Genomic DNA, 72,089 nt, shown 5'->3' with positions numbered 1-72,089 from the left:
TTACTTTTCCTATGTCAAGGTGGAATAGAACAAGTGCCAAAATTTATAGAGAATTTACATCAAAACAGATTTGGTATAAAATTTGATGGTTGACAGTATGGTCACACAGTTACTTTTTTAGATACTGTGTTACAATGGAAATTGGATGGTTCCATAGGAACTAGTATTAATCGAAAATTTAATTAAATAAATCAATTTTTGAAGGGTAGCAGTTGTCACCCCCCTCATATTTTGAGGTCACACCCTTATGGAGAATTTTTGCATATTTCTCATTTATGCAATAATTTAAAAGTTATGAATAATGAATTAATTCTTACAGCAGATATGTTTCTTAATAGAGGTTATGATGAAACTACAGTCATGGGAGCTTTGCAAAGAATTTGGGCTAAGATTAATAATAGTGATACACAGAAGGTGAATAGCATAAATTATGAACAGCAAAAAATAAAGAGGATTTTTTGTAGTTACTAGTTATAATATTTTAAGTATTGAGATAGAAAGAATGATATTATATCATTCAGACTTTCTGTGTAAGCATAAAGACTTACAAGGTGTGACAAGTAAAACATCTATGTTCTCCTATAAGAGAGGACTGAATATTCAAGATATTGTAGTTCACAGTAAGTTTAAATGACCTAGTGATGATTTAAGATACCAAGTTAGAAATATAGATACTGTTCCTTCTACTAGATGTATAAGTTGTAGGTACATAGTTAACACATTTGATAAGATTAATGGAAGATTAATATTATCTTTAATATTATTAATATTAACTTAATATTACCTTAACTTTATTAATATTAATATTAATGGAATATTATTTATCAATTAAGGTCACCAAGACCAACAACACATCAGGGGACTCCCTCTTCCCTAACTATATAGGCAAAATTTGGAACACCCTACCTACTGTTTTCACCTCAGCAGGCTCAAAGGTTACATTTAAAAGACTCCTGAACTCCTGAAAGAACACCTAAACCACACATGGATATGCACATGTTCCCCACATGGCTGACCCCACCCACCCTTTCCCCTTACTCTTGCTCTCTGACTTCAGCTTCATCACCAAAAGATTGCAACTTCTCTAGCTTCCTTCCAGTTCCACCTCTAATTCCATCGCCTTAATCAATACCCATATGTCATTGCTAGGACACTCTGTTATCTATCCACTAAACTTTTCTCTTTACACCTCCACTCTTACTCTATACTTAAGCTACTTGCACCTCCTGCTTTTCTTACTTAACCTGTTACACAATTTCCCATCTCTGTCTCTTCTCCTGCTACTGTATTCCCTACTATGTCTAATCTTTGCTCCCGTTGTTGCTATACTCCCTACTGTGGCTAACTTGCTCACAACTCAACTGTCTAAAGCAAAAAATGCAACCCCTACTAACAATGATCACCATTATGTAATGCCTCAACCTAAAACTATAAAAGATCTGTTCAGTCTATGGAAATAAGTTAAATCTTAAGCTTCATTGCTATGCTACTAGTCAATGTTAAGTTTGGTACTATCTATGTGAATTTGCATTAAGCTTGAATGCTATGTTACTAGTCAGTGTTAAGTTTGGTACTATCTATGTAAATTTTCATTAAGCTTGAATGCTATGCTACTAGTCAGTGTTAAGTTTGGTACTATCTATGTAAATTTGCATTAAGCTTGAATGCTATGTTACTAGTCATTGTTAAGTTTGGTACTATCTATGTAAATTTGCATTAAGCTTAAATGCTGTGTTACTAGTCAATGTTAAGTTTAGTACTATCTATGTAAATTTGAATGCTTCTGTATACACCTTATATTTTGCTTAATATTTAACTGTGGAGCTTTTCTCCCTGGGCCTCTGCTGAAAATGGATATACATCCAGTTGGACTTTCCCAGTCAAGAAATGTAAAATAAATAAAAATAAATTAATAAACCAGCTGGGAAGTATTGTTGTTCTACAGAATGTGTAGTATATGTGATCAAATGCAATTGTGGTTTATTTTATGTAGGAGAAACTAAAAGGGCTTTTATATCTCAAGTTCAAGAACATGTTAGAGATATTAAATCTGGTAAACTTGAAAGCCCTTTAGCCCAACATTTTAAACATTTTCACAACAGTAATCCAGAGGATTTCAAGGCTACTGTTTTGGAAAAAAAATAGAATATGAGCAAGGAAGTTGTGACATCAAAAGAAAACTGCTTTGTAAAGAAGCTTGATTTATTTTGACGTATTTGACATTGACCCCCAGTGGGCTAAATACTGAATGCTGCTGGAAATATTTTGTTTGATTTAATTATTTAATTAATTATTTAACTGTATAATTGATGTTTTAGGGAGGGTTTTCTGTGTATACAAAGGATGTAATTTTTATTGCATTTTACTTCTGGAAGGCTTTTTGTAAACCAAGGCACTAGAAACTGCTTTACATTAAAGTTGGTGACCTGGTTTATTTGTGGTTTATTTTATTATTTTTTTTTTCACTTTTGTTAGTTAATAAATTAAACCTGACTTACAAGTAAGTCACTTAAACTTTAAAAAGCACAATGGTAGGTGAGATGATATTATGACAGAGCAAGGGAAATACAACTAAGGTTGTAGAAGTTGGCACACAAGATATTCCCATTATTTCTTATTCCCATTATTTCTTATTCCCATTTTGAGTTAAACGTTGATCCATTATACACACTAAATAAAGGCAAGTAAGAGCATCTGCATCAATTGTTAGTGCCAAAACCTTATGTGTATGCTTGTATATATGTTGTGTTGTGTCTTTTGGCTTTTTCCTGGTTAGGGGTCGCCACAGCGGAACTCCGGTCCGCTAATGACTGGCAGTAGATTTCTATGTGCCAAGTTGCCTGGTCTGACGCACAACCTTCAATGAAGGTACACCCATTCATGCATGTCTCCACACAGAAGACGCTCTAGCTGAGAATCGAACGGGAGAATGTGTTACTGTGAGGCGACAACGCTACCACAGCACCACAGATAGATAAATAGATATAGATATAGATATAGACCGGTGTTCCACACCTGAAGTCAACTCCTCGTTGGTCAGATCCGACCATAAGCTAATCACCCTAGATAGCCACATCCCGCCCCCACACCCCCTATTATGGAAATCATGGTAAAAAAATTTCTCCAAAGCCACCTTCATGCTTCTTAAGACAGGAGTGGCGAACTTCATGACACCCATGCAGACAGACAATACAGTTATGACTGCTGAATCCTACACAGATGCACTCTATAAGCACTTACACAAGTGCATGGATCGTGCTATCCCAAACACAACCAAGACGCTATCCTCCAAAAAAAGGAAGCCAACCTGGTGGTCCCCTGCCATAAACAAACTCTACAGCAGAAGGAAGAAACTTTTGCAAAAGAGAGTAAAATCCCATGAGTGGAGGAGTTCCCTGGTCAGCCACAGTAAGAAGCTGAGATCCCTTATAAGATCCTCCAAAGCTAGCTCTGAAAACAAAATAGCCACTGATTCTAGGGACAACCACAAAGCATTCTATAGCTATGTCAAGAATCTCAATGGCAACAACCAGATCTGCTCTGAGTTACAGCACAATGGCACAAAAATTACAAAACCAACAGATATTGCCAGCGTGCTGGCAGATAGGTTCAGTGCTAACTTTACCCCCCCCCCTCACCCCCTAAAGGGCCCATATCTATAGAGGAAGAATGCAGAGTCCCTGTAATCACAACTACGCAGGTAAACGCTGCACTCTCTAAAGCCAAAAACACAGCATCCATGGGAAGGGACAACATCCCAAGCTGCATTTTACATGAACTTCAGAATGAACTGGCTCCCCACATAAGTCTCATATCAGGCTTTGTGCCCACTGAATGGCGCACAGCAACAGTTATCCCACTCCACAAAGGGGGAGCCACCACTGATCCCGGGAACTATCGCCCATTAGCCTGATGAGCCTGGTCTATAAGGCCATGGAACATATCATCATGGAAATTCATAAACAAAGGCATTGGTAACCTCTAAACTCTGGACCCCAACCAGTTCGAGTTTGTGAAAGGCAGATTATGCCTCCTGAACCTGATCAACTTCTTTGAGGCAGTCACCAAAGCCGTAGATGAGGGTAAGGTGGTTCACACAGCCTATCGTGACCTTGCCAAGGCTTTTGACACCATCCCCCATTCTAGAATTATAGCTAAACTCTCTAAACTAGGCATAAATCCCAACATCACAAGATGGGTTGCCAATTGGCTCACTGACAGAACCCACACTGTAAAAGCTGCAGATTCCAAATCTGACTTCAAACCAGTGACAAGTGGAGTACCACAGGGTTCAGTCTTGGGAACTCTCCTGTTTGGTATCTACTTCTCTGAAGTACAGGCTAACACAGAAGGCCTTTGGCTAATGAAGTTCACAGATGACTGCAAACTAGGAGCCATAGTTGAGTCCCCAAATGATGTGGACATCCTACAGAAAGGCCTCACTGAGACAGATGCCTGGTGTCAGATCCATGGCCTCAAGCTCAATGCCAAAAAGTGCATTGTCATTCCCTTTGGTAAAAATTCTGTACCCATGAACTGCCACATAGGTGGCAGTCTAATTAATGCCGAATGTGTGATAAGAGACCTTGGGACCTAGGTGGACAGTAGTCTCTCCTTTGATAATCACATCGCCACAGTAGTTAGGAAATCCTTCTACATGGCACACCTCATCACAAAAGGGTTCTCATCCAGGAAAAAAGAGGTCATTGTTCCCCTCTACTCGACACTCACTAAACCCATTATAGAGTACAATGCTCCTTTTGGAATGTACCTCACAAGACATCTGCAGCAGCAGGAAAGGCCACAGAAGTACCTCACAAAGAAGATTACTGGCCTCAAACAGATGTCCTAAACTGACTGTCTCAAAAAACTCCAGCTTTACTCTGTAGCATATCGCCTACTCCGAGGTGATCTCTGCCTAACATATAAAACTATGTTAAACCCAGAGCTGTTGGACATGCTACACCTAAGGAAATCCCAATCCCTCCGAGCTACACGCTCTAGGGACCTAAACCTTGTCACCACAATAAACAGAACATGCTGGAGGAATAGATTCCTATCCCAGAGACTTCCCATACTCTGGAACAAGCTACCCATCTATGTCAAGCAAAGTTCGTCATTAGCACTTTTCAAGAAAAATCTTGATAAATGGATGGGAAATAGGAAATACACCCCGGGGATCACTTCTGTGGCTCTGCTCGACAGGGGCACAGGGAAATAATTTTCTTGAGTGGCGTAAGACAGGGAACCTTGATGGCTAGGCTTACTTAGGCCCTTGGGCTGATAGCCTAGTACCTACCTATGAACCTATGATATACATATAAATATACATATACATATAGTATAGATATATGTCTGTTCGTGTATATGTATCTATCTATATGGGTCTACTTTTAAATCCCAAACTGACAGTAGTCTGAACCACAAAAGATTGAGACCAGAAACACGAACAATCCCAATCCCAAAACGTTACAAACTCAAATCCCAGAATACCGAAACCCAAAACCAAACTGCAGTTTCCTACACTACAGTGATAATAAAAAATACATCTAAAAAAATGAAGAAACGGAACGCAAAGCAGTGTCAGGAACAACAAATGTAAAAAAAAGTAAGTCACACTGCTACTGCATGGACCAAATCCACTTTATTGTCGTAGGAATCCACAACAGCACGAAAATTTCCATAGCAAACACAAAAAACTCTACAGCTTATACTGCACACACAGATTTGCACACACAGATTGAGTGCTTTCTTCCCTTCAAACAGGGACTTCATCAGCATCTGGTGTCCAATTACCCATTCCCCTTAAATAATCAACAATTAAAGGCAACACCTCATAAATTAACACATCTTTAACCCTCCCCCAATAAATATACCCATCACTCTAGAGGAGTACTGAACACATACACAACTTTTTCCTAATGTTTGTTAAAATCAATCTATAAAAATGCTTTTGACAAATATTAAAAACAACATCTAAAAAATATATATAAAATATATAATGACTATACAAAAATGTAAACAATGTAAAACATGGCTATACCAAACAGCTAGCTTTCCTATTTTATAATAGGCTTAATTGAAATCATTTCATTAAGTCCTGGACTTTGGCTTGCTTGTAATTTAATCTGCCATCTGACCTCTCTTTCCTCTATGCAGCTTTTCAATTCTCCCCCTCTGGGAATTGGATCAAGAGAGGTTGTACCAGGAAGAATGGGGGGGGGGCAGAAACAAAAGGAGTTACAGGGAGAAGTGGTAGAGAACATTATACAGGATGGTATCATTTGGACATTCCAGGGTTATCATATATATATAACTTTTCTGGAATTAATTTAACCAAAGAGCATTTCTCCCTGTGTATGAAAGGTTTGAAGTTTTTACCTTTTAGGCAATTTGACTACACGGAAACGATTTTAGAGCTTAAAATGTTCCTTAGAAAATTAAATTTGGCCTATTTGTTTCAGGAACAAAATAAGAATTGTAAAATAGGGAAAGAATTAAAAGTGAAAAGTGTAGTTAATCCACCCCTTGAGCCTACTTTTAAAAAAATACAACTATTTACTTCTCCTTCACTTTAGCAGGGGGCCTGTGCCCTCCACACCCTCCAGCAAATTAAATATACCAACTCCAAGATCACACTAATTTTAGAAAAAGGATAAACCCCAGCAATTGCTGTAATACACTTCTCTCTTAACAGATTCAGTCTACATACAGAATACTACACACATTACACGCTTCCACTTAAAAAAAAAATCATGTATCATTATAAGCAAGAAAGTCTGTTAAATTATTCACCACTACAAAAGTTAAACTTGCACAGCACTTCTTCACCTATTTTACACTTTGAAACAATATAAACATCTCCTCCAATACCACAACCTTAGAAAGTAAACTCCACCATATGTTTTATATACTAACCAGAGAACCTTAAAGAGACAGTGCAATATTAATCCACTTGCCGTTTAACTTGTATTAAACTTCGGTATTCTGGGATTTGAGTTTCTAACGTTTTCAGATTGTGATTGTTCGTATTTCTGATCTCAGTGTTTTGTGGTTCGGTCTACTGGTATTTCAGGATTTAAAAGTAGACACCCATCTATGTCTGTATATATAAAATCATTTAATCATAAACCATCTAAAAATTCATCTAATACACATTTAATCAAACTACATTACATGTAAAATTTCATATACAACAAATAATTTCTTCAAAATGTATTTATTTATTTATATTTTTATTTTTTTTGCAAGACAGCAAGCCCCTACCCTGCAGTCTCCTACAAACACACTCTTAATTAAATATTCTAACTCTACAGTCAGACGACCATAGAGAAAGGAGAAAAGTCTTCACATAGTGAATTAGTGCAGCACACAAACTTCTAGAGAGAGAGATACAACATAACATATCAAGGCATATATACCAATCAACACTAATTTTCGTAGTAATTTCTGTGATCAGAAACCACAACTGCAGTAATTTTTATAGCCTTACACACGTTTCTGTTGAATGTAATTCAGTCATTTGTGTTTTAGATGAAATATGTTTTATATTGATAGTGACAACAATTTTTTGAAGGTTAAAATGTGTTGTATATAAAATATTCTACACCCTTACACACACACACACACACACACACACACACACACACACACACACACACACTTGAATTTAGATTCACTTTAGTAATAAGGCTATTTTATTAAAATTGGAATCAGCATCTCTTTTGATTGACTCCTATTTGGTTGACATGTATAATAATGTATATATAAATATGTTTGGTGGTAGTATTTTTGTTTTATTGGTGACTTTTGAGTGCTATTCACAGTTTTTTTTTGTTTTTTGTGATTTAAGTGGAGGTGGCGTGTGTCTTGTCACTGACTAGAATTTATGTTTGCATGTGAAAGTGGTAAGACAAATGGAGTCTATGTATGGGGGAGTGTATGCATGTTGGTGAGGTTTAAGGATTTAGTTGCACATGAGTGTATGAGGTCTTAGCACTAGTATATATAATTTAAAGGGATTGTAGGGGCACATCCTCTCACACTGGGAGTGTAGATGTCTTGTTCCTTGTAAAAAGTCTGGTTTTGTGAATTTTCTTTGTATTTAAACATGGAGCTGATGCATTCTTACAGCAAACTGTGCTACATTAAAGGAGGAATTAATGAATCGTTATATAATCACAGGTGCACAACTCACACACAAGCACGCACACACATACACACACACCAACACACACACTGCAATCTATCTATAAGTTCTAATGTTTATGTTCAGTGACTGTTGAATAGAAATGGAAATTGTCACATTTTCTGACTGACTTCCATTTTGTCACTTAAACATCACCAATCCCATTAATATTAAGCAGAGAATGTATTAGAGGTATTGTTGGTGATAAGCATGTTTGTGTGTTTGTGTGAGTATTAAACTGGTATAATGCTGGACATATGTGTGTGATTGTGAGGTTGTTTATGTGCATGTGTTAGTAAATGTGGTAAAATATATGTGCTTATTTATGTGGGAATTCAGTGTCCGGTGAATGCACTGTGTGCTGTTTAGGGTGAGATCAGCATACAGTAGGTATACAGGAGTTTCTCCATTTCTCCACAATTGTGCAGTGTTGGAGTTAGTATATATAAAATTGTGGGGTTGTAGGCGAGAGAATCCTTCACATGAGGTGGCTTGTACTCTGCAAAGCAAAAATACTTCCCTTATCATTTTTATATGTATTTTCAGTGGAAGGTGGCAATTATATTTTACAATGGTTTGTAGTATGATTAATTTTTCTCTTGATGATTCCTTACATACTTATCTTATATATTTATATCAGAATGTCTGAAAGGAATATAACTTGCATATGTTTGCCTATTTTACAACAAAGTGGTGCAAAGTATTCTTTGGAGGCTGATTTAGTAAGTTAAGCTGTCTCTAGAACAGCTGAAGTTTTAGGGTTTCACTAAACTACAAATCTGGTTATATGTTGCATTGTAGGCAATAATATTAGAACCTGAAAATTGTCTACACAAATTAGTTTATGTTCTTTTTTTCCTGTTTGGGACCTTGCTGTATGTTAATCATTTTTTTTTTTCAATTCTTGTTTGGGATCTCACTGTTAACATACTAAGGCATATGAACAGTATCTTACTGTATGCTGCTGATTTAATATTGTTTTGGCTTCTGACTTGTACTGAGAGCGAGGGGGTTAGATTTTGTTGCCTTATGCCTGATGTACTATACCATTTGTTGAGACAGATGGGGTTATAAAGAACAGACATGACAGTATAAAGAACAGACATGACAGTTTATCCCAGTTGTTTGGCATCCATCCTTTAGCTACTTTATAATAACAAATCTTCAGAGGAAACATTTCAGACATTTTATTGTACAGTCTTTTCACGAAATACTTAATTAGATGCAGTCCAGCCACTGAGTACGTGGTACATACTTAACATTTTGTTACGAGATAACATTGGCTTAATTTAGGAAGAAACAGAGTGGAGGTAAATGTTCTAGTAAACAACAAGTGAAGAAAACATCAGGATATCCTGAATTCATAGAATTAATCACAACCTACCAAATACAATCTCTATCTTCTTATTTAAATTCAGATTCATGCCTTGTTCAAACAGTTTTTAAAAATGGCATATTTAATCCATATGTTCTAAAAGTCACACTTCTTTATGCACTGATTACATTTGTTTCTACTGCTTTGAGACCAGGAGACTACTAGAGTAAAATGATTTAATAATCTTCTGAGAGCTAGCAAATGTTAGAGGCATATTTATTAATTTTTACACTGTTCTTGTGTGTGTGTGTGTGTGTGTGTGTGTGTGTGTGTGTGTGTGTGTGTGTGTGTGTATATATATATATATATATATATATATATATATATATATATTCATTTTCCTAAGAACTATGCTCCTCTGTAGTCAGACTTGTGTGATATGAATTCCCTCTTTTTGTTTAGCGTACTATCTGATGCTTCCTTGGACAATGTCTTAATTAGCATATTCATCTCCATTTGTATTACAGCAATGAGAGATGTACCGATGTTTTAGGTAGGCTATGATATACATGGAGGGATTAGTCAATGCCATCATTGTCATGTCTTGTAAGCTTTATGCAACAATAAAAAATAACAAAATAAAAGTGTTTTTTTGCAGGGGGCATACCCCCTGCTAATAATATATACCAACTCTGAGATCACACAATTCCTTTGAAAGGGGACTATTTCCAAACCAAGAGCTTGTCGATTTGTCACATCTGTTGATTATCTGTATATGTCGACCTCTTGTGGTTGATCAGTCACCTGTCGACATTGTGGTGTGCCAACGTAATTCAGTGTAACTATATATATCTCTATCTCTCTCTCTCTCTCTCTATATATATATATATATATATATATATATATATATATATATATATATATATATATATATACATAGAGAGAGAGAGAGAGAGAAAGATGCACACACACACATATATATTAGGGATGCAGGTGACTTACCACCTAAAAACAAAAACAATTGTTTTGAACTGGCCTGTTGCTTTTTTATAATGGGCAGCTTTTAAGGACAGGCAAGAAGAAAGTGTGGTCTGAGGATTAGGGTTTGCTCATTCATATTAGAAGCTTACCCTGCACAGTTCAGCACTGATATTGCTTTTATTGCTGAAGACTAGTAACTAGGAGGTACTTTATCCTACAGAATAACCTTGCAGTAGTATTTATGTTAACAACTATATGGCAAGACACAGCTTGTTTTACATGTTATGTAAATGGTTTAGAGTTAATCTCATTCAGAATCACTTATTTTCTGTTACAAAGAATGATGAACATTATTTTGGTTACTAAAGTAGAAAAAGATGATTGCTAATTAAAACATTAAATCTATGTGTTCTTATAAGTAATACTTCTTTAGTATACATCAGTGAAGAAAAATCGGATATATTTATGAAAAAAACATACCACACACAAATCAGTTCTCATTCTGATAAAATAAGGTACTTACAGAACAGTGAATGGTGGAAAAATGGTGAAGAAGGACAAATCTACCCACCAAGGCTGCAATCAGCCTCTAGGCAGTTGGTTTGAAAAGTAGGCTAACTTGCTATAACCCTTGGAAGTGTGTGTTCTCCAAATTGAGCCACAAACACAATTTGGTAGGTTGCAGCCTGAGGTTGTAAACCATTGCCAGCACATTCCAAAACACTTAGATTAGCATGCAGATGAGATATGGTAATTTGTACTCTTGAATTCCTGAATTTAGTACACATTCCAAGAAAAAAAATGCAGAATGGTATCTTAGAAGGAAGCTATTTAAATATAAAACAGTTGTGATGTGACAACATATACAGTGTGATTTTCCTGTTAATTCCAGACGTCTTTTTAATTAAACAAGGGGTATGGCACAGGATAGTGGACAAGACATACAGATATGCCTCATACAATCTGTCCTTCATTCTGAAAAAATATCATGCATCCAGAGCAGAGAATGGCAGATGGTAAAGATGTTAGAAGAAGACCAGATTAACTCTCTCTTAGGTCTTATCTAGTCTGCAAGTACTCTGAGATGAGTTAAAACGGAGACCGACAGCCAAAGCCATTGTAAGTGTTTCTGCATATAACTTCAGGCACACACAAAATATCTGATAGACTGCAGCCTGGGTGGTAGTTTCCATAACTTCTCTTATGGTCAGTTAAATGACTTTACTGTGAAATAAATTTCATTTTTAAATTTCTATAAAATGTAACTCATAAAATGCAAAAAAAAAAAGTTAAAAAATTGCAGGTGCAGCAAGACCACGTCCGCACTCAAACTCTCGTTATTAAATGACAGTGTTGCACTGGTCTTGCATAAACAGCAGAACAACTGTAACAGCATAACTGAATGAGTAGCTGATACACTGCAATGAAATATGTGTGATATAAAGCCAGTCACAAAAAGAGCATATGCGAGAACAGATTAATTATTTGCTGTGTACTGGTCTGGTTCTTTGGTTCTACTCCTCTTGTTTTTTACAGTTTAGATTAACTATTTCCAGTAAATTAAAATACTGCAGATATCTTGCAGATACTACAAGTCTGCATATGTAAATCAAGTTATTTAAGATATGTTACAGACCCAGCACTGGCACTTTGCATATATAAATTAACATACAGCAAATCACAGATACAACACTGATAATATGCATATTTAAATTAAGACACATCAGATATGACACAGATACTACAACAGTGACAATTTGCATATGTAAATTAATATAAAGTAGAATTGTCACAGATACTACAACTCTGACGATTTGCATATGTAAATTAATATACAGTAGTGTTGTCACAGACACAATACTGATAACATGCATATTTAAATTGACACATTAGATATGTCACAGATACTGCAACAGTGACAATTTGCATATGTAAATTAAGACAGATTACATATGATACAAGTGCTACAATATTGACACTTTACATATGTACATTAAGACACAGCAGATAAATTACACATGCAGGTATTCAGTGTTGTAGTATTTGTTAACATAAGACACATCAGATGTGTTACATGTACTACAACTCTGACACTTCTTATATAAACCTTAAGACATAGCAGATATATTACAGATACTTCAGCACTGATAGTTTCCATGTGTAAATTAAGACACAACAGATATGTTACAGATACTAACACATAGACAATTTGCATGTATGAATTGACACACAGCAGATATGTTACAGATACAATACATAAAATAAGATACAGCAGCTATGTTACATATACTGCAACACTAACAGTTAGCATATCCAAATTAAGACACAGCAAATACATTACAGATAATATAACACTGACAATTTGCATATGTGAATTAAGACAGATTGCATATGTTACAAATACTACAATACTGACACTTTGCATATGTGAATTAAGACAGAATAGGTATGTTACAAATACTATGACACTGACTCTTTACATATGTAAATAAAAACACAATAGATGTATCACAGATACAGCATTGACAATTTCCATATTTAAATTAAGACACAGCAGATATGTCACAGATACTACAACACTGACAATTTGCATATGTAACTTAAGACATAACAGATATGTTACAGATACTTCAGCACTGACAATTTGCTTATGCAAATTAAGATACAGCAGATATGTTACACATATGCAACACTGACAGTTTACATATGTAAATGAATCAGTTCAGCTAACATAATAAGCACTGTTGTCTGGGTCTATATTAATTTATCAGAAACTAATTCCAGTGAATGGCCATTCATCAAACACAAACCAGCGAATGGCCATTCATTGAATGTTCACTTCAATGAACATTTTTCTAAGTGAAGGGAATTACTTGTCCCCCACACCAACTGTAGCACAAACTACATTATATCAAACAACACAAGGTGGGGGGCTATGCACTCCACACCACTAACAGCCCCCCACACCCCCTACTTATACATAACAACTCCAAGATCACACTACAGTGGGGAAAAGAGCAATTTTCCTAATGCTGACCAACTAACTCCCTTCCCTTAGAAAAGCTTTTGCTGAAGTGAACGTTTGACAAATAACCATTCACTGGAATTAGTTTTTGACAAATTAATAGACCCCTGTTGTCCACCATATGTAAAGATCATGAGTGTATTCCGGCCTAAAATGGGCAATACAATGACAGCTATACACCTATTCAGCTCAACAAATAATGGCAGTGCATCCTAAATTCTTACTCTATCAGTCTCTGAACTGAGTATTACTCTAATATCAATATCGGAATAAATATTACTCATAATATCAATCTCTAAATTGGCAATGCCCTTGCTGTTTCAGAGCACAGTTATTTCTCTTCTGTTGCTTTGAAACTGCTGAGATGATTATATAATTTAGCATGGTGTGTTTGGATGCGGTACTATCTATGTAGGAATGTAGGGTTCTTGCTCACCCCATAAAACATCCTTCATGATCTCCTGGTTCTTGTATGATCATGCAATCACAGTTGTGAGTATTTATTTATTTATTTATTTATTTATTTATTTATTTGTCATTTGTTAACCTGGTTAGTCCAACTGAGCCAGTGGCCATTTTCAGTGGAGACCCGAGGAGAAATTCTCCAGACAGTTATTGCAAAGTTACATAAAGAAAAACATCTGACAATGAAGTTGTATACAAACAATACAATAATGTGCTTTACATGAGAACATTATAAACCTAAAAAAGGCCTGAGAATAAAGTTTACATAAACATTATAATAATGTGCATAACATGCAGTACAAAAGAGAAAGAGATGCCAATGAGATAAGACACTTACAATCGGTGGGTGTTAAAAGTGTGAGAGGTAGTAAGGTGGTAAGGTGGGATTTAAGTGGGATCATTGCAGTGACAGGTGTGGACATTTAGGAGAAAAGTTTTAAGTTCATATTTAAAAACATTTATGTTAGAAATGATTCAGATGTTAAGGGGGAGTTTGTTCCATGCATGGGAAATATTATATTTGTAAAGAAGTGGAAACCATTACAGCTTTGACCTATACTGTCTGAAGTATTTAACAGAAACTGATTTCTCTAGTTTTGTCTGGGTAAAAAGCAAACTCTGCCCAGAATGATGAAGATGATTTAAGTTCTTGTGATGCTGTAACTGTTTCAAAAACAGAGACTCCTTTATAATTATTGTAAGCATGATGCATATTGTAACCTAAATATGCATAACACTGGGTACTTGCATTTTGTTATTTATGTAGAACTAAGTGTGTGTGTGTGTGTGTGTGTGTGTGTGTGTGTGTGAGACTGCTATAAAAAATGCTGATGGAACTGAACCTTGGCTCATTGGTTACTTAAGCAATAACAAAAAGATGTATCAGCCTTTTCTAAAGAATAGATAAATGAAGTTTGGTAACAAACTAATTTGCCCAAGGGACATCTTCAGGTGGGGACAGATAAATACAGTAGCAGGAATTGAGAGGGTGGGGGGGATGAAAGGGTTACATGGGAATAAGAGATGAATGGGAGGAAATTAGGTAAGGGTGGGGAAGGACTTAAGGTGTTTAGTTAAGTGTAACTGGGGGAAGGAGTCACATTTTGGCATGAACTTTCTATAGCAGGTTCTACATCCAAGACGACCTGTAGGTACTGGTGTTCACAGGTAGGCCTTGGAATAGTTGGTATGGAAGCGGTGGGTGATGCTTGCTAACAAGGGTTTAGGGCACTCTTGGCTGTGTCAGATCATTTAGTACTGAATTCCAAGTTTATTATTCAGTAGTGTTGCTTGTGGGTTGAATATGATTGGGGAGTTTGATGTTGTAAATTTCAGAATGTGTGACAGGGAGTTGCCTCTTACCTTTAATGGTATGAGCAGCCCTATGATGTGTGTGTTTTTTTTTTCATCATAATATTAGACCTATTAAATGGGTTCCATGTAAGCTGGAGGGCCTGGGGCACTGCTTAATCTTTGTTTTGGTGTTATATGCATGGATTTTAGAAGCTTATTTAAAAAGTTATGGTTCACATTTATTGTTTGGTCTTGTTCTTTTCATCTGGCCTGTAACATAGATTTGTAGCAGTTTTGTTAAAATTAACAATACTGTTTTAAACCCCGCTTCTTGTTCGGTAGTGATAATACATTAGGGAACAGAAGAGTTTTCCTGGAGCTATGGCTGCTTAAAGAGAATGAGTGGCCATTTCGACGGTTTTGAGTTTCCCACGAAGAAGGGTTGTCACTCGTGCATCACTCCGCTCATTCATGGCTGTGCATGTGGGCCGCTAACGGCACTGGGAGAGAGGATTACTTAGGGCTAGGCTTAATCTATTTATTTATTTTACTCCACTTATTCATGGTGGTGGCCCCCTTCAAGTGTTGGGGACTGTTGGTGGAGTGCATTTGGATTGGCCTTCACACCTATTCAGATTTCATATATTGCGAGGTGCCGAGTGTCCACATATTTGCACCTGATTTTGGTGGGGGGAGCACTTACGCATGAAGTTAGTGACTTTCAGTTACATCTGAGAGACCTGAAGTTGCTGGGTAGTAACTGGGCAGTTCAGTTTCAGACATCATGTCCTTAGAAGATGTACATGGGACTTGTGAGTCTGGTGGCTTTCTGTGTTGCAGGAGTGATGTTTGGAATGTGTCCTGGTTGCCTCGAGGGCAAGCTGTGTTACGGTCGAGTTTTTGGGTTGCATCCACTGCAAGGTGGAAAGGTGCTATTTGGATTGTCTGGACATGCATCTGGATCTTTTCTCCCTGGGTCTCCTCTGATGTTTGGCTTTGTTCCAGGTCGGGCTTTCCTGGTGAACAAATGTAAAATAAATTAAAGGCGAATAAGTGATGTGGTTTCATTCGGGGGTGATGAGGTTGCCTCGTGGCTAGACCATGTGGGGCCATATTGCAGTTGAGTGGGGGCAGGTGTGTGCATATTTTCGCTGCTTGCTACAAAAAAAAAAAAAAACAAAGAAAATTGAGAGTGTATAGAGTGGTGAGGTCATGCTTTGTGGGGGGATTGTTGTTTGCACACCATGACGCTGCAGTGAAATACTGTAGTGTTCATGGATGTTTTGATGACCATGCGTAATGGCCTGCATTTGAGCATGCACAGGCCAGAAGAACCAATCACAGGAGAGCTGTTATTGCATGCATGAAGTAGAATGGCAGGGACAAATCTAAAAAAAAAAAAAAAAAAAAAAAATATAATAAGTGCTATAATTAATATATTAAGTACTATTAATCTGAAACATGACAAGATAAGACAACATGAGCTGATACATTTTTGAAATGCACATGCCCAGTGTGAAGCTACTGAATTTTTGCCACAACAGAAGAATCAAATGACAATCTTTTTAAGCTCCTATAACATAATCAAGGGCATGGATGTAGAAGCAGGCACAGTTGGGCATTAATGTCTATCATTCTGAGCTGAAGCCAAAATTAAATAAACTCCAGGATTCAATAAGGGTTTTTATTCCATGCAGGAATAGTGTAGCTGATCCTGCATGGAATATGTCCACTGAGCAATCCAGTAAACAAGCCTGGGGACGTGCATGAGCCTGCTAACACAATCCTGCCACGGACATGACTGGATTATGCTAATGACCTTATTTGCTGGTGAAAACCATGCAAATTAGGTCGATTAGTGATCCAGTAGGGAGGCAGGCATCCGTGGCAGAATAGTGTAGCTTGCAGAAATGTATTCGGCTACTAGATGAATACATTTCTACAAAAATCAAAATGGAGGCATGACAGCTCAAAGCAAAGCATGTATTGTAATCCTTAGGCATGCCAATGGCCAAATATATGACCATTGTCATATAAAAGCATTGCAAAATTATGAAATTCAAAGTTTATTTTTTTGGCCGATCTCGGCCGTTTAAGCATAGGGCAGTGGCGCACAAACAGGATTATGCCATAAATAAAAAAATGTGAAAAGGCAATTTTAAGTGAAATACGCATTTTGCCATTATAGTCTATGGCATGCAGAATCAAAACAACAGCAGGGAACAGTGGTTGCTAAGGGGAAAGACTCTGGTGTAGTTCTGTAACTAGGGACTAAGGCAGTGGGGTATGCTAATGAGGGAAATTTACTGAATCACAAAAAGAAGACAAGTGCCAAACTGCACCTAACCATGTAAGAGCTATAAGGCAGTGGTGTAAGCAGGAGAAGTAGCTGACATGAAAAGGAGATGTGTCAAGCCTCGTCTAAGCACATTGGAGCTCCAAGACTCACATTTGAACTTAGCTAAGCACAGCTAAGCAAGGGGGTGTGCCTGAGGCCTGTATTGACTTATTCCATGAATTGAAGACCATGTTCATGTCCAGGGGAGGGCCATTTCTCATTGTTTACCTTAGCTAAATGGGTTTGCATGGTGCACACTGGATCTAATAGAAGAAAAAAGCATGGAAATAGCAGGACTGTTTACATTTGGGCACCGGGATTGCGTGGCATGTCTCGGGGCTTAAAAGGGGTGGAAATGGGAAGGGAAAAAAGGAAAAAAAGGCAAATATCAGAATAAAAGCAATCAGGTACAAATAAAATAGCAAGAAGGTGGAATGTAATATAGCCAGCCAATCATACAGGCAGCATTCGCAGCACAACAGTATAAACTGTGCAAACACCTGTCAGTCTGGTTTGTCTCACAAACTGTGCACCACTGGTGTACACATGCAGGGGAATTTTAACCAAAAAAGTTAGGTGCTGCCATTGCTTTGATCCATCAGTATGTGCTAGAGGATGAGGGTGGTGTGGATAATGCTGACAACCGCCTCAGACTGAGGAGGAGAAGAAGAGTGTTTAGACCCAGGGTAACTTACCAGGGACTACATGATCTGGAGATAGTAGAGCGCTACAAGGTGGACAGAGACATGCTTCAGCAAATCATGGAGCTGTGCCGGCCTCAACTCAGACCCAGAGCCAACAGAGGGGAACCCATCTCAGTGGATACCAAGGTATGTTTAGCCTTAAGAATACTAGCTACAGGGATTTTCCAAAGACCTACTGGGGACATAATGGGGGTCTCACAGGCATCTGCATCCAGGGTACTCCACCAGTTCCTGGATGCCATGCTACCACATGCCGGTAAGCACATTTACTTCCCCAACACCTGTGAAGAGAGGAACAGCAATATGCCTCTCTTCCACAGTGTAGCAGAATACCCAAAGGTACTGGGTGCTATAGACTGCACGCACATCCACATCAAAGCACCACCCAGTGAACAGTGTAAGGTCTACATAAACCACAAGGACTTCCCCTCCATCAACTGTCAGGTCATGTGCAATGTCCAGAGCATTATCATGAATGTGTGTGCTGGCAGCCCTGGAAGCTATCACAACTCCCACATCTGGCATTCATCACAGCTGTACCAGGAATTTGCCAGTGGGGACATCCCATATGGCCATCTGGTGGGGGAACTGTGGATAATGACACCCATCAGAAATGCACACACACCCACTCAAGAATGCCATAATGAGGCACACACACAAACCAGAATCATTATATAGTGTGTGTTTGGGATAGTCAAGTTACAGTTTCACTGCCTTGACATATCTGGTGGAGACTTGCAGTACTCTCCAGCCACATGAGCACATATGTTCATAGTATGTGCCATGCTACACAATATGTTCCTGCGGAAACAGCTGCATCAGGAACAGCATGGGGAAGGGCCACACAGCCCCCCACCATTGCCAAGGTTCCCACAGGCACAGAGGGACTCACAGGAGAAAGTCTGCTCCTGTAGGCAGACGGAAGTGAGCCCAGTATGCCCAGGCCTTGGCAAAGAGACAATGCATAGCACATACACTGACACTGTAGGGACCCGGGGAATGACACTTCTCTCTGACTCGCACACACAGTAAAATGGATAACACACACATCACATTACCTGTAACTTACCATGTATAGGCAGTGTACTGTGTGCATCCAGCATAGGCAGCCCTCAAGCACCGTCCTCACAACTGATGCAGGCACAAGTTAAGTCAGTCTTCTTAATAATAAATGACTGGATTAGTATGTACTGGTAGCATATCTATGGCATTGCTGCATGCATGCAACGGAATGGGGTGGCCTACTGGGATAGCAGCAGACAACTGACAGCTATATAGGATACCAGGAAATGTTGGCACAATACTGGCTTCCCCACACTATGCAGTATTATTCGAGGTGACAAATCCCACTGCAGTATATGTGGGGGGGGGGCAACTAAGGGGGGGTCATAGGTCACATGCATGATGTCAATATGGGGATCCCATACTCACCCCTCAGACTCACCCAGCAAGTCAGCTATAGAAAACCATAAAGAAATATCTGGCAAAGGCCCACAAATGCTGACACTGATGGAATACACCCCTACAGACTTACACAGTGATATGACAGCAGGCCTTGCATTTGCAGTAAAGCTCTTAAGGGTAAGACGTCTGAAACTCAATTGTATGCCATTACAATCTAACCTGCGGTCTCTAGTGATATGCCTCTATTCTCCAAGACAGGGCACAATACTATGCTCAATGGAACCAAAATTGAAAGCCAAATATCAGCACAGTCTGTGCAAATGTGTACCATTGACAGGTGTGTCCCCCACACCCATATTCCCATAGAAATGCAGTAATATGTAAGTTTGTAGGGTAATAGCAGCAGAGCACACATTGTCAGGGCTGTCCCAAACAACATGATAACTTGTTGCATGTTCACAATATGCAAGGGTCAATAAGCTATGCATATGTGTAGGGAATACTGTCAGGATGTGGCCAGCAACTTCTCATAGCTGTTGTGTCCTAGTGGCCTAGATACAGTACTGTGGTAGACAGGGCCATGTTCCATGAACTGCAGTGGCAACTATTTTGCATGTCAGCTACACCTATGGTGGGAGTTGTACACACTGTCCAGATGTTAATATCCATTACTGCCAGAAAACTGGAAAGGTAATGTACAAGGGGGCACACATATGAACAGTACACAGGTTGGAGTAACCTACACAGTGCCTACCATACCTCCCAACTGTACAGACTGTTTGCAGAATGTACAGAGGTTTGCATCATATTTCTGGTGTCTTCATTCCAAAATAGTGGTTATCTGGCAAATCATTGGCAAACCACAAATGTCTAAAGTCAGAAAATAATGATGGATTGCAGTGTCTCAGACTTCATACCCTACAGAAAAACACATGCTAATGCAACATCTGTTATTCTATCACCCTTCTAGGTTTGTAAGGCCAATAGTTACAATGGTCCCTATATTTAGGCCTTTGTCACCCAATTACTCATGGCTTTGTCCAGATGTCTGACTCACATACATAGAGAAGTATGGTGCATAGTAGCAAAGCAGTGCATTCTGTCACTTACCATTGTCACCCCAGGGGGTCCACTGCCTGGCAGGCTGGGAAAATATGAGTGACAGAATGCACTGCCTTGCTATAGATAGCCTGCATCAGACTCACATGGCCTACAGGCCTCTGGCAAATGCCCATGCCTCTCCCATAGTGCCTTTGTATGGAATGTCATGGGGTCCATACTGCCAACATAACACAGTCAACAAAATGCAAATGTAAGGCCATGCCACTAAATGCTAGTAGCATATCTCTCAACCTCATAGAGGAAAAAATCTGGACAAAGCCATACATAATGGTGGGATAAAGGCCCAACTATAGAGACACATTTGAAATATTGCTCTCATAATGTTAGAAAATGGATAGAATAACAGAGGGGATGTGTAGTAGCATGGATGTCATGAAGGGTGTTAAGTCTGAAACTCTAATGTTCTGTCATTATTTCCTGACTTCAACCCTGAGTGATTTGCAACAAACGTGCTAGAAAACCACAATGTTAAGGGGAAACTGACCAGATATATGAAGCATGAATCTGGATAATCTGTGAGAATCTGTACAGCTGACAGGTATGGCCACACCAGGATATAACCTTTCAGGTAAGAAGAATACCGCACAACTAGGTGATCCCAGCCAGTATATCACCAAGGTGCTGGACTTCTTACACAGCTTCATCAGTCAATCGGCTGTAGCCACACCACCCAACTGGCCGGATTGTGCAAGAATGTCTAGCCTTTCCCTCATAATATAGGTCTGTGCATCATCCATCTTGTATTTCTCTGGTAAATAGCATTGATGATCCGATTATATCTGTCAGTAGGTAATGACACAATACAGTACAGTGTTGAACATTACATATGTCAAAAAATGTCTGCTAAAACAAACCCTGTAACTCAAGCAAATCATACATTAATAAGAGCAATAATTACAGTACCCCCTATGTTTGGCTCATTGTTTCCCCATATTGGCAGCCTATCTCCAGATATCTTGCACAAACAGGTTCCAAGGTATGGCTCTAGCACACAACACCCCAGACTGGAGTACAACTATCCCTGGAATGGATTTCCACACTTATTATAGAAGATCATACTGAGCATGCTCCTACACAGAGAGGTGAAGCCCATGTCTGAAACCACATATGACTATATACAGTGGATATAGAAAGTTTACACACCCCTGTTAAAATGCCAGGTTTATGTGATATAAAAAATGAGACTACAATAAATCATTTCAAAACTTTTCCCACCTTTAATGTGACCTATAACCTGTATAATTCAATTGCAAAACAAACAAATCTGTTAGGGGAAAATATAAAAAATAAAAAAAGTATAATACAATGGTTGCATAAGTGTGCACACCCTTAAACTAATATTTTGTTGTGTGTGCACACCCTTAAACTAATACTTTGTTGAAGCACCTTTTGATTTAATTACAGCATTCAGTCTTCTTAGGTGCACACCTGCCATCAATTAAAGAAACTCTGATTAACCCCAAATAAATTTCAGCTTTCTTAGTGCCAGCAGGAAGATGAGATTCATTGTCTGATGGTACTCAGGTGGGAGTTGGAATATCACTTCACTTACCTTTGTGTCTGTGTGTATGTCGGTATTATGATGCCGTATCCACCCAGTACACTTCCCATTTCCCTACTGTACAAGATCTGCTAATGTCATTCACCTTAGAAGTGCCTTTGGACTGGCTTTAGTCCTGTAAGCTCTATAGCGCATGTGATAACTGTGTAACACTATCATACAAATAACTAGATAGGTAGGGGTTCTAATCTCAAGCTCAGCATATGTCATTGGTTGTGTGTGTAGGAATAAGTGTTTTAGTCCATTCCCAGCCAGTACACTTCCCATTGCCCTATTTCACAAGCTCTGCTGATGTCATTCACTGTAGAAGTACTATTGGACTGGCCTCTTTCCTATAAGCTCTGTGGTGCATGTGATAACTGCGTAATACTATAATGCAAATAACTATTTAGGTAGGGGGATTCTAATCTCAGTCCTAGCAAATGTAAAAGTGTGTGTATTTGTAGGTTAAAGATTTTGGGCCCATTCACACCCAGTACACTTCCCATTGCCCTACTTTAGCAGTCCCGCTGTCAGTCACCTTAGAAGTACATTTGGCCAGCCCACAGCTCTACAAACTCTGTGGCACATGCAATAATTGTGTAATACTATACAACAAATAACAAGTTAGGCAGGGGTTCAAATCTCAGTCTTGGCAAATATAAAAGCGTGTGTGTGTTTGTATGTTAAAGATTTAGAGCCCATTTACATGCAGTACACTTCCCATTGCCCTACTTTAGCAGTGCTGCTGATGTTGGTCACCTTAGAAGTACCTTTGGGCAGCCCACAATCCTAAGCTCTGTGGTGTATGCGATAATTGTGTAACACTCTAGTACAGATATCTTGTTAGGTAGGGGTTCTAATCTCAGTCCTGGCAATTGTACAGGTGTGTGTGCGTGTGTGTGTTTGTGTGTGTGTGTTTGTGTGTGTGTGTGTGTGTGTGTGTGTGTGTGTGTGTGTGTGTGTGTGTGTGTGTGTGTGTGTGTGTGTGCGCGTGTGTGTGTATGTAGGTTAACGATTTTGAGCTCATTCACACCCAGTACACTTCCAATTACCCTATGTTAGCAGTCCTGCTGATGTCAGTCACCTTAGAAGTACCTTTGGGAAGCCTACAGCCCTACAAGCTGTGTGGCACATGCAATAATTGCATAACATTATTGTACAAGCAACTAGTTAGGCAGGGGTTCTAATCTCAGTCTTGGCAAATGTGCGAGTGTATTTATGTGTAGATGTGTAGGTTAAAGTATTTTGTGGCCTCTCTCACCTAGTACATCACCCAATACCATACTTTACAAAGGCTGGTGATGTTCCTCACCATAGAAGTACCTTGGGACACCCGTCACCCTATAAACTCTGAAGCGCGTGTGTGTGTGTGAACCATATCCATTGGGGGTGGGGTTTTGCAATTTTTTGTTGTGGTCCACCCACTACATGTCACAATGTCAACTTTACAAGGCCCACTGTTGTCATCTACTGTAGAGGTAGCTGTAGGCTCTCTGCAGCCATATAAGCTCTGAAACATGTGCAATAGCTATGTATCAGTATGGAATAAATAACAAGATAGGCGGGCCTTCTACTCCATGGATACCATTCCCCACTCAGGAATCATAAACAAACACACTCAGCTAGGCATCAACCCCTATATCACTAGGTGGCTTGCAAACTGGCTCACAGATAGAACCCATGTTGTGAAAGCGGTGAACTCCATGTCAGACTGCCGACCAGTCACAAGTGGAGTTCCACAGGGTTTGGTCCTGGGTCCCCTCTTGTTCAGTATCTATGCCTCTGAAGTCCAGTCCAACATGAAGGGACTCTGGCTGACAATGTTTCCAGATGACTGCAAGGTGGGTGCTATTATTACCTCCCCATGTGATGTTGCCATCCTGCAGAAAGGCCTCACTGAGACCTACGACTGGTGTCAGAACCCTGGATTTAAGCTCAATGCCAAAAAATGGGCGGCCATCCCCTTTGAGAATAACTTGGTTCCCATGAATCACCACTTTGATGGTAGTCCAATGAACATGGAAGTCATTATAAAAGAACTGGGAACACAGATTTACATCAAGCTCTCTGTTCACCACCACAGTGCCACTGTGTTCAGAAACTCCTTCTATGTGGCACATCTCATTACTAAGGGTGTGGCATCCAGGAAGTAAGAGGTCATTGTCTCCCTCTACTCTCCCCTCATTAGACCAATCAACAAGTACAATGGCCCATTTGGCATGTACCTCACTGGACACCTGCAACAACTGGAGAGGCTGCAAAAGTACCTCACAAAAAGAATCCTAGGCCTTAAACACTTGTCCTATATGGACAGACTCAAGTAACTCCAACTATTCTCTGTCTCATATTGACTACTTAGAGGCAATCTCAGCTTGACTTACAAAGCCATGTCTGACCCAGCTCTGTTAGGAATGCTAAATCTAAAGAACCCAATCCATTCTCACCACACGCCCCAGAGACTGCAACCCCATTTCCACAATCAACAGAACATGCTGGAGGGACAGGTTCATAAACCAGAGACTGCCCTCACTATGGAATATACTTCCCATACATGTCAAGCAGAGTGCCTCACTGGCCCTCTTCAAGAGAAATCTGGATGAGTGGATGGGGAGTAGAAATCCCACCCTGGGAATCAATCCAGGGCTATACTTGTTAGACACACTGGTGACTAATGTCAGATGGCACGATGCCAGGGTATTCCTATGGGCTAGACTTGTAAAGGATCCATGGCCATTTGCCTAGTACACACCTATGAACCTATAGATCTCAGTACTGGCAAACGTGTGTGTGTGCATTAGTATGTATAAAAGTGTTTGTGAGTGTGTAAACATGTAGGTGAAAGTAGTTTGAAGCCCTTCTCACCAGTACACCTCCCACTACTTACTGTACAAGGGCTGATGATGTTATACACTTTATAGGTACCTTGGGACACTCTTCACCCTATAAGCTCTGTGGTGCGAGCGGTAACTGTATAACACTATAGTACCAATGACAGCATAGGTAGAGGTATGAATCTGAGTCCTGGTAAATGTATGTGTGTAACTGTTTGTAAGTGTGTATATTTGTAGGATACAGCCTTTTGAGACCTCACACTCCCAGTACACTGCCCATTGCCATACTTTACAAGGGCTGGTGATGTTGTTCACCTTAGAAGAACAGTGGGACACTCTTCACAGTATAAGCTCCATGGTGCACACGATAAATGCATAACACTGTATTAGCAAAATCTAGATAGGTAGGGGTTCTAATCTCAGTCCTAGGAAGTGTGTGTGTGTGTGTGTGTGTGTGTGTGTGTGTGTGTGTGTGTGTGTGTGTGTGTGTGTGTGTGTGTGTGTGTGAGTGTGTGTGTGTGTGTATTTGAGAACTGTATCCTGTGTATGTGTTTGAGTGATAACTATATCCATTGGGGGGTGGGTTATACATGTTTAGGCCATGGTACACCCAGTACACATCCCAAGGTCCACTTTACAAGGCCCACTGTCTTCATCAACTGTAGAGGTATCTGTTAACACTCTTCTGCCAATAAGCACATGCCATGTGCAGGAACTATGTGACAGTATGGACTGACTAACAAGATAGGCAGCGTTACTAATCTCAGTCCTGGGAAATGTGTGCATGAGTGTATTTTTGTTTGTAAGTATGTATAACTTTAGGTTCAAGTATGTTGGGTCCGTGCTCACCCAGTAAATCAACCGCCACCATAATTTACAACGCCTGGTGATGTTGTTCACCTTAGAATTACCTTGTGACACTCTTCATCCTGTAAGCTTTGTGGCACATGCAATAAATGCATAACACTGTAGTAGCAATGACTAGATAGGTAGAGGTTCTAGTCTCAGTCCTAGTAAATGTGTATGTGTTTGTGTGAGATGTATATCCATTGGGTGGCTGTGGTTTACAATTTTAGGCCATGGTACTCCCAGTACACATCCTAAGGTCCAATTTAAAAAGGTCGCTGTTCACATCTACCATAGAGGTATTTGTAGACACTCTTCAGCCCTATAAACCCAGTGCCACGTGCAACAGCTATGTAACAGTATGGAATGAATAACATGATAGGGAGGGCTGCCAATATTAGTATTGGCAATTGTGTGTGTGTGTGCATTGGTGTGTATAGCAGTGTTTGTGAGTGTGTAGACTTGTAGGTGACAGTCTAATGAGTCCTCCCACACCCAGTAACCCCCCACTGCCATACCTCACAAGAGCGCATGATGTTATTCACTTCATAGGTACCTTGGAACAGTCATCACACCATTGGTTTTGTGCCACCTGTGATAACCGCATAACACTGTAGTATCACTAACTAGATGGTTAGGGGTTCCAAACCCAACACTGGAAACTGCGATCCTGTGCGCACGAACGTGTGTGCATGGGTGTGTGTATGTGTGTGTGTGTGTGTGTGTGTGTGTGTGTGTGTGTGTGTGTGTGTGTGTGTGTGTGTGTGTGTGTGTGTGTGTGTGTGTGTGTGTGTGTGTGTGTATGTGTGTGTGTGTGTGTGTGTGTGTGTGTGTGTGTGTGTGTGTGTGTGTGTGTGGTGTGTGACTGTGTATGTGGGAACAGTATTATCTGTGCGTTTGGCAACACAATATCCTCTGGGTGGTGTGGGTTTTACCAATCTGAGGTGTGTTCCACCCACTACACTAACCATTGTCAACTTTTCAATGGCCACTAACATCAACCACCGTAGGCTTACCTGTATACACCCCTCAGCCCTATAAGCTCTGTGGCACATGCAGTAACTGTTATGCGGACCTGGTATATGTGTACATATACAGTTGTACCTCGACTATGACCCTGTCGATGTGTTACCACTCTGCCATGCCCCTCAATGGCAATGTCTGCAGGGCCACATCCTGCTGACACACAGACACCTAGAACACAAACAGAATACAGCATGTGAGACTACATTCAGTCAGTGTTACTAACACCAATAATGCATCATGGCTGAAAAGGTACATACACTCTGAAGTGTACCCATTACAAATGCCTGCTGACAGCACCTTACACAACATTACATAGCTAAACTGTACTTAAGTGACACTGTGCATCAGAGCCATATTAGCATGTCCCTGCAACTGTGGTATGGATGATAGGGATGTGGCACAGGTATCATCATATACACAGGGTGTTGTGTGGGTTTGCCAGAGCCCTAGACTGGGCCATATGGTTGACATCATGTGTGCATGTTTGGAGGGGTGTCCAGGGGAGGGCCATTTCTCATTGTTTACCTTAGCTAAATGGGTTTGCATAGTGCACACTGGATCTAATACAAAAAAAAAACATGGAAATAGCAGGACTGTTTACATTTGGGCACCGGGATTGCACGGCATGTCTTGGGGCTTAAAAGGGGTGGAAATGGGAAGGGAAAAAAGGAAAAAAAGGCAAATATCAGAATAAAAGCAATTGGGTACAAATAAAATAGCAAGAAGGTGGAATGTATTATAGCCAGCCAATCATACAGGCAGCATTCGCAGCACAACAGTATAAACTGTGCAAACACCTGTCAGTCTGGTTTGTCCCACAAACCGTGCACCACTGGTGTACACATGCAGGGGAATTTTAACCAAAAAAGTTAGGTGCTGCCATTGCTTTGATCCATCAGTATGTGCTAGAGGCTGATGGTGGTGAGGAGGATAATGCTGACAACCACCTCAGACTGAGGAGGAGAAGAAGAGTGTTTAGACCCAGGGTAACTTACCAGGGACTACATGATCTGGAGATAGTAGAGTGCTACAGGGTGGACAGAGACATACTTCAGCAAATCATGGAGCTGTGCCAGCCTCAACTCAGACCCAGAGCCAACAGAGGGGAACCCATCTCAGTGGATACCAAGGTATGTTTAGCCTTAAGAATACTAGCTACAGGGATTTTCCAAAGACCTACTGAGGACATAATGGGGGTCTCACAGCACCTGCATCCAGGGTTCTCTACCAGTTCCTGGATGCTATGCTACCACATGCCAGTGAGCACATTTACTTCCCCAACACCTGTGAAGAGAGGAACAGCAATATGCCTCTCTTCCACAGTATAGCAGAATACCCAGAGGTACTGGGTGCTATAGACTGCACGCACATCCACATCAAAGCACCACCCAGTGAACAGGGTAGGGTCTACATAAACCACAAGGACTTCCCCTCCATCAACTGTCAGGTCATGTGCAATGCCCAGGACATTATCATGAATGTGTGTGCTGGCAGCCCTGGTAGCTATCACAACTCCCACATCTGGCATTCATCACAGCTGTACCAGGAATTTGCCAGTGGGGGCATCCCGTATGGCCATCTGGTGGGGGAACTGTGGATAATGACACCCATCAGAAATACACACACATCCACTCAAGAATGCCATAATGAGGCACACACAAAAACCAGGATCATTATAGAGCGTGTGTTTGGGATGGTCAAGTTACAGTTCTGCTGCCTTGACATATCTGGTGGAGCCTTGCAGTACTCTCCAGCCATATGAGCACATATGTTCATCGTATGTGCCATGCTACACAATATGATCCTGCAGAAACAGCTGCATCAGGAACAGCATGGGGAAGGGTCACACAGCCCCCCACCATTGCCAAGGTCCCCACAGGCACAGAAGGACTCACAGGAGAATGCCTGCTCCTGTAGGCAGATGGAAGTGAGCCCAGTATGCCCAGGCCTTGGCAAAGAGGCAATGCATAGCACATACACTGACACTGTAGGGACCCAGGGAATGACACCGCTCTCTGACTCGCACATACAGTAAAATGGATAACACACTCATCACATTACTTGTAACTTACCATGTATAGGCAGTGTACTGTGTGCATCCAGCATAGGCAGCCCTCAAGCACCATCCTCACAACTGATGCAGGCACAAGGTAAGTCAGTCTTCTTAACAATAAATGACTGGATTAGTATGTTTTGGTAGCATATCTATGGTATTGCTGCATACATGCAACGGAATGGGGTGGCCTACTGGGATAGCAGCAGACAACTGACAGCTATGTAGGATACAAGGAAATGTTGGCACAATACTGGCTTCCCCACACTATGCAGTATTATTCAAGGTGACAAATGCCACTGCAGTATATGTGGGGGGGCAACTAAGGGGGGGGGTCATAGGTCACATGCATGGATGTCAATGTGGGGATCCCATACTCACCCCTCAGACTCACCCAGCAAGTCAGCCATAGAAAACCATAAAGAAATGTCTGGCAAAGGCCCACAAATGGTGACAATGATGGAATACACCCCTACAGACTTACACAGTGATATGACAGCAGGCCTTGCATTTGCAGTAAAACTCTTAAGGGTAAGACGTCTGAAACTCAATTGTATGCCATTACAATCTAACCTGCGGTCTCTAGTGATATGCCTCTATTCTCCAAGACAGGGCACAATACTATGCTCAATGGAAACAAAATTGAAAGCCAAATATCAGCACAGTCTGTGCAAATGTGTACCATTGACAGGTGTGTCCCCCACACCCATATTCCCATAGAAATGCAGTAATATGTAAGTTTGTAGGGTAATAGCAGCAGAGCACACATTGCCAGGGCTGTCCCAAACAACATGATAACTTGTTGCATGTTCACAATATGCAAGGGTCAATAAGCTATGCATATGTGTAGGGAATACTGTCAGGATGTGGCCAGCAACTTCTCATAGCTGTTGTGTCCTAGTGGCCTAGATACAGTACTGTGGTAGACAGGGCCATGTTCCATGAACTGCAGTGGCAACTATTTTGCATGTCAGCTACACCTATGGTGGGAGTTGTACACACTGTCCAGATGTTAATATCCATTACTGCCAGAAAACTGGAAAGGTAATGTACAAGGGGCACACATATGAACAGTACACAGGTTGGAGTAACCTACACAGTGCCTACCATACCTCCCAACTGTACAGACTGTTTGCAGAATGTACAGAGGTTTGCATCATATTTCTGGTGTCTTCATTCCAAAATAGTGGTTATCTGGCAAATCATTGGCAAACCACAAATGTCTAAAGTCAGAAAATAATGATGGATTGCAGTGTCTCAGACTTCATACCCTATAGAAAAACACATGCTAATGCAAAATCTGTTATTCTATCACCCTTCTAGGTTTGTAAGGCCAATAGTTACAATGGTCCCTATATTTAGGCCTTTGTCACCCAATTACTCATGGCTTTGTCCAGATGTCTGGCTCACATACGTAGAGAGGTATGGTGCATAGTAGCAAAGCAGTGCATTCTGTCACTTACCATTGTCACCCCAGGGGGTCCACTGCCTGGCAGGCTGGGAAAATATGAGTGACAGAATGCACTGCCTTGCTATAGATAGCCTGCATCAGACTCACATGGCCTACAGGCCTCTGGCAAATGCCCATGCCTCTCCCATAGTGCCTTTGTATGGAATGTCATGGGGTCCATACTGCCAACATAACACAGTCAACAAAATGCAAATGTAAGGCCATGCCACTAAATGCTAGTAGCATATCTCTCAACCTCATAGAGGAAAAAAATCTGGACAAAGCCATACATAATGGTGGGATAAAGGCCCAACTATAGAGACACATTTGAAATATTGCTCTCATAATGTTAGAAAATGGATAGAATAACAGAGGGGGTGTGTAGTAGCATGGATGTCATGAAGGGTGTTAAGTCTGAAACTCTAATGTTCTGTCATTATTTCCTGACTTCAACCCTGAGTGATTTGCAACAAACGTGCTAGAAAACCACAATGTTAAGGGGAAACTGACCAGATATATGAAGCATGAATCTGGATAATCTGTGAGAATCTGTACAGCTGACAGGTATGGCCACACCAGGATATAACCTTTCAGGTAAGAAGAATACCGCACAACTAGGTGATCCCAGCCAGTATATCACCAAGGTGCTGGACCTTTTACACAGCTTCATCAGTCAATCGGCTGTAGCCACACCACCCAACTGGCCGGATTGTGCAAGAATGTCTAGCCTTTCCCTCATAATATAGGTCTGTGCATCATCCATCTTGTATTTCTCTGGTGAATAGCATTGATGATCCGATTATATCTGTCAGTAGGTAATGACACAATACAGTACAGTGTTGAACATTACATATGTCAAATAATGTCTGCTAAAACAAACCCTGTAACTCAAGCAAATCATACATTAATAAGAGCAATAATTACAGTACCCCCTATGTTTGGCTCATTGTTTCCCCATATTGGCAGCCTATCTCCAGATATCTTGCACAAACAGGTTCCAAGGTATGGCTCTAGCACACAACACCCCAGACTGGAGTACAACTATCCCTGGAATGGATTTCCACACTTATTATAGAAGATCATACTGAGCATGCTCCTACACTTAGAGAGGTGAAGCCCATGTCTGAAACCACATATGACTATATACAGTGGATATAGAAAGTTAACACACCCCTGTTAAAATGCCAGGTTTATGTGATATAAAAAAATGAGACTACAATAAATCATTTCAAAACTTTTCCCACCTTTAATGTGACCTATAACCTGTATAATTCAATTGCAAAACAAACAAATCTGTTAGGGGAAAATATAAAAAATAAAAAAAGTATAATACAATGGTTGCATAAGTGTGCACACCCTTAAACTAATATTTTGTTGTGTGTGCACACCCTTAAACTAATACTTTGTTGAAGCACCTTTTGATTTAATTACAGCATTCAGTCTTCTTAGGTGCACACCTGCCATCAATTAAAGAAACTCTGATTAACCCCAAATAAATTTCAGCTTTCTTAGTGCCAGCAGGAAGATGAGATTCATTGTCTGATGGTACTCAGGTGGGAGTTGGAATATCACTTCACTTACCTTTGTGTCTGTGTGTATGTCGGTATTATGATGCCGTATCCACCCAGTACACTTCCCATTTCCCTACTGTACAAGATCTGCTAATGTCATTCACCTTAGAAGTGCCTTTGGACTGGCTTTAGTCCTGTAAGCTCTATAGCGCATGTGATAACTGTGTAACACTATCATACAAATAACTAGATAGGTAGGGGTTCTAATCTCAAGCTCAGCATATATCATTGGTTGTGTGTGTAGGAATAAGTGTTTTAGTCCATTCCCAGCTAGTACACTTCCCATTGCCCTATTTCACAAGCTCTGCTGATGTCATTCACTGTAGAAGTACTGTTGGACTGGCCTCTTTCCTATAAGCTCTGTAGTGCATGTGATAACTGCGTAATACTATAATGCAAATAACTATTTAGGTAGGGGGATTCTAATCTCAGTCCTAGCAAATGTAAAAGTGTGTGTATTTGTAGGTTAAAGATTTTGGGCCCATTCACACCCAGTACACTTCCCATTGCCCTACTTTAGCAGTCCCGCTGTCAGTCACCTTAGAAGTACATTTGGCCAGCCCACAGCTCTACAAACTCTGTGGCACATGCAATAATTGTGTAATACTATACAACAAATAACAAGTTAGGCAGGGGTTCAAATCTCAGTCTTGGCAAATATAAAAGCGTGTGTGTGTTTGTATGTTAAAGATTTTGAGCCCATTTACATGCAGTACACTTCCTATTGCCCTACTTTAGCAGTGCTGCTGATGTCGGTCACCTTAGAAGTACATTTGAGCAGCCCACAATCTTACAAGCTCTGTGGTGCATGCGATAATTGTGTAACACTCTACTACAAATATCTAGTTAGGTAGGGGTTCTAATCTCAGTCCTGGCAATTGTAAAGGTGTGTGTGCGCGTGTGTGCACCTGTGTGCGTGTGTGTGTGTGTGTGTAGGTTAATGATTTTGAGCTCATTCACACCCAGTACACTTCCCATTACCCTATGTTAGCAGTCCTGCTGATGTCAGTCACCTTAGAAGTACCTTTGGGAAGCCTACAGCCCTACAAGCTGTGAGGCACGTGCAATAATTGCATAACACTATTGTACAAACAACTAGTTAGGCAGGGGTTCTAATCACAGTCTTGGCAAATGTGTGAGTGTATTTATGTGTAGATGTGTAGGTTAACGTATTTTGTGGCCTCTCTCACCTAGTACATCACCCAATACCATACTTTACAAAGGCTAGTGATGTTCCTCGCCTTAGAAGTACCTTGGGCACCCTTCACCCTATAAACTCTGTAGCGTGTGTGTGTGTGTGTGTGTGTGTGTGTGTGTGTGTGTGTGTGTGTGTGTGTGTGTGTGTGTGTGTGTGTGTGTGTGTGAGAACCATATCCATTGGGGGTGGGGTTTTGCAATTTTTTGTTGTGGTCCACCCACTACACATCACAATGTCCTCTTTACAAGGCCCACTGTTGTCATCTACTGTAGAGGTAGCTGTAGACACTCTGCAGCCATATAAGCTCTGAAACATGTGCAATAACTATGTATCAGTATGGAATAAATACCAAGAAAGGTGGGCCTTCTAATCCATGGATACCATTCCCCACTCACGAATCATAGACAAACACACTCAGCTAGGCATCAACCCCTATATCACTAGGTGGCTTGCAAACTGGCTCACAGATAGAACCCATGTTGTGAAAGCAGTGAACTCCATGTCAGACTGCCAACCAGTCACAAGTGGAGTTCCACAGGGTTTGGTCCTGGGTCCCCTCTTGTTCAGTATCTATGCCTCTGAAGTCCAGTCCAACATGAAGGGACTCTGGCTGACAATGTTTGCAGATGACTGCAAGGTGGGTGCTATTATTACCTCCCCATGTGATGTTGACATCCTGCAGAAAGGCCTCACTGAGACCTTTGACTGGTGTCAGAACCCTGGACTTAAGCTCAATGTCAGAAAATGTGCTGCCATCCCCTTTGAGAATAACTTGGTTCCCATGAATCACCACATTGATGGTAGTCCACTGAACACTGAAGTCATTATAAAAGAACTGGGAACACAGATTTACAGCAAGCTCTCTGTTCACCACCACAGTGCCACTGTGTTCAGAAACTCCTTCTATGTGGCACATCTCATTACTAAGGGTGTGGCATCCAGGAAGTAAGAGGTCATTGTCTCCCTCTACTCTCCCCTCATTAGGCCAATCAACAAGTACAATGGCCCATTTGGCATGTACCTCACTGGACACCTGCAACAACTGGAGAGGCTGCAAAAGTACCTCACAAAGAGAATCCTAGGCCTTAAACACTTGTCCTATATGGACAGACTCAAGTAACTCCAACTATTCTCTGTCTCATATTGACTACTTAGAGGCAATCTCTGCTTGACTTACAAAGCCATGCCTGACCCAGCTCTGTCAGGAATGCTAAATCTAAAGAACCCAATCCATTTGCACAACATGCCCCAGAGACTGCAACCCCATTTCCACAATCAGAACATGCTGGAGGGATAGGTTCATAACCCAGAGACTGCCCATGCCATGGAATAGACTTCCCATACATGTCAAGCAGAGCGCCTCACTGGCCCTCTTCAAGAGAAATCTGGATGAGTGGATGGGGAGTAGAAATCTCACCCAGGGGATTAATCCAGTGGCTATACTTGTTAGACACACTGGTAACTAATGTCAGATGGCACGATGCCAAGGTAATCCTATGGGCTAGACTTGTGAAGGATCCATGGCCATTTGCTTAGTACACACCTATGAATCTATGGATCTCAGTACTGGCAAACATGTGTGTCTGCATTAGTATGTATAAAAGTGTTTGTGAGTGTGTAAACATGTAGGTGAAAGTAGTTTGAGGCCCTTCTCACCCAGTACACCTCCCACTACATACTTTACAAGGGCTGATGATGTTATACACTGTATAGGTACCTTGGGACACTCTTCACCCTATAAGCTCCGTGGTGCGAGCGGTAACTGTATAACACTATAGTACCAATGACTACATAGGTAGAAGTACGAATCTTAGTCCTGGTAAATGTATGTGTGTAACTGTTTGTAAGTGTGTATATTTGTAGGATACATCCTTTTGAGACCTCACACTCCCAGTACACTGCCCATTGCCATACTTTACAAGGGCTGGTGATGTTGTTCACCTTAGAAGAACCGTGGGACACTGTTCACAGTATAAGCTCCATGGTGCTTACGATAAATGCATAACACTGTATTAGCAAAATCTAGATAGGTAGGGGGTTCTAATCTCAGTCTTAGCAAGTGTGTGTGTGTGTGTGTGTGTGTGTGTGTGTGTGTGTGTGTGTGTGTGAGAACTGTGTCCTGTGTATGTGTTTGAGTGATAACTATATCCATTGGGGGGGGTTTACATGTTTAGGCCATGCTACTCCCAGTACACATCCCAAGGTCCACTTTACAAGGCCCACTGTCTTCATCAACTGTAGAGGTATCTGTTGACACTCTTCTGCCCAATAAGCCCCATGCCATGTGCAGGAACTATGTGACAGTATGGACTGACTAACAAGATAGACAGTATGGAATGAATAACATGATAGGGAGGGCTGCTAATGTCAGTACTGGCAATTGTGTGTGTGTGCATTGGTGTGTATAGCAGTGTTTGTGAGTGTATAGACTTGTAGGTGACAGTCTAATGAGTCCTCCCACACCCAGTAACCCCCCACTGCCATACCTCACAAGAGCGCGTGATGTTATTCACTTCATAGGTACCTTGGAACAGTCATCACACTATTAGTTTTGTGCCACCTGTGATAACCACATAACACTGTAGTATCACTAACTAGATGGGTAGGGGTTACAAACCCAACACTGGAAACTATGATCCTGTGAGCATGCACGTGTGTGTGTGTGTGTGTGTGTGTGTGTGTGTGTGTGTGTGTGTGTGTGTGTGTGTGTGTGTGTGTGTGTGTGAGACTGTGTATGTGGGAACAGTATTATCTGTGTGTTTGGCAACACAATATCCTCTGGGGGTGTGGGTTTTACCAATCTGAGGTGTGTTCCACCCACTACACTAACCATTGTCCACTTTACAATGGCTACTGACATCAACCACCGTAGACTTATCTGTATACACCCCTCAGCCCTATAAGCTATGTGGCACATGCAATAACTGTTACGCAGACCTGGTATTTGTGTACATATACAGTTGTACATTGGCGATGACACGGTCAATGTGTTACCACTCTGCCATGCCCCTCGTTGGCAATGTCTGCAGGGCCACATCCTGCTGACACACAGACACCTAGAACACAAGCAGAATACAGCATGTGAGACTACATTCAGTCAGTGTTACTAACACCAATAATGCATCATGGCTGAAAAGGTACACACACTCTGAAGTGTACCCATTACAAATGCCTGCTGACAGTACCTTACACTGCATTACATAGCTAAACTGTACTTAAGTGACACTGTGCATAAGAACCATATTAGCATGTCCCTGCATCTGTGGTATGGATGATAGGGATGTGGCACAGGTATCATCATATACACAGGGTGTTGTGTGGGTTTGCCAGAGCCCTAGACTGGGCCATATGGTTGACATCATGTGTGCATGTTTGGAGGGGTGTTCTATGAATGGGCCATGCAGAGGTGTTGTGTGTGTGTGTCTGGAGATGACCTGGTTGTGATGGTGATGATTGCGCCTTTGTATGCACACAGTCAGGCCATGTGGCTGTCCTACACAGGGGTATATTGAACAGCTGTTGACCGTACATGGCAGGGTGTATAGTTCACTATCTCTGGCCACGGACATGTGAAGTGGTCCTACCAGGGGTCTCACTGGCACCACTAAGCCCAAGGACAGATGCAGTACTACACCCCAATGGTGACTCTGTCTGCTGGCTCCTTGTGCCTGACAGGACCGGAAAGGACCACGTACCCATGGCCTTCTCCATTGTGGTGTGGACAGCACCCGCCCTTTGGTACTGCTGGTGGGACTGTCACTACGAGAGTGAAGGTGCACAGCCACATAGATTCTCAGCTGATGCTGGTGCTGACCTACGTCCACATGGCTAATGCCCATCTCCTACCACACACTGCAGCACAGACATTCCACGATCAAGGATTGCCAACATCTCACCCCACTGTCTATTTGTGACCTCAGTATTTTGAGGTGTGGCCTCAACAAGGTCATGTATGTCATCACATAAGCCAGGAATAGTTGCATCCAAGACCCTGAGTATTTGTCTGGTGTTGCATTAACTACATGCTGTGCATCCATGATAGACCAGAACATGCATCCAGTGACAACTGCTGTGACACTTGCGAAAGTGGCTCGACAGGCTGCAGTCCTCCTTTGAGCACCCCTGGTTATCCACCTGTGTGGGACCTCACCTGCACTCTGGCTATGGCTAGTGTCTGCACTCACACTTGCCATAATCACCACACTAGCCTGTTCTATGCCACCACCTGCCAACTGTCCATTATCTGTGGCTGCTGCCAACGGGGTATGTGTGGACATTGTGATTGTGTGTGTGTGGGGACATTGTGGACAACTGTGGGATGCCAACCAATGGCACAGATTCAGCCCCTGACAACCCCACCTGTGTCTCACTAGGACCACTATCATGGTCAGAATCTACAGAGACACTGACATCAGATTCTGAGCAGGAGGGACCGCAACCACCATATCCACCTGTAAACCTGTGAAGGGAAGACAACATATGTAAATTAATACTGCACTATAAGTTTTGCTGGTACCCTCACACACACACACACACACACACACACACACACACACACACACACACACACACACACACACACACACACACACACACACACACACATATGCTCGCATGCACACACAGACACATACAGGTGAGGTGGCACAAAGGCATTACACAGACCTCACAATAGTCAACTGGTGATATTCACGACAAACAGTCAGACCACAACATACACACTCTGGACAGGCCTGCAACCTCATGCAGTGCAGCCCTTTCCACTTAATGTTACTAATAATATACACCTCTTGGATACGTGAGTAGTGTTAGTCAGTGATGGGCCTTTACCTAGTGCACACTGCACCCATGTACACATTATTGCTGTTTACCTGTATAGCATGGTGGCAACTCCTACAGAACATACCTCTCAACTGTTCAGAGTTTTTCTGAATGTCTAGATGTGTGGCTCATATTTTTGGTCTGTTCCTCATAAATCCTGTGTTTGTCTGATACATTACTGGGATGATCTGTGGGGTGGCATCACTAATTAATGACATAATTTGAGTTGCAGACCTCCAAACCTGCAGTAAATGTATGTTATAACAAATCCGGTTACTCTAACAACTTTCTAAGCTTACAGTGGATATAATAAGTGTACACACCCCTGTTGACATACCAGGTTTTTGTGATATATAACATGAGACCACAGAAATCATGTCATAAGTTTTCCTACCTTTAATGTGGCCTATAACCTGTGCAATCCAATTTTTAAATACCTTTTTCTCCCTCATTGCTGCTGAGCATCTCCCCAAGTGACTACACACTATCCCTAGAGGACCTTCCCTGTGGTATTCGTCTGGCACCAGCAACAGTGGGTTGTGGACCCTATCTGTTACCCTGCACCTCTGTCCATCAGTCTAGGAACCGACAAAAAGCTTAAATAATAACTCAGAACCCTAAAGTACCTTCCCCTGTGGTATTCTTCTGGCCACAGCAACAGCAACAGTGGGTTGTGGACCATAATTGTTACCCTGCACCTCTGACCATCAGTCCAGGAACCAACAAAAACCTTAAATAACTCAGAACCCTAGAGGACCTTCCCTTGCGGTATTCTTCTGGCCACAGCAACAGCAACAGTGGGTTGTGGACCCTAACTGTTACTCTGCACCTCTGACCATCAGTCTAGGAACCAACAAAAAGCTTAAATAATAACTCAGATGTATGTGTCCCTGTAAAGTCTGCTATATGATGAACTAGTGTTATGGTCAATGTTAGAGTGAATAATATAACAGACAATTACAGTGTTCTCTTGCTAGTTGCTACAAAAAGTAGACACCAGTAGCCCCTGATCTTTCTCTTTGGCTATCCTCATCCTGCATTCTGTTTCTGTGCTATTTTATCAACCCTAACTTATCTCCTCCTCTGAACTTTATGTCCAAACCCTCTCTCACTAGTATTTCTGCCCTGTCTTACTGACTGTAGTCTCTTACTTACTGCCTTGTATTATTACTATCTGAATTCTGCTTTGTCCGTTTACTTTCTACTAGTATATCTTCCCTCTCCCTCTAGTCTTTCACTGCCTAGTCCATCTCAGCCTTTCAATTCTGACTTTCCTTAAGCATAGCTGTCTATGTAAATTGTGCCCAGTGTGGTCCTCCAGACATCTCTGCTCTTATTTGTATGCTAACTATTCTCTCAGCAAACCTACATACTTCCTTTCAAACCTGCCCTCTACTCTTCTGATTGTTTCCAGGCAGACCTGCCTTCTGCCTTCCTTTGGCTCTTCTCACTCCATTCACCCTGCAGGCTCACTCCACTCCCCTACCCTGCCCCCAATTCTCACCCGCCCCCCAGTACGCCTACACTTATTCCCCTCTAACCACTCTCACTCATCTGTAACCACTCCCACTCAGCACAATCAATCTTCTTTAATCCTTCATTAACACTTTAACTCTCTCCAGTCCCGCAATACAACTTGTCTCCAAACTCTCACTGCAAATTATTTATTAATCCACTCACGCTATTCTGAACAAATAGCACTCAATCACCCTATAATGCCTCCACATACTTGTAATACACCTCCAAAATCAAATCCTATTTACTGCCTCATACCCCCACTTATTATTCTCTACCTTCTCACAGCCTATGAATACCAACACCTCCCTACCACACACTTCCCTAGATATGCTACCATTACTACTAATCAAGCACATAATTTTAACCTATTACTACCCCACCCCTCATCTAACACCTCTAATGCAAAACCTCAACATCCCATTTGTGCTTCATATATTAACCCCATGACTAAAAACTATCACAAACTCTTGTTAAAACTCCAAAAACGTGTTATTAGACTGCTACCTAACCTCATAGCAGATGGTGACATCCACCCTAACCCAGGCCCAACCCCACTTGCTACTATAAACCCCACAATTAACAACCTTACTAGCCTACAGAACTCAAATAATGCCACCAACTTATTCTTAGTGTGCCATCTAAACATTAGAAGTATACACAAGAAAATTCTCTATTTACATGCCTTCCTGGATGTCCACTCCCCTGATGTATGCCTTTCAGAAACCTGGCTGAAAATGAAGTTATACCCCCAAGTTACAATATAGTACGGCTTGATTGTATCTCAAAAAAGAAGGGGGGGTAGCCATCTTATATAAATCCACTCTTGAAGTATCCAGAACTAGTAATCCAAATACCCAGGTCACTAATAATGCAGAAATACTCATCACAAAAGTCCAAACCAACAAACGCAAATCTATAAACATTGTTTGTATCTATATTCCCCCAGGTGACAACACAAATACCTTGGAGAGTATCCTCCAATGGCTGTCTACTAACTGCCCCCAGGAAACTATTATTCTCGGAGACATTAATGTCGATTGGTATACTTGCTTTGCAGACTTCCCCTCGACCCATATAAATTTGCATGGCTTCTCATTTAATCTCATCACCTACCAGAATTAATAAGCCCAAAAATAAGGAAAGTATCCTTGACTGGATATTAATAAACAATCCACCCCAGCTATACCAAGCAAGCACCCTACCTGAAAACTTTAGTGATCACTCCCTCACTTATATAATCAGAAAAATAAATGACATCCCTCATCAATCTACTTTTAAAACCATTAGAAATACTACGAACTTTATTCAGACTAATTTCCTGAATGAGCTTAACTCATGTAACTGGTCCAACCTAACACTACTTCCTCTAGATGAAGCAGTCTCATACTTTAACTCTACATTTATTGCTATCCTTGACAACAATGCTCCCAAACGTACTATTAGAACCAATAACAAAGTAGCACCATGACTGTCCAATGATACAAAACAAAAGATTATTAGCAGAAACAAAGTGTGGACCATCTGGAGAACCACTAAATCCCCAAAAGACCACCTCTTATATAAACAGTTGAGGAATGATACTAAGAAGGCTATTATATTAGATAAAAAGAAATAATACTGCAATCTACAACAAAAGCACTAAACCCAGCCACAAAAGTTCTGGTCAGGCATTAATAAACTACTCCACCCAGGTCAATCAACTACCCATACCCCCCTAACTACACTCCAACAACCTCCTAAAAGTGTTGCCAATACTTTTAATACTTTCTTTACTGAAACAGTGCAATACCTAGCCAACAAACTATCAGAAAATACCCTAACTACCACTAATCCCACACCTAATAATAAAATCCCCTTCAAGCTTGATCCAGTACCAACATCTTTTATAAAGTCCTTACTGAAAAAACTGAAACCCACCACCCTCTCAGCAGACCTACTACCTGCTGAATATCTCCAAAAAGCTGCAAAGGAAATAGCATACCCCATTTCAATTTTAATCAATAGAACAATTCTCGAAGCCTATATCCCCTCCATCTGGAAAATCTCCCACATTATTCCTCTATACAAAGGGGGAAATTCCACTGAACTTTCAAATTACAGGCCTATAGCCATTATATCTCCCTTGGCTAAAATAATGGAAAAATGTATTCATAAGCAACTTCTTGCCTATCTGAATCAAAACTCTCTCCTTGTCCCCTCCCAGCATGGATTTAGACCCTGCCATAGTACAACCTCAGCCCTTCTCTCCTTCTCTAATACAATAAATCAAAACTATAATAATAACAAACTCTCCTCTGCCCTCTTCCTAGACTTATCCAAGGCATTAGATATGGTAAACCAGCAGCTACTCTTAGACACACTAAAATCACTCCCCATAGATAACCTAACAATAAACTGGCTTCACTCTTACCTAAGTGACAGACAACAAGCTGTACTATGGAAAGATAATCTATCGTCCCTTTTACCAGTCACCCTCAGAGTCCCTCAAGGATTTATACTGGGTCCCCTCTTATTCTCCTTATTCATTAATGACCTACATAAAGACATCCCAAGTGCAACTTGTATTCAGTACGCAGATGACGCCATCTTAATCTGCTCCACCATCTCCCCCCCCTCAGATCTACAAGCTTTATCACAAATCACTTTCAACCAAGTAGTGAACTTGCTCACAGGTCGCAAACTACTACTAAACTCAAACAAAACCAAACTATTGCTCTTCTCCCCCACTCGCAAGATCTCCTCACCACCTCTCACAATAACAACCAATAATGGTACCATAATTTCCCCAGAACCTAGCACTAAACTACTGGGAGTAATCATTGACAATAACCTTAAGTTCAATACTCACATAGACAAAACTATTAAAACAGTCAACAAAAAACTAGGCTCTTTATATAGGATTAAGCAATTCCTAACCCCCATCTACTAGAACTGTTATTGCCCATGCACATCTGCTATCAACCATTCTTTATGCCTCAACCATTTTTGCTAACCTATCCAAATCAAATCTCAATAAATTGAATAGCTGCTACAATAATATTTCCAGATTTGCCACAGGGTCAGCTTTTAGAACCAATTACTGTGTTAACCTTCAATCATTAGGCTGGCTATAATTACCCAACCAACTGCAATATAAACAACTAATAGTTGTTCATAAAATTCTCTACAACCCAGATAGTACACCTGTACTGATAAACATTATCACCCCATACAGTAACCTAAAGACTCTTTGCTCTTCCAACAAAGTACTAGTGCAGGCTGTTAAAACCAACAATTCAGCTGGTACTTCTCTGTTCTCTAACTCTGTCAGAAAAAACTGGAACCTTCTTCCTGTGGAACTTACCAATGACTCCTCCTTATCCCAGTTCAAAAAAATCTTTTAAGAAATACCTGAAAATGCATTGGCTTTGTCCCTGCACAAACCCTGACTAACCCCCAAACAAACAGAATCTGTAAATGTGAACCTCATCACAAGATTATATCTGTGAGCCAAAAACCACTTACAGTTTTGTTAATCTCTCTCCTACGGAAAGAATGACAAAAAAAAAATTCTCTATTTCCTTTCTTAGATACTAACTAGCAACCTATCCTGTGTGTATGTGACTTAAAATTGTACCTGTCTATATATATTGTTAAAATGTGTATGTGACTTGAGATTGTTCCTGTCTATATATATTGTTAAAATTTCAATTTTTGTAATAATTCACTGTAATAATTTTCACTGTAGTTACACTAGTAATTAGTAATGTAGTAATGTACACCTGGAGCTTTTCTCCCCGGGCCTCCATTGAAAATGGACCTGTATCCATTCGGACTTTCCTGGTTAACAAATGTAAAATAAATAAATAAAGAACATACACATCAGTTGGGGGTAACATATAGTAAATGAAATACATGCAATAGGCTAGTTGCATGTGTGCAGACACCCTTAAACTAATACTTTGTTAAAGCGCCATTGGATTTAATTACAGCATTCAGTCCTCTTGGGAAAGTGTCTATCAGCATGGCACATCTTAACTTGGCAATATTTGCACACTCTCCCTTGCAAAAGCCCTACAACTCTGTCAGATTGCGAGGGCATCTCTTGTGCACTGCCCTCTTCTGGTCACTCCACAGATTCTCTATTAGATGTAGGTGTGGCTCTGGCTGGGGCAGTCCAGAACATTGAATGTTTCTGGTGAAGCCATCCTTTTGTTGATATGGATGTATGGTTTGGGTCATTGTCGTGTGGAAAGGTGGAATTCCTCTTGATCTACAACTATCTAGCAAACATATGAAGAATTTGGGCCAAAAAGGACTGGTGTTTGGAACTGTTCATAATCCCCTCCAACTTGGCTAAAGCCCCAGTTCCAGCTTATGAACAGCGACCCCAAAGCAGGACACTGCCATCACCATGCTTCACCGTTGGGATGATGTTCTTTTGGTGATGGGCAGTGTTGTTATTGCACCAAACAAACCCTTCGGAATTGTGGCCAAAAAGTTCAACCTTGGTCTCATTAGACCATAACACATTTTCCCACATGCTTTTGGGAGACTTGATATATTGTTTGCAGAATTTAGCCAGGCCTGGATGTTGTTCGGTGTGAGAAAATGCTTCCATCTTCCAACCCTACCCGATTAGGCAAGACATATGGAGAATACAGGAGATTGTTGTCACATGTACACAACCAGTACTTGCCAGAGATTCCTGCAACTCCTTTAGTGTTGCTGTAGGTCTCCTGGCAGCCTCCCTGACCAGTTTTGGTCTTGTCTTTTCATCAAATTTATAGGGATGTCCACTTTTTCACAATGTCACTGTTGCCTCATATTTTCTCCACCTTTTGATGGCTGTCTTCACCATGTTCCATGGTATATTCAATGCTGGGGAAATGTTTTTGTACCCTTCTCCAGGCCGATATCTTTCCAAAATGGGATCCCTTTGAAGCTTTATAAGCTCTCTGTGAACCACGGCTGTTGCTGTAGCAGGCAACTGAGTAAATGTCTGGAAAAGCCTAGTAGGACAGCTGACTGTTATTCATTGTTAATCAAAGAGTCTCTGTAATTGATGGCAGGTGTGTACCCAAGAAGACGTAATGCTGTAATTAAATAAAAAATTGCTTCAGCAAAGTATTAGCTTCAGGCTGTGCATGCTTATGCATCTAACTTATTGTACGTGTTTTATTTTTCATACTTGTTCCCCTAACAGATTTGATTGTTTATCAATTGAATTGTACAGGTTATAGGTCACATTAAAGGTGGGAAGAATTCTGAAATGTTTTATTGTGGTCTCATTTTTGTATGCCACAAATACCTGGCATTTTAACAGGGGTGTGTACACTTTTTATATGCACTGTATGAGTACTTTTCAAATATGTCCCTAGTTTTGTCCCTTTGTCCCCCCATTTTGTCAGTCTTTGTCCAGATTTCTTGCACTGACAGGTTGTGAGGTATGCTACTGATATGTTACACCTCCTGCAAATAGGCCCCTGTGATGACCACTCTGATGCAGTCCAGTTAACCCCACCACAAGTGAACATGCACATATCGCAATATGGCTAAGAGTAACAGTTGTATGTATGGTAAAATGCATGACCTTAACATGCTTGGGGTATTGGTGAGCCACAATAAGACAATACCATACTCACCAGCTTCAGGCTGCTGTCCCACATCCAGACGAGAGATACCTGTGTAGTTGTGGAGGAGAGGTATTGTCAGCAGACTTACATATGGCATTGGTACAAGATGAATGCTACTTTTCTGCACATGTACAGTACAAGCTCTGATACTACACAATTTGCTGTCCTTCACCATAGATGTGCACTTGTGTGCATTACAAAACTCCACCCACAAATGTAGTTTGACCTGACATGGACATCTAGACACTCTACGGAAGCCACTATGACTGTTACAGTATTCAATTGATGTGCACTGGGGCCTTATCTGGATGCTTCTTGCCTATTGTCTGGGTGCCACCCACCTCCACGACTTGTGTGTGTTGGCTTTACTGGCATGTGATGGCTGCCCCAAGGTTGGCAAGGAGCTCCTCCATTGGTGCAAGTGGGGCCTGTGTAGCAGGATGCCAACTGGTGGCAGAACGGTCCTTGTCCATGGCAGCAACCTTTTACCGGGCATTGCACATCAGGTCAGTCTCCTGAAGCCTGACCTGATCATATGTGTGCCCATGGTGGCCTAAGTTATTTACTCTGTGGACAAGCTTATCCCACAAGGCGATCTGTTCCCACAGATTCTGTTGGCCACGGACAAACATCACTCCATGGTGGTTGATTATCATCTGGGTGATGGCCACAGTTTCAGCTGCAGTGTATGCTGGCTGGCTTGCATGCTGCATTTCACCTGGAAGACATAAACAGGGAAACACATCACAGGACTTCATACATTGGTCAACGTTATTCACATAACCTGCACATCAACATTGACTAGCATTAGCCACCACTTACTACCACGTCATACCCCTGTCATCTATCAGCATAGTATGAACTTGCACTGCATTCCTGGTCCTGATGTGTCATGTTCCCCCCATGAGGGCCAGTAAATTGCATAATTCACCATTATTATTCACCTTTGTGTAGAGGGATGACAGTGGCCATCTTCCTTGCAGATGGGATGTCAATGATGGTCAGACTTTGCTTGCATTTGGATACAGTGGGACTGACATCCCCACCCACAGGCAGTCATCACTGCATCATCACAGCTGCAAACTGTAAATGGGGGGAGCAGGGGAGATGGTGACCTGAACAGTGATGGCTATGTGATCAGATATTACCAAGGAGTATGGCACTGTAGGAGTGCTACAGTGTCTACTCATGTTGGTTAGGACCAGGTACAGGATATTTCCACCTGTCCTAGGAGTGTTGACCAGATGTCTTCCAGTAAGAGGTGCAGAGGTATGTGATATCATTATTTAGTGACTGCACTCCAGGTATCATTGCATTGACTTATCAGACTCCTGGAAGTGGTATGCAGCAGTGGCCATGGATATGGTCACACACCCCGGACATTCTGTGGAGATCTGTACATATGAGAGTTATGTATGTATGTCCATTATGAACAGACTGCCAAGATTGTGTAGCAATGTTGTGTGTAGATGTTTGTTTGGCTAAGTAGGGAGAGTAGCAGATGTGAGTGTCATAGATCCTTTTTCTATCTGACTGTGCATGATGCTATGGGCTGCTGGTGTGTATGTTTGTAGGGGCAAACTGATAAATATCATGTAACACCTCAGGATTCCCAGTACACTGTGAGTTAGGCCAGTATATGACGGTGTAGTGTGTGACTGGCAATCAGGATATGTTTGTTCAAACAGTCGTTCTACTCTAGAGTTCATTTTGGGTACTGGTATGTTACTGTGACTGTGGTACAAATGGTTGTGGGTGGACATTTTTGCACCACTATACACTTTTCCCTACAGTTCCATCCCTGTAGTGCATGATATATTTGGATATACATAGGTAATTTCCCAGAGCTGTTTTGGAATAGTGTTGTGTTGGTCTTACTGTGGTTCAGAAGGTGCTGGGTGACATGGTTGGCAGCTGTCATGGGTTAAGATATATAATGTATTCACAGAGTTTTAGAAGAGTAGATGAGGAGCTAATAGAGATTGGAAGGGCGTTAGCCAGGAGAGGTAAATGAGCAGAGCCAAGTTTACTAAGGAAGACCATTAGTTCTTTTTTGAAGTGAGTTGAATTGGCATGAGTTATTATAGATTGGGTTAGTATTCCAAATTTTGGAGATTTAGTTAGAGAAAAGGAAGCCACCAGCTTTGTTGTTGGATTTAGAGATTTAAATGAAATGTAGATGTACTAATCACAAACAAAAAACAGGAACAAGCACCACAGTAAAGAAAACAAGTAGATTTATTTCCAAAACATTTACAGAATGTTAATTTATTAATTTAAAAAAACATGTATGTGTCAAATCAGTTATAGTTAAACCAAACATGCCAATAATAACTAAGGTCGCCACCTATCCATTTTTTTCTGGACTATTCAGAAATCAAACCGATTGTCCAGTAGTCCAGAAAACACTGTACAAACTCTGGTATTCTGTTTAAAAAAAAAACTATTGTAATTTATTAAATCTGCAGATTTACTACATTTTGTTATATAAAAGCATAATAAATCTGAAAAAAAGCATCTTGAACATGGAAAAGAAGGCATCCCCCTCATCTGAAGTAACAATGATGTCACAAAATAGGTGGAAAGAGGGCAAGGAGTGGGGAGGAGATGGGCAGAGTTATGGGAGGTGCTAGGGGTGTGGCCTTGGTCCAATTTTTACCACAACGAAAGGTGGCAACTCTAATAATAATAGTACCTGGTGTAATGCCCCAGCTTTTTAACTGGGTTTGATTGAGGTGATATTACACCCCAGAGGGAGTGGTTCTAAACCTGTGAACCACAACCCTGCTCTTGATTTCTTCATTCTGGTTTTGGCACTTTGAATGATGGCAGCACCTGTGATGGCACAAGGCCATGCCCCAAGCTAGTTAAACAAGGATACCCTGATAATGGTTCCCCTTCTTAAGGACTCATACTTGAATAAGATCCAGGCATGCACAAGAAGAAGTAAGTGGGAAAAGACTGACATCTCACAGGAGTTGTGTGAGCACTTGTCATCCCTGACAGGGATCGCCTGTTCCAGTCAGCAATGCCTCCTCAGGTACGACAACATATAGAAGGATAGGTCTGACCATGTAGTGATAAGGCCAGAGTTCTCTAGTAAGAATTAAGTTTTTTTAGGTGGGGTGAGGTCATATTAAACATAGCTTTAAAAAATAACTATGAGAAGGTTTCATAATTGAACGTATTTGCTAGAAGAAATATGTGTACCTGCAAATATGTATCTGTAATGTTATTATAATAATGCAAATGAAAGCATATACATATCTATAGACAGAACTGCATATGTTTACAACTATATGGAAAGTTTATGTGCTAACATAATGTATAAATGCAAATAAATTAAAAATATAAATACAAATAAATATATTTATTTTTATAATACATACATATATATATATATATATATATATATATATATATATATATATATATATATATATGTGTGTAGTATAAATACAAATGTAGCATATGTATGAATAAAATAATCTGCATATATTTGTAAATCACAGATATAAATCTGCATGAGTATACTTATCTTTGTGTATTTATGTAAAAAGCAAAAAAAAAGTTTGCATTTTCACTTATTTTTATTTAGTATTGCATTAACTTAGGTGGCAGTTAAATTACAAGTAGGCAGTTTGTGTAGACAAAAACATTAAATAGTATAATAATTGTAAACTATAGTAATTTATTTCACAATTTTAATTACACATAGATGGATGAACTCAGTTAGGTACCACATCCTAGTTAAAGTGGAGGTTAGGGGAGGGGAGTGGGGGTTTCAGTGTCAAGGGAATGTCCTGCACGTACTTTACAGGGAAATGACCAGTGTTATTACATCTATGTTACTTTTGTGTACATTTTAAAATCATCTCATTTTATTCTTAGAATTCTTAAAGAAAACTATTAAAGCACATTATTTTGTATATCATAGATAATAGTAACTCCAAAGTAAAATGTACAATATAGGCACACTGAGAATGACTAATAATTAAAAATTTATTAGAATAAAGTTCAAACCACAAGCACTTTCACCCTGCTAGTGCTTTGCTTTATCAAGTGAATACAAATGACTAAAATACATCTGTTTAAATACCCGTTGCCTTCAACATGGCACCAAATATGTTTAAAGGTACATGCCCTCTCCTTTTCTGAAACATTCCTAAAAAATATATTCAACTCATTTCATTATATATACAATATTTGTTAAAGCCCATCATCTCAATTTAAAATATTGTGTTATGCAAAACAGTATACTATACAAAATTCAGAACTAAAGCTTGTACTACAGTGACAGGTAAATGTAAAACTGTACTTTCTTTACTTTGCTAGCTATAATTCTTTTGCTTTCTTAACTAGATATAACTTAATTAATTCTGAATTTTGTAATTCTAATAAATTTTTAATTATTAATCATTCGCAGTGTGCCTTTATCGTACATTTTACTCTTGACATTATTTTGTATAGTTAAGAAAATGAAAACTTCCGTGACATGTGTGTGTGTGTGTGTGTGTGTGTGTGTGTGTGTGTGTGTGTGTGTGTGTGTGTGTTTGTGCACCTTCTGGCTGAACACAATTTACAGACTGATACACAGAAAGCATAATATTTACAAACAAACATTACACCAAAGTGTATCAATTTGTTTATAATTTGCAGTAAAGGGAAGATTAGCAGAGTATGAGAATTCATATAATAATCCACATTTCAGCAAACACGTACAAAGCATACTAAATGAAGCACTGGAGTGCATTCAGTACATTAATGCAACCAAATATAAAAGATATGTTAATATATAAATTGCAGTTTTCTATCCTTAATTGGTTTTATAAGGGAATTTTCAATGCAATATTGCAAAAAATGTGTATCAGGTACAAATATGATCATTATGTTGGTGTAGTAGAGTACAATATGTAACCCCACCCAAACTTGATAGCAATACACTCTCCTGCTAAACATGCATAAGCACTTCCCACAAAATTTTTTCCGAATTCAAAATAAACACTTCCTGTACATTCTGTTTTACTTCATTAAACATTTACAAAATAAAAATGTTTTAAAGTAAGTAGTAGAATGCTGGTTAACATGATGTTGAATTTATTGTGTGTATTTTCTCTTTTATCTCCCCCTTTCTCTGTTTTTCTTATTTTTATTATACGTTCTTTTGTCCTTTATTAATTTTTCTCTTCCATTTATATTCATTATTTACAGATCCAAAATCATCTGGAGTGGTCCAGGCATGTACCACCCAGATTAGGATGCACTCACCCTTTACCCATATGGGGACATCCTCACTGGGTCGGAGTTGTGGCACCTAACCTGCATGCACCCGGGCATGTAGCAGCCTGGCAAGCCAAACTGGACAGGGACTTTGGGAATTCATAGAGGATGTGCTAGAGCAGATTGCAGACATACGGATTCAGTCAGTTGAAGACTGTCTTCAATGTGTTCAAAACCCACTATCCCTTTTGGTGCAGACCACCACACCATCACCACAGGTCACTACCCCTCAACATTGGGGTCCTCAACTGTACTATCAACTGGCAGTGGAAATGTTTAAGGCTCTGTGGATTCAGACTCCTGCTGTCATTACATCAACCCTTCTCTTATCCTTTCATTTACATCCTCTTATCTATTTCCATCTCACACTACCATCTTATATAAAAAATATTTGAAAAAGTAGGGGGGCTATCCCCCACCAAAAACATAGTGCTCCTCCTCTCCCACCTCCTCCAGCACAACCCTCTTGATGTATTCATTCTGTGTCTACCTCTCTGTTGTGTCTCCACTTTTTCAGTCTTTCCTACCTCTCCCTTTATACTCTTTAAGGAAAACATCAGGATGTCCAAACAAGGATACTCCTACATAAAACATATTAAACTCCTTTATTTTTCTTTAGTATTAATAACAAAAGTGGTCCAGTCTTCAACTTGCCTTAAGTGTTTCATGCATAACTGCATATAGCCACTTCCCCTCTACTGTATCCGGATATATTTGAAGTTATAGGAAGCCTGTAGCTTTTACATAGTATTTCATATCTACATAAAGCTTGACTTTAGGTACTTTATGCTTTTGTCTTATGTGGGTGTGTTTTTCAAAATTCCTTCACATTTCCTTATTCAACATAAATAACCTATGCTTAGCTTAACTACATATATGTGTAGCAGCACTCCTGAAGGAAAACCACTACATAGTTGCAAACTCTTGGATTATGAATACCACCCATAATCTAGATGACATGTCTTATAATAACCTATCAACCTACTGGGGCCTAAAAATGAATAAACAGAAAAATTACTGGAAATGTTCAGTGAGACCTAAATGTTGAATGTTCTGTGTGTGTCTGTATGTGCAAGCGTGTGTGTGTGTGTGTGTGTGTGTGTGTGTGTGTGTGTGTGTGTGTGTGTGTGTGAGAGAGAGAGAGAGAACTGTGCTGCTCAACTTGTCCAAATTTGTCTAAGTGAAGCTTCTATAGAAATTATGAGGATTTCATATTATTATTCAACTTTTACTTCAGGTAAAGATACACAATATCTGCATATATGTACAGTGCTACAGCAAATCAAATAATTTTAGCAAGCAATTTAACACGCTTTTCAGCACAGCTTGGCTAATAGCAATCCATATTTTTTTAATGAAAGCAAACAGTGGCAGATTATGATAAGGTTGATTCAGGTATCCTCCTTGGGGCCCATAGCTCAGGGTTGTCCATTACCATCACAGCATAGGATAGCAGCACTGTGAGTTGGAAGCCATTGCTGCAGCTACTTTGAATAGGGTACTACTGACCATTGATTTATTTATATTTTAAAGTAGTTTAGCTGCTTAAGAAGTAAATCAATTTCCCATGGAACCCTTGCTCAAAGTAGCTGTAGCTATGCCTCCCTATAGGGTTGGTGTACTTTACCAATCAATTTGCAGGCTTATTTGCTCCTTAGTGCCCCATAACCTACCTGATTCATGGGTGGTTACGTACCTGTTAAGCAGCAAGAATCCTGAAAATATAAAGATGGTCATGATTCAAAAGCAGCTGTGGCAGTAGTATGAGTTTTTTTTTTATCCTGGCAGGTAATCAGGTATGAGCAATAGATAGATCTGCAGGTCTAATGTTAAAATACTTTGTTATAGGGGCTGGGATTAACTGTGTGTTTGCATGAAATGGAGTTGAAATACATTAATGTCTGTCCCTTATTTTATTTTATTACTAATATTTTTTTTTATTTTACTACAGTCTCACATTTGGGATGCACACAGACAACAAAGTAACTATAGTTGCTGAGTATGGGGACTGGCATTAGGTGAAAAACGACTGATGTTTGCATTTGCTCAAAATCTTGACTTTTCAGAACTAATGTGATTTTTATTTTTTTATTTTATTTATTTTATTTTACATTTGTTAACCGGGAGAGTCCGACTGAATACAGGTACATTTTCAGCGGAGGCCCAGGGAGAAAAGCTCCAGCAACTACATTAACAATTCAGGCATTACATGTGCCATACATTCAGGCAGACTAACAATGTGGACTAAAGGACAGTATATAGTATACATTCAAAGTGATTCTTGAGTACAACAATTACAACCGTACATGTCATGTTCCCAATTATGACAAGAATACATAGACTCAATCACAGTAGTTATTAGACCAGCTGTGAGATTAGCAATATTCTAGAGTATTATCCAGGGGTGAGGCAGGAGCATAGCCTGAGTTTCCTAAATTGAGTGGTGGAGTTGTTGGATGTTAAGTGGGCAGATAAGGAGTTCCAGAGTTTAGAGATAGAGTGGTTATAGATGGCTTTACCTGGCTCATTGTTAAATTTGGTGACTTGAAGGTGATTGTGGGTGCTAGATCTTAAGGTTCTTGTAGTGGTGTGAGGGAGAAGCAGGTGTTGTAGAGCTGGGATTTTATCTGAGTTGTGCGCTATTTTGTGGGCTAGTGAAAGTTGATTGGTTTGAAGTATGAGTGGAAGTTCTAGCCAGTTAAGCTTTTTGAGGCATTCACAGTGATGTGTTCTATAGGATGAGCCTGTAGCAACTCTAGCTATCTTATTATAGCAGGATTCAAGTTTAATTAGATCAATTTTATGAAGGTTAGTAAAAATAGGGGAGGCATAGAGTAAGGTAGATAGTAGGTGTATTCTGGCTATTGTAACTTTGGAGTTATTTGAGAGAAAGGGTTTGTTACGATACAGTAGTACGAGTTTTTGGTGAACTTTCTTTATAGTTTGTGTAATGTGTAGGTTAAATCTAAGGTGATTGTCTATTTCCACACCTAGCAGCTTGGTGTGATTGGCAGGGGTAATAGTGGTATTGTTGTTGGAGGAGATTGTGAAGTTGCCAATGGGAGGTAGGGATCTGTGTGAGCTAAAGAGTAGTAATTTTGTTTTGGTTGGGTTAAGAATGAGCTGCTGGTTGGTGAACCAGGATTTGGCTAGAGAGAAGCACTCTTGTGTTTAGGAGAGAAGGAGATCTAGTGTGGGGGCTGCACATATTATAGTGGTGTCATCTGCATATTGCACTATGGAGGCCTTAGGTGTAGTGGATGGAAATTGGTTAGTGAACAGTGTGAATAGTAATGCACCTAAGATGGAGCCTTGGGGGACCCCTGGGGAAGCAGGAAGAAAGGAGGATATTTGGTTTTGCCATTTTACTTCTTGCCGTCTCCCAGATAGATAACTCTTAAACCAAGAAATAGAAGAGGTACTGAGGTTTAGGGAAGATAGTGCATGTAAGAGTTTTGGGTGATTGACCATGTTAAAAGCTTTGGATAAATCTAAGAATGTAGCCAATATGAGCTGTCCATTATTTCTGTGATTATTAATGGTGTTAGTGAATGATGTAAATGTGGTGGTTGTGCTATGAAATGGTCTAAAGCCATGTTACTGTTTGGATAGTAGTTTGTTTTCTTGCTGATATTTCATCAATTGTGTCTGAATTACCCTGTCAAGAAATTTTGATAACGGGGATAGTATCGCTATAGGCCAATAGTTATTGAGTTCAAAAGACTTTCCCCCTTTGTGAAGTGGTATCATTTGGGATATTTTCCATAAGTGGGGTACTGTGAAACACACTGGAAAACATTACTGTGACTACTGTGTGTGTGAAACAAAAGTTGAAATTCATTATTAAGGACATCATTACTCAAGAATACGATGTCTGAGGAGTGAACAGTCAACAAATTGGATATAACTACTTATTTTGGGCTTTTTGTGGATGAAAGTACCTCCACTCTTGTCATCTGCTCATTTTAAATGGTCCTTGATCTGGCTTTGCAGGACTAGTGTGCATTTGTGTGAAGTAAGTTGGAATACTTCACTATTTCTATCATATTTTTGTATGAAACAAACTTGAAATAGGTCCCTGTAACCATTATAATCATCATCATTATTTTACTACAGTTTGATGTATGAGGTGTACACAGTCAACAGTTATAAGTGGTTTTAATAGGTGCAGTCTGTGGAAGAGAATGACTAATTCATCTGTGTAAAGCAAGTTGCTGTACTTTTAATCACAATACAATATGTGAAGTGTACACTTGTTAATAATGGTGCTATAATCAATGAATATGGACATTGGTGGGTTATAATGAAAGTAGATTAGTGATCTATTATGGTTGAAATGTTCTAAAATGGGCATTTTGTAATTACTGTTTAATACATTTTGTTTCACTTCTTGCTTGAAAATACTTAAAACAACTCAAATTTAAAACAGAAAACAAATGTTTTATTAAACATATATATTTTAATATCTGGTAAATAAGTATGCATTTAAAACATTAAAACAATCTGGAAAATGAATAGAAAGGAACAGATGCATTTATGCATGCTACTAAAAAAAATCAAATGTGCACAAAGCCCATGGTTTGAAAACCAGTGTCTTTATCTATCTCATTCTCCAGTATTCAGCACTATTATATTTAGAGTGGTTTTATTTGGCTGAATTCATATCAGGAAAGCAATCTAATTATCCAAACATAAATTAAATGTTATGTTGCTACGGACTCAGCTGTAACTGATCCTTTCATCTTCTCTCAGCCAGCTACATAACAAATGCTAAATAAATTCAATTTACACTGGATCACAAAGTCAAAAGATCACAGAAGTCTAGGCATTGCAAGAAGATTACCACTGCCTTCAAAGTATATAACAAGTTCCTCCATGTAAGTTTTGGTGTATTTTAGGTAGATTTCATTTCACTATTCATACCAATTATCATTTTGCATTTCTCTCCCTAAATATGGATGCTGCTTGCTCTTAACTTCCTTTATATATGTAAAAAAATGCTATGGTGAGCATCATGAAGGTTAAACATTTGTTAAATACTGTTAAATGAACTTTTACTATCATATTCTTATTTTTTAAACACATATTTGAATTATCACTTGTGACAAAGGCAAACTTACATTTATACAGGAGTAATGAAACTGTATTAACAAATTAACATTAACAAACATTGGGCAGGATTCACGAAGGCTTGCACGGAGTGTAAGAGATGTGTAACACTCTATGCAAGCCTCGCGATCCAGGAACAGCCCTAAACTCCGTGTAAGAGACCAGCTAAAACGTCTCTTACATGGACTGGGCGTGGACATGCTAAATACCTCACTTGCAGCCGAAAGGTATGCAAATGAGGTATATTAGCAATCCACGAAGCAGAAACCAGCCCGTGTAAGAGATGTTTTAGCTGCAGAAATGTACTCAGTTGACAACTGAGTACGTTTCTGCAAATTCCACAATGGAGCCATGTCAGCTCCAAATAAAGGGTGCATATGTCTCAGGCAACATGCCAATGGCCAAATATGTGGCCATTGGCAAGGTAAACTGATGCAAAAATAATAAAAATATAATTTTTTTCGCAGCCCCGCGCAAATGGGCTGCGCTGTATAAAACATAAAAATGAAGGTTATAAACCCACAAATGTGGGTTTCATGCAATACATGGAATGACAATGCAGGGACCAGCAGACCAAAAACAACATGGCCACCGTGTAGTGGTTGCTAAGGGGGGAAGCTGAGTCTAAGACATGTAACTAAGCATTAGTAGGCAATCTCATGTAAATGAGGGTTAGGATACTGAATCTCACAGTCACATAGCAAATGAGCACAGTCTGAGTAGTGTAAGAGATACATAAGGGGGAGGAACAGAGTAGGAGATAGGTGACATCACAGGGGGAATGGTAGAAAGAAATGCAGTTCATTGGAGGTCAGTGTAACATGACAGATGACAGACACAGATCATGGAAAGAGGTGTGCCACAAGATAAGTCTGGGAAAGTCAAGAAATGGAAGGTGTACACTGTTACTTACACCAAAGTTTCTTGCTGGGCGTGCATGCGCACGCCATGAAGCACGAGTAAGGCAGTGTGCGCACGTGTAAGGCAGACTGAGCATGTGGAAGCGTGTTGGCAGACGTGTAACAGTGTTTGCGCGGGTGTGCGCGCGTTTTAACCCAAATAAGTAGATTCTGAACCGTGTAAGCACGTGTGCGCGCGTGTAAGCCACTGTGAGCGTGTTTCTGCTAGTATGCACGTTGCCCCCCCCCTGAGGAAACAGAAAGGAAAAAGGAAGCAACAGAATTAGTAGGAAGATAGCAGGGATAACTGCTGAAGCTAGCAGGTGAAAACAATTAGAAGCAGGCAATTACACAGGCAGAATAGTAGCCCAACCCAGCACTTAAAACTCTGCAAACAGTAGTGCAGGATGTTTCTCTTAAGAGAAACTGCAAGACAGGAGTAAGCTAATAGAAGTGAAAACTGAAAAAGCTTCACTCAGACCAGAAATGTTAGGGGCTGCCATAGCTGTCATAATGAGACATAGGCGACTTGCTGAGGGTGGTGACAATGCAGATGGTGCCAGACAACCCACAGTGAGGAGACGGAGAAGAGTGTACAGGCCCAGGGTCACCTACCACGGGTTACATGAGCTGGAGATAGTAGAGTGCTATAGAGTGGACAGAGAGCTCCTGCAGCAAATTGTTGAGCTGTGAAGGCCATGCCTCACACACAGAACCAACAGAGGGGAACCCATCCCAGTGGAAACCAAGGTATGTATTGGCCTAAGAATACTAGCAACAGGTACCTTCCAGAGACCAACTGGCGATATGATGGGGATATCACAGGCATCAGCCTCCAGGGTACTGCACCAGTTCCTGGATGCCATGTCAGCACATGTTGGTGATCATGTATATTTCCCCAATGCCCGTGAGGTATTGGCCAGCAATATGCATCTCTTCCAGAAAATAGCGGAATACCCTGAGGTAATGGGTGAAATAGACTGCATGCACATATGCATCAAAGCACCAGCCGGTGAGCGGGGTAGGGCCTACATTAACCGCAAGGGCTTCCCCTCCATCAACTGCCAGGTCGTGTGTGATGCCCAGGGCATAATAATGAATGTGTGTGCTGGCTGCCCTGGGAGTTACCATGATTCCCACATCTGGCATTTGACACAGCTGTACCAGACATTTGCCAATGGGGACATCCCACACGGACACCTAGTGGGGGATGCAGGTTATGCACTGGAGCCGTGGCTGATGACACCCATCAGAAACGCACACACACCTGAACAGGAACGCCATAATGAGGCACATGCACAAACACGTAATGTAATAGAGCATGTGTTTGGGCTGCTCAAGTCACGGTTCCGGTGTCTGGACACATCTGGTGGAGCCTTGCAGTACACACCAACTACATGTACCCAAATTGTCATGGTATGTGCTATGCTACATAATATGATCTTGCGAAAACAGCTGCAGCAGGACCAGCATAGGGCTGGGCCAAACAGCCCTCCACCATTTCCAAGGCCATCACAGGCAGAGCGTGACTCGGAGGAGGAACAACCTGAGCCTGCCCCAGTAGGCAGAAGGAGGCGTGCCCAGTATGCCCTGGCCTTGGCAAAGAGGCAACACATAGCACATACACTGGCTCAGTAGGAACCCTGGGAATGATACCCCCTCTGACTCACTCAAATAATAACATGGATGCCTAAAATGACATGACCTGCTCACAAACATGTACAGGGAAGTGTAATATGCGCATCCAACAGAGGCAGCCCTGCAGCACCACCTGAGGCATGAATGCCATGTGTTAAGTAATGTAACACCATGTACTATATGCACACCTGAGCACCCTGACTAACATCCACCCTCACCAAGCATGAAGCCACAAAATGACGATGGGATGATCAAGTGCAATAACTGGCTGAAGTAATGCAGTTAGTCAAAGGGGAGCCAATGTGTTTCAGGCTGGGAAGACATGCGGAGCATGACATAATGCACCACCTGCTAGGGGTGGCATGCACCTATCATTCCATGCCCCATGGATACTGGCAAAGGCTGTCAGTACCCACAGCATGCCCTGAATAGGTAAGTCTCAAAACACAAACCCACCTTCATAGGTACCACAAGGGATAGGAACCTAGATGTAATGCTACCCAATCCCAGAAGTCTAAACAGCAAGATGTGTGCAGTGTAAATGCACACAGTATGGAGAATGTAGATATCAGTCCTGTAATAGACAACTGGGTCAAGGCTCACATCAGTACCCTAACACTACCAGGTCACACCTCATACTGTGCTGTACAGCCGCAAAACATGGAACAAGCTACAAAAGGAGGGTGACTAGCAATAAATGTCAAGGATAACCACACCCCCATGTTGGTACCACAACAAGAAGCAGCATGGATTAGCCATGGTCAAATACCAATGGCTAAAACCGCCTCCCAGTATATAGCCTGCTGCAGACTACTGTCCTAATACCAGTAACTGCACCTGGCCTATGTTGGAATACATGAATATATCAAGCCCCCAAAACAACATTATATTGCTTGAGTGAAAATACCCAGACATACACCGGGAGCATTATACTAGCACCAACACAGTTGGAGAAAAGTTCCCAGAATTCATAAACCAAAATGCCCAGGAACAACGTACCACTCCCACAAGAGGGGTAAGCATACTGGATGTGATAATCAGCAACATGTGTACTGGATGGCAAGATGAGAAGTGTATCCTTCACTGGTAAGACCAGACCATAGAGTAATCACACTGGATATACACATCCCGACCCCAGTCCCTGGCCAGAATACCACAGTGAAAAACATGTGTAAAGCATAGGTTGCAGCCCTCCAAACTGATGTTGAATCCACGAAAGGCCCTGTGCAAGTGCAGAATATGGGACACACCACAGAACATGTTATACAGGCATTCCATGAACACAGCCAGGAATGCATGGAGTATGCAATCACAAATAACAACAACACACAATGCCATACACGCAGGCATCTGGCATGCTGGACTCCAGCCATCACCAAACCATGCAAGAGAATGAGGAAGCTACCACATGATAGAGCAAACATAAAAGGGAAGTAATCACTGACCAGTAGTATGGCAATAACATATGTCCACACATACAATCCACTAAGTCCAGCCACAACAAGTAGAATCTGTGAATCCAGAGGCAATGTGACACCTGTCCCAAGTACACAGACAACCACAACTCCCCCCAATAAATACAAATATATGTGATAGATGCAACCATGTATCCAAACCAGAGGTTGAGCTCCCCTAACTCAGTACTGTCAAAACTAGTCAGGAGGAGAAGGTAACCACATACACCACAAACCCAGTCCCACATAGACCTACCACAACTGTAAACCAAACACATAAACACAGAAAAACATTCCCGGAGGCCCTAATTACAAACACACCACACCAACAGAAGCCTCCAAAGCAGATCACAAGCAACCACAACCTCCAAACATAGCACATGCAACGAATAGTACACAAAGCTGGTGTGCCAAACAGTCACAGGCCAGAAGGAGAAACAACATGCCTGATGCAGTTGTAATAGGTGTCTGTATAGGCAGACACACTGCTGTCCCACTCACCAGACTGAACAAGGGAAAGGGTAGAGTAAGCTGCCTGTAGGCTGCCACAAAATGCCACATAACACAAGTATGCAGGTCACCCTAAAGCAAGCAGAAATATGATGCACTCAATGTCCATGCTGGTGTGAATGACCTGAGATGTACCTCCCTGGTCTACATGAAAAGAGACATGGATGATCTCTCTGAGTATGTACCCCAGGCCGGTATGACACTGGCTGTGTGCAGCATCCAACCCTCACCAAGAATGATGCCACAGTACAAACACAGAATGATCATGTTTAACAGCTGGCACAGTTACAGCTGTCAGTCCAAGAGGGTCTAATGTCTGTCTGCTTGAGATGTCAAGCATGACAAGCCATGCTGCTGTTCCAGGGATGGATTGCACCTGTTACCCCTGTGCATCTGGAAATTGGATAAGGCCTTCGCCACCTCCATAGAGCCGTATGTAGGCAAGGCCAAAAAGACTACCCACCACCCTAGAAAACATAAGTGGTAAGAAACATAAGGGTAATGCTGACCAATGCCAGATGTGTAAACTGCAATATGCATGCCCCTGAGGCACTTCCCATTATGGAGAACATCGATGTCTGTGCAGTGACAGAAGCCTGCTGCAAGCCTAGTGATAGCACACCAGCACTACCAGGTTATACCACATATCATGTGTTATGGCCCCAACACCTGGACCAAAACATCAAAGGAGGGGGAGTATCCATATGCAGCACAGACACTCATATGGCCAGGTAACTGACAATGCACAAAGCAGCAGAGACCACCCATGTGCACCTAAGTGTAGTCAAAACTGCTGTACAGTCTGTAGCATGCGACAGACCACACTCTCACACACAAGAACTCCACCCAGACATCCTGAAGACACTGGACAGTATGAATGTCCCACCAAATACCAGACAAGGTACACACAAATTACCACATAGGTGGCAAACCATTATGTATGCAAGGAGTAATCAGGGACCTAGGGACACAAGTCGACAGTAATCTGTCATGTGACACTCACAATGCAATGTGGCTAGGAAGATTGTCGATATTGGACACCATCAAGGATTCACATCTACATCAACAGAGGTCACTGTGCTGCTGTACTGTTCCCTTATCAGACCCATAATCTAGTACAATGACTCATATGGGATATACCGTACGTGACACCTACAGCGGTTCGGAAGACCTCATAGTTACCCCACCAAGAGGATAAAGGCTGTGAAATATATGTCATATGCTGCCTGGCTGTAGACACCCCAGCTGAATGCAGTCATAGACTGCCTACACAGAGACATTGTATGTCTGTTGTACAAGGCCATGCCCAACACAGGAGTAATGGACATGCTCCACCACAGGAAATCAAAGCCATTGGAGCTGTGAGAGTGACAGATGTTAGCCTCAACACATAATGAAATAAGATGTGCTGGAGGGACAAATACATAACCCAGAGGCTCCCCACACCCAGAAACAGGATCCCAATCCATGTTAGGCAGAGCCCCTCACTGACACTCCTCAACAGGAATATTGCCAAGTGGATGGATGATCGTACATGTATACTGGGGATCTTCACTGTGTCACGACCAGACAGAGGCACAGTAAAGAAATTCATAAATGGCCATAACAGACACATAGCAAGGGGTGGCGAAAGACACACACACACTCTGGCTAGGCTTACTAATGCCCTAGGGTGGATAGCCTAGTATGAACCCATGAACCTATGAAGATACAAATTGTACAGGACACTAAGGATAATCACAAGGCTTACCTAACTGATGGTAGGAACCATGTTGGGCATCCACAGATATGCTCCAAATCACACAGATATTACAAACAACATACCAAACACACACACATATTGCTAACATACAACCTGACAGGTGCAGTGCAAACACCCCCAGAGTGCAAAATATCTATCCCAGCAGACTGCTGGTCCCCTGACATTGCAGATGCTGAGGTAACAGCCATCATCTGCAAAGCAAATAAAACAGCAGCAAAGGTATGTGATGGTGTCCTGGGCTGAAGCCAACATGGACTCCAAGAATAATGGAATGCCAAATCACACTACTGCCCAATGTCAGCCTTACCACAGGATATGTACCCAAAGAGCAGTGTACAACAACAGTGGTCCTTCACAACAAAGGTGTTGCCTGAATGGATACTGTGAACTACCACCCCAGGATCCTGACAAGCTTGGTCTGCACAGCTATGGAAAGGATCAGTATGTACCACAGACAGAAGGCTATTGTGGACCTACTGATACTGGACCCTACACAGTGTGGCTGGCGTAACTGCAGATCATGCCCCTAAACATGTTTGACCCATTTGAAGCAGTCATTAAGGTCATTGATGAGGGCAATGTGGTCCACACAGCGTAGCTGGACCGTGCATATGCTTCTAGACAATACCGTACGAGTTCAGTATGGATATGTTCACCAGCTTAAATATATACCGCTATGTCAGTAGAGGGGTTGCAAACCAGACCAAGGACAGAAGTCACATGGTCAGACATGCCGTATCCATGTCAGACTACAAAGCAGATATGAGTGGCATCCCACAAGGCCTGGTCCTGGGCCCCCCCCCCATTCTGTATATATGTCCCATAGGTATAGGCCAACATGGAAGGACTGTGAATGAACATGTATGCAGAGGAGTACAAACAGCCCACCATATCCGACCCCCAGCTGACACAAGCAACCCACAAAAGGGCCACCTACAAACAGACAACTGGAGCCATAGCCATGTCAGCAAGCTAATTGCAGAACTGTGTATAGACAACCACCGTGGATATACAGTAAGTGCCCACAAATTACCACACAGGTGTTAACCCATGACATACCTAACATGTAATGAGAGACCTGGGTACAAAAGGTGATAGATATCCTGCACTGGACAAACATGTGGCTGTAGTGTTCACAGAAACATATACTATATACCCACCCAAACATGAAGGTTGGCAGATGTAGATAAGGGAATGTCACTGTGGCTCTGCAGTCATCCTCCATCAGCGTCACAATTGACTACAATAGCCCCTGTGGGATATACCTCAGCAGACACCTCCATCAACTGTAAAGTCCACAACAGTACCCCACCAGGAGTAGCAAAGAGCATGAACAGATGCCATGTGTTGCCTGAGTAAACAAACTGCAGCCCCACACACTGCCATACTGCCCAGCTACAGGCAAGCTGTGCCTGATGTATGAAGCCATGTCCAACCTGGAATCAATGAACATGCTGCACCTTGTACAATCTGAATGGCAGTGAGCTATGCACATGAGAGACCTGAACCTCAGCACTGACATACATAGGACAAGCTGTACAGAATGATCCATAACACAGAAGGCACCCCCACTCTTCAGTAAACTCCCGGTACAGGTCAGCCAGAGAGTCACTTATCGACACCCCTCAAGAGGAATCCTGATGAGTGGATGGGAGATGGTAGGCTAACCCTGGGTATCACTGTTATGTCAGAGGTAGACAGAGGCACAGTATACTAACCATGACATATGTCATGGCAAACTCCAGTTACAATGTGTGAAGGACAAACACACCCTGTGACTAGCATCAGAAATGGCCTAGGGAACATCGCTAGTGTTTGCCAATGTCCACCCATGTTGTGGAATACACTACCAATGTTGGACGAGCCTGGTGTAGGTAGTCCATATCTGAACATAATGCAACATGGTCATATGTGCACAACTGGCCCCTACACAGTCTGTTGTGCTCACTATGAAGATGTCAAGCAGTCATAGGACTATAGCCCAGGATACTGTCCACCAGAGTGAAAGTACTGAACCAGTACACTATACGGTACTACAGTGTTAGGTCATTATGAAAGTATGTTGAGAACTGTCTGCAAAGTATCCCATGCAATCCCTGCAGGCACAGTATAATCCCTGTTGTGGCAGATATGAAGCAGTTGGCCAGTTAGTACACAACATGACACCCAACACACAACCATAAACGTGAGATATTGTTGAAGTTCACACACACCCAAATATGTGGTGGACTTCAGAGTGCAACATATGGAAAGCTCACACTGGGCATGCTCACACACTTTGATAAATGAGGCATATGTCAGACAACATGCAATGGAAAGGCTGAACTGGGCATGCTCACACACTTAGGCCATATCTCCGTTTAGCAGTTGGCCACACATATCTGGTATTTGTAATGTCAGTCCAGGAACCAACCACAACACAGCAATCTGCCCAGTGCACACAGTAAATGACTACAGAGACATAAGTGATATAGTGGATCGCTGTCATATGCAAACATCTTCCACAGATACACAAGTTGGTCATAGGAATAGGGAATGCTATGGCAATAAAGACCTGCAAACAGTAGAACAGCGCAACAAATATTGTGCATCCGACAATTGAACATATGGGTGTAGAGGTCAATACTAGGCTTGTTGCCCTAGGGAATGACAGCTCAGCCAGAGTGTGCTTGGCATCTGCATCCCCAGTACAGTAGGCTACTGTGCCACTGTAAAGTAGGTCACATAAGGCAATGTGTGAGGCTAGTGAGCTGTGCCTCTGTCAAGCAGGGGCACCGTGGAGGTCCCAGGGATTGAATGTGCTAAGCCACAGCCATGTTGTCGGTGTGTGCTGGAAGAGGGTTGCTGAGGATCTCTAACAGTAAGTGTCCGTCAATAACAGACTGAGTGAAGCCCTATCTGCATTCTCTGGACAATTCCACTGTCAACACTGTGTTGTGATGATTATGTGTGAATGAAGTGCCATGCTGGAACTGTTCACAGATGTCCTCCCTCTGTGGGCTACAGCTCTGCAATGTATTAGCTCACTCTGTCTGTTGTACAGCTCATATATGGCTGGTGTACACCTGACAGGTGTCTTGTTGTGGAGCAGTCATGGGTATATGTGGGATAGCATGATCAATGCAAACCGTACACATGCTCATAGAATGCAATTGTCAAGGATTATGCTGAGTGGCCAGTATAGTCCCCCAGCATGGGTCCTCTGATGTCGTCCACCCCAGTCCTCACAAGTGTAGAGTCTGCTTGTGCTAAATACAGTTTTGTGCAGTGACAACCTTGCCTGGGGGTGGAGATGGGATATGGATGTCCAGGGAAAGGTGGGTATGGTCAGATATCAACAATGGTGGTCTACCTCTGTAGAGTAAAGTGGTAGAGGCCTGAGTAGTTCTCACACACAATATGCCTGTACCTGATGTTAACAACTGGAATGGTGTATGTGAACACCTGCATATCCCGGCACTGTTCCCAGGGAAGCTAAGTGTGTGTCCTGGATGTGGGTGTGGTGTTCTGGACTGGTTGTGTTGTGTGTTACAGGTCCTGTGGTCACAAAGCATGGTATAGAACATAACCTGCCAGTGCGATGTGCATATCTGACCCTGACGTAGGTGGCTGCAAATGCATATATATGCTATCCCCAACCTGACAGGTAGTACTACATGTACATACCTCTGTAGAAATAAAGATGTCAGTACCCTATAAATACTGCAGGTGCAGAACAGATGCCCAGTAATTCGGATAGTGCGCTCTGCTAATGCGTCTCCCTCAAGTGTCATAATATAGTTAGGTAGGGGTTTGAATCCTGCAAATGCTCAGTTTGTGTGTGTGGGGTTTGTGTGTGTGAGAGGGAAATGTCCCTTTTGGCAACTGGGAAAACACACTACAGGATGCACATTCCCCTTTCTAAACACTGATGATGTCAGCACCCTATAAGTACAGCAGGAGAAGAAAAACCTCCCAGTAATGCGAATAACACGCTCCGCTAATGCATCTTCCTCAAGTGTCATAATATAATTAGGTAGGGGCTTGAATCTGGCAAATGCTGAGTATGTGTGGAGGGGGGTAGTATGTGTGCAAGTCTGTATGAAGAAAATATCCCTTTTGGCAACTAGGAGAACACACTACAGGATGCACATTCCCCTTTCTAAACACTGATGATGTCAGCACCCTATAAGTACAGCAGGAGAAGGGAAACCTTCCAGTAATTCGAATAGCGCGCTCCGCTAATACGTCTGTCACGAGTGTCGTAACATAGTTAGGTAGGGGTTTGAATTCTGTAAATGCTCAGTGTGTGGGGAGGGGGTTAGTGTGTGTGCAAGTCTGTATGAAAGAAATATCCCTTTTGGCAACTAGGAGAACACACTACAGGATGCACATTCCCCTTTCTAAACACTGATGATGTCAGCGCCCTATAAGTACAGCAGGAGAAGGGAAATCTCCCAGTAATGTGAATGGCGCGCTCTGTTAATGCGTCCGTCTCGAGTGTCATAACGTAGTTAGATAGGGGTTTGAATCCTCCAAATACTCAGTGTGTGTGGAGGGGGTTAGTGTGCATGCAAGTCTGTATGAAGGAAATATCCCTTTTGGCAACTAGGAGAACACACTACAGGATGCACATTCCCCTTTCTAAACACTGATGATGTCAGCACCCTATAAGTACAGCAGGAGAAGAGAAACCTCCCAATAATGCGAATAGCGCACTTTGCTAAAGCGTCTCTCCTGAGTATCATAATATAGTTAGGTAGGAGTTTGAAACCTGTAAATGGCATGTGTGTGTGTTTGGATGTGGGGACTCTGTGTGTGTGCAATTCTGTATGACAAACATGTGCTTTTTTGAAATCAGGAGATCACCCTACATGATGCACATTACCCTTTCCAAACAGTGACGATATCAGCACCTTATACATACAGCTGGAGAAAAGACATCTACCAGTAATCAGAATAGCGCAATCTGCTACAGCGTCACTCTCAAGTGCCATAACATATTTAGGTAGGGGTTTGAAACCTGCGAGTGGCAAGTGTGTGTTTGGATGTGGGGAGTTTGTGTGTGTGTATTTCTGTATGAAAAACATGTTAGTTTTGGCAATCAGGAGATCACACTACCTGATGCACATTACCCTTTCAAAACACTGATGATGTCAGCACCCTATAAGTACAGCCAGAGAAGAGGAACCATCTAGTAATCCGAATAGTGTGCTTCGCTAATGCGTCTCTCTCACGTGTCGTAACTTAGTTAGATAGGGGTATGAATCCTGCAAATGGCAAGTGTGTGTGTGTGGGGGTAGTAGGGTGTGTGTAAATGCAAGTGTGAGAAAACACATCCTTTTGGCAAATACTACAATACACCAGATGCTGCATATTCCCCCAGTAAACACAGGGGATGTCACCACACTATCAGCACAGCCAAACAGGGCTAGTTGGCCAGTAATGCCAATAGTGCACTCTGCTACTGGGTCTATTACCATTGTCAGAGTACAGATAGGTATGTTTTGGTAACCCACAACTGCCACGTGTGGTTGTGTCACACATTATGACTTGTGTGGGTCTTTGTGCATAACAATGCATGCCATTGCCTAAACCAGCAATGGCATTGCACACATGATGTATGTGTGTGACACATACACATAAATACCTGTGACCTGCAGTAGTTACCATGTCTGACACATGCCTCGAGTGGATAAATGGTATTTGCAATGCATAACAATATGACTGTGTCTTACTGTGCAGAGGCCGCACGCAGTATGTGTCTATACAGTGTGGGTGTATATGGTAAAATACCTACAGCAGGGGATACACATCTGGTCTGGGCCATATAGTCTACATGTAGTCGATGTACAGGTGCTGCATGTTCCCACCTGTTGTTAGAGTGGTAACATGTCATTCTACTGCAATTCAGTGATAACATGCTGTGAACCCTTCAACTAGTGTGTTGTAGCTACAGTAATGCTCACGCACAATGTTTGGCTGGATGCAGTCCAGCCATATAAAGACAGTTCTTGAGACTGTCATATTGCCAGTGCTGTTATGGAGGATAGGTGGTTTTCCTGTGTATGGGAGGGTTGTGTGTGCCAGGCTATGAACCAGATGGCAGTCCAACACACTGTTAGCTGCACATGATTAGGCCCTGATGCTTTGTGCTGTGCCAACAACCTGGAGGTGTGTGTATCTGTGGTGCTTTGGGATACCACCCCCCTGTCCATGTGTGTTACATGTGTAGGGGACGACAGGCATGGTATGAGGCATAACCTGGCAGTGATGGGTTGCACCTGTGAGCCATGAATCAGGACTCTGGTACTGCACAGACATTGCAGTTCACCGTGCTGATGACAGTGTCCAGTGCATGCATCTTGCGGTGTACACTGCTGGTGTTGTGTAGCAGCACTGTTAGTGTCCTAACCTGTGTGATACCCGCGGAGGTGGCTATGTAATCCGTGTCCTGCAGCATAAGGCAGTATGTGTGTATCAAGGAGCTTTGCCAATATACATCGGGCCATGGGTGTCACGTGCAAGCTGACCCTTGCACATCATTGTGGCTTCCCTAGCATGTAAGCACACGTTGACAGCCAGCGGATACCCTATGAATGACATTGGAGACTGAGCAGAATGTAGACATACAACACCCTTCCTACATATAGTGGTAGCATACCTGGTGAGGGTATGTTGGCAACCAAGATCAGGCTCATACTGGCCTGTGCCACATGCTGAGAGATCCATTCTATGTTCCCTATCATGTAGTCCAGGGAGGTATGTCTCAGGTCATCCATAGTGGCATGGTCAATGACTGAGTCATATGCGTCCATGCCTCTGACTGACCTGTATGCATGTGTTCTGTGGTGGACCATAGTGCCCCTGAGGCATATCACTGTGACCTTCACCAGATACAGCCTGTTGAGCGGGACCCCAGTGCAGCACCCAAGACAGGTACCTGACACATCTGTAGCAGGTGTGTTGTGTAGCCCTACAGGCTGTGAGTGTGTGGCACATGGGATGTGTGTGCCATGTGTGGCATGTGCTCTGTTCCGACGGAACATATGCCTGTGTGCCAGCTGCAGAGGTGTGTGATGCTCAGGCAGGATGCTATTCTGAGTCCCCACGTATGCCCCAGTGTATTCAGCATGCTGTCAGTGCGTGTCTATGTCTGACTTGTATTGTAGTCACTGTAATATGACATGCCACCTGACAGGGTATGGCATTACTGGGTTCAGAGAGCTCAGTCCCCAGATTGGCTATGTGGTGGCATCCCACACATGTGTTGTACGTTCCTGGCCAAGGGTGATGGCTGACTGCATACATGTGGCAGCTGTGACATTGCCACATGACTCACATAAACCACAACTGGACCATAGAGGTGATTCACAGGTTACCTTTGCACATGCTACCCTAGTAGTGTGATTGCCATGGTGAGTACCAACACATAGGGCCAATGGGGAACAACATACTGAAGGTGTGTATGTGTGGGTGTACTGCTACTGTTTCATAGCACTGGCATATATGACTGCACACGTGGGTAAATGCCAGGTAAGACATGTGCAATGTGTCACAGGCAATGTACATGTGAACAGGATGGACAGTGACGTTCTGTCATGTGTAAACGTGACATATATATCGTACGCTATGCAGATGTCACTAGGAGTCCACAGAAGCACTGTAACTCTGCATTGCAGGTGTAAGCAGTGTTCCAGGGAACCCCAAGCGAACATGCATGCAAACAAAGCTATAGTAAGCAGGGCTGGAAGTAGTTCATTGTACAACAAAGAAGGGGTAACACTAACAGTAAGTAACAATGCAAATATGTAGGCACTATCAACATGTACCCAGGAATACACAGCGCAGATGCCCATGGTAGAACTGATATTATGTCATAGTTAATTGTGATTTGGATTACATTGGTACTGCACACATATCAACATGCGCAAACATCCACATTGCATAGTCGTTGTGGGCAACTTGACACCATTACTGTACATGTCCATCATTGCATATCACTACTTGCATTAGCTTCCCCTGTGCTACCCATGTATGTGGCTATCTGTTGACATCCTTACCACCGCATGCAATTATGTACAGCTGTTACACTTTTGTACGTACTATGGGTGCAGATAACAATTCAGGACATTCATACGGTTACTGCATCAGGCATGCTGGGATATACACACAGTCATATCAGCACACTGTACTGTTACCAACATGATACTACTAATACACTTCTATGTAGTCACCCTGTGCATCAGCAACGTGTTTACCTGTTCCCGCAATGATGTTGGAGATTGCAGGAGGTGGCACAGTGTCATCATATGCACAGGGTGTGAATTAGGTATGCCTGAGTCTGCCACTGATACCACCAATTGACATGTGTGTGTATGTGTGTTGGTGAGGGGCAGCAGTACAGGGTGGGGCACTGTTGGTGCAGTGTGTGCATGTATGTAGTCGCCCTATGTGTTAACATTTCACATGTGTGTATGCACGCACACAGTTCCACCTCATGGCTGCCATATGCAGGGGTTTGTGGACAGCCACAGACTGCACCTGGAAGGTCATACAGATCAGTGTCTGTGGGCACGGACATGGTACCTGTGCCTGGCAGGGGTGCTATGGACCGTATCCAGTACTAAGCCAGACTGGGTACTGTCATCAGAAGTGGGAGTGTGTTGACTGGACACAGGTCCCTGTTGGGACTGTCCAGAGCCACGTGCACGTGGTCTCCTGGGGCGTTCCGATGACAGCACAGACCCAGCATTGCTGGGGCTGCTGCTGGCACTATGGGGGCGTGCGCCAGCCTGTTGTCATCTGCGCTGACTGCCAGCTGCTGCTGGCATACGGCCACGTTGATGCCGCAACCGCCCACCATTGCCCTGGCTCATGGACATTTGGTTGTGGAACTGCTGTAATATGTCCCCACAATGTCTGTCTATGACATCGGTGAAATTACGGATAGCATCCGCAATGTCACGCATACTGTCAGTCATGGCTGTGTGACATGCTCTTAGCTCCCTCAGACCCTGTCTGGTGTACCTTTCCATACACGACTGTGCCTGCATGACATCCCGAAACATAGCTGAGGTTGACAGACCTCTTTGGGCATGTCTGCCAGAGGCAGTACGCCCACGGATGCTCCCACGAGAACCCATGGGCAACTGTCTGTGTGGTACCATCGCAGGACCCTGCCCATGGCTGCTGTGTGGAGAAGCATGTGCCACAGATACCACATTACCCTGGTCAATGCCTACTGTATCCTGCCCATCACCTAGGGACAATGGTGATAAAGGATGTACTGGCAGGATGACTGTGCGCAATGATGGGGTTGACAGCTGTGTACTGTCAATTGGCTGACCAATGGCGGACCCTGACACACCTTCCTGTACCATTACACAGATATCATCATTACCAGTACCTGTGGCACCAGATTCAGGTTCCCTGCTGCAGGACACCAGAGCAGCACCAGAACCTGTGGGAGGAAGACAGGAAGCACAGTTTACAGTGTCCACACAATGTTACCAGTGATGCACTTATGCACACATGCACACATGCACACATGGACACATGCACACATGCACACATGGACACAGGCACACATGCAGACATGCACACGTGGACAAATGCACACAGGCACACATGCACACATGCACACAGGCACACATGCACACATGCACACATACAGACATGCACACGTGGACACATGCACACATGCACACGTGGTCATGTGTACACATGCACACATGCACACATGCACACATGGACACATGCACACATGCACACATGGACACAGGCACACATGCAGACATGCACACGTGGACAAATGCACACAGGCACACATGCACACATGCACACAGGCACACATGCACACATGCACACATGCAGACATGCACACGTGGACACATGCACACATGGACACATGCACACATGCACATGTGTACACATGCACACATGCACACATGCACACGTGGACACAGGCACACATGCACACATGCACACATGCACACGTGGACACAGGCACACATGCACACATGCACACATGGACACAGGCACACCTGCACACATGCACACATGGGCACAGGCACACCTGCACACATGCACACATGCACACCCCGCAGTATACACACAGAGCACTACTGAGTTACACTAGTGTTACTAGC

This window comes from Protopterus annectens, chromosome 14.part0, assembly GCF_019279795.1.
Source record: "Protopterus annectens isolate FY-2018-M chromosome 14.part0, PAN1.0, whole genome shotgun sequence".
NCBI lineage: Eukaryota > Metazoa > Chordata > Ceratodontiformes > Protopteridae > Protopterus > Protopterus annectens.
The sequence above is the reverse complement of the archived record's forward strand: the minus strand, read 5'-3'. Positions refer to the sequence as shown.